General features: G+C 30.4%; 3 protein-coding genes, 1 long non-coding RNA gene and 1 other non-coding gene across 7 annotated transcripts in view; 2 read left to right on the top strand and 3 right to left on the bottom strand.

Moving 5' to 3' along the window:
- LOC120253568 (receptor-like protein 9a) overlaps positions 1–3,587 on the bottom strand; it is a 6,189-nt gene extending 2,602 nt beyond the window's left edge. Inside the window, exons 1-3 of the mRNA XM_039261890.1 lie at positions 3,032–3,587; positions 2,886–2,939; positions 2,645–2,803 (exon numbers count right to left, since the gene is read on the bottom strand). Coding sequence (XP_039117824.1) covers positions 2,645–2,803; positions 2,886–2,939; positions 3,032–3,545 — 727 coding nt within the window. The 5' untranslated portion in view covers positions 3,546–3,587. The remainder of the gene's footprint in view (positions 1–2,644; positions 2,804–2,885; positions 2,940–3,031) is intronic.
- Positions 3,588–14,298: 10,711 nt separating this feature from the next.
- Positions 14,299–16,615, top strand: LOC120253564. 3 transcript variants are annotated; one of them, XR_005534321.1, is made up of 4 exons: positions 14,299–14,578; positions 14,695–14,787; positions 14,926–14,995; positions 15,452–16,615. It is a non-coding gene; the product is annotated as an uncharacterized LOC120253564 (long non-coding RNA). The 3 variants fall into 3 exon arrangements; XR_005534322.1 differs by having other exon boundaries at positions 14,702–14,787; positions 14,926–16,615; XR_005534320.1 differs by having other exon boundaries at positions 14,926–16,615.
- A 22,054-nt stretch (positions 16,616–38,669) lies between these two features.
- Positions 38,670–39,824, bottom strand: LOC120253561. The gene has a single exon (XM_039261880.1). The coding sequence runs from the start codon at positions 39,822–39,824 to the stop codon at positions 38,670–38,672; it is 1,155 nt and encodes a 384-aa protein (XP_039117814.1).
- A 1,593-nt stretch (positions 39,825–41,417) lies between these two features.
- On the bottom strand, positions 41,418–46,690 carry LOC120253558 (probable glycosyltransferase At5g25310). The gene is made up of 4 exons (XM_039261877.1): positions 46,334–46,690; positions 46,031–46,209; positions 43,878–44,241; positions 41,418–42,183 (listed from the first exon to the last, which is right to left on the bottom strand). The coding sequence occupies exons 1-4, from the start codon at positions 46,568–46,570 to the stop codon at positions 41,512–41,514; spliced, it is 1,452 nt and encodes a 483-aa protein (XP_039117811.1). The 5' UTR covers positions 46,571–46,690; the 3' UTR covers positions 41,418–41,511.
- A 7,380-nt stretch (positions 46,691–54,070) lies between these two features.
- Positions 54,071–54,232, top strand: LOC120253570. Its single transcript, XR_005534323.1, has one exon. It is a non-coding gene; the product is annotated as a U1 spliceosomal RNA (small nuclear RNA).
- Positions 54,233–72,089: the final 17,857 nt, after the last annotated feature.

Below are 72,089 nucleotides of genomic sequence, written 5' to 3'. Positions count from 1 at the left end.
TTTTAACATATCAAAATCAAACCTTTTAAACTTAAATAATAATAATAATAATATATTTCATTAAATGCTTATGGTTGAAGGTGTATAACTAGTAAATATACTTTGATTCAAATTTTTATAACTTGTGAGCTTCCCTGTTTTGAAATAAACTAACAATGGAATAAGTGTTGGGTGCACATATTATTTGATTGGGCTACACCCATATGAAATTCGTTCAAGTAATTAATTTGAATAATTACCACCCTATCAAAATATAATATATGAAAACTCAACCCATGAGAAAGTGAGAGCTAAATTTTTAGGCAAATTAAATTTCAGTTCAAGGGCTAAAGTTGGAGTTAAAAGATTAAGATAAAAAGAATTCTTATAAGTGATTCTCTTCAAGAAGTGCTAGTGTTTGGAGATTTGAGATTTTCATTTCTGTATAAGGCTACTTATGTTTTATTTCATCATAAATTTCCATCTATCTTGCAATAATGAGTATAAAAATAATTAAAGCAACAAAAGAAAATGTTTTAATTAGAAAATTTGTTCTTCTAAATTAAAATGTTGTTGAATGGTTTTACATGCTACACCCCTCCAATTTTTTTTCCTCCAAAACTCTCATATCAGTTAGATTTTAGATCTGCATTAGTGGCCTTACTCAAGGGTAGGGCTATGATATTTCAAATGAACGTCAATGTACAAAAAATCTCAATATTATTGGTGTGACCCCATTTGAACTCTATAATCCCATTACATTTTTAATTTTTATCGATGTGAGACTATTATCTCACTCCATCATTCCAACAATATCTCTTCCAATTTTATTTTAATTGCTTCCTCTTGCCATACATTTTTTTTTAATGTTTATTTTTATACGGATGGATTGTCATTAGAAATGTTAATTATGTAATATAAATTTTATTTTCTAGTAGGGATATTATTTTATTCTTAGTGTAGACTTTATATTTATTTATTTAATTAAAGAATTAATTATTCTCTATAGTTAATTTTGTCTTATATAAACTTTTTATGGCTACATATTCCATCGTAAGACTTTAAATAACATAATAATATTAATTTGGATTGAATTTATTAATTCTTATTTATTATTTATCTATTACCACACTAGCAAATGACTCTTTTGATATGTTTTTTTAATCAGAACTATACTTTTTTTACTGAGATTAAAATTCCACTCTTGTTAATAAAGATTTTTTACTTCAAACCATTGGCTCTATATACAAGCCACTATTGTGAACGCGCCATAACCAACTATAGACTATTATGAAACAGTTAATTACTTTCATTTATTATTTAAAATAAAATATAATTTTATTTTATAATTAGTGCAAGCTTAAAATATAAAAGAAAATTATTAAAATATCAGTATAAGACTAAAAGAATTGTGTAGAATTTAAAATTTTAGAGATGAAACTAAGAATTATGACATTACATAATAAATTTATGGATATACTAAAATTTTTTGGATTTAATAAAGAAATATATGTGAAAACCTCAGACTCAAATTCTTTTAACTATTTTTAAAAATATAGGTTTTTCAATAGAAAACTGAATTATCATGCATATATAAAAAGTCCAACTAATATTGCGAATTAAGTTAATATTTTAATATATTTATAGAGTATTTCAAAAAAAGAATAAAAATAAAAATGTATGTAATTTGAGGACATTTAAATTCAAAGGCCTATATGAAAAACAAAACCTTGAGATAGAAGACATGTTTTTATAAGAAATGTGGGTGTTTAAGTAAACTTGAAAAATATCAACGGGGTATTCAGAAAATAAAAAAAAATTCATAATCACATTATTTTGATTTTAATTTCAAAAGTTTGAATCAGACTAGATTTAGTTGACAATTCAAACCAGTGTTTTTGGAAATTTAAATCTAAGTTGGTTTATTTTGAAATTAAAGCATCATTTATTACTTGATTTTTGTTATTAAAAAATAAACGATACAACTTATATAATATTTTCAAAGTAATATACAATATATAATATTACATATATTATAATTATATAAAACATTATACTATGTTTATAGATTTTGATCTAGGATGTAAGTTTGAGCTTGGAGACCAGGTTCACTGTCAACTAGAAATTTTCAAAATTTAAGCTAAGCTCAAATTTTGAAAATTTAGCCTACTCATGAATAACTTGATTAATTAAAAACATTGTTAAAAGACTCATTAGATTATCCAAGCAAAATTAAATTTAATGGGCAAATTTTCAATTTTTACAAATGGAATGGGATGCAATTACATTTAAAAATATTGTTATCACAACTTTTAATATAAAATTAATTTGTAATACACTTAATAAAAACATTGTTTACTCATATAAAAATTATATTACTTATTAGCCATGCCTAAATACCAGCCATGCCATTAGGTATTCTAATATTTTACTTGATGGTTATGGTTATAAATATGCCAATATTTTTCAACAAAATATTGTTAAAAAGAGAAGCTAATAAATAGGCATTTTTGAAAAATGAAGGGATGGTAGACAATTTTGTCAAATCTAAATACGTGGAAAATAAAAAACTCTTTTATAAAGATGGTTTTATATGAAAAAAATTATCCAGAAATAAAAATCTAAACTATATCTTTGGGAATAGATATAAAGATAGCATACATACCATTCAAATGATCAAGACCTTCATTCATGTTGTTATTGGTAAGATCCAATGTCTTGAGAGATGATATTCCACCCAAATATGGAATAATAGTTCCATTCAAATAGTTCCCAGACAAATCCAAGTATTTGAGCTTGCTCAATTTGGACAAAGCCACAACTACTAGAGAATCATGGAGAACAATAATTAAGATTAGCAAATCAAGCAAGCAAAGCAAGAAACAATACATTAATTAGATCCGTACCATTGATTAAGAGTTCACTTATCATCTGACTCTGTTTGTGAACATTGAGAGAACCTAATATTGCAGCCAAAGAAATCATTAGAGTTTTGACATCAATATAATTTACTTAGAGAGATGTAACAAACTACAATAATAAATACACATACCATTGGTAAAAAATTCATTTTCCATCCAAAAGTCACGTAGAGAGAGAGCCTTGAGAGAGCCTAATGCAGCTAAAGAAGATAGCGCTTTAAAATCAAAATAATTCCCAGAGAGATCTAAGTACTCGAGATTGTCTAATTTTGCCATTCTGCCAAAAGAATTACTGGGAATGCAGTTGTTGAAGTAGTTGTATGATAGAGTGAGACTTCGCAGTTCCCGAAAAGGAAGGAACAAGGAGATGTTTAGAGTGTAGCCATAAGAGTAAATTGAGTCATGAAGGTCTAGGCTCCTGACATGCTTTGTGGTGGGTGAGCAATGCACTCTATCCCAACTACAACATTCCATATTCTTATTCCATGACTCAAAGATAGAGTATGGATCAGCATTGATTTCTTGTCTAGTAAATGCTGATTTGATATCAAGTAGAGCAATCTTCTCTTGCTCTACACAAGCAAAACAACCATTTGGTTGTTGTAACACATGATGAACCAGCAACAACATCCAGAACAAGTACATAAGAGTACTGAACCATGATGAACACAAGAGAGACAATTGCAAGTGTTTCATCTTAATTAGTTAATTTGCTGTGTGTGAGCCACTTAGCTAATCCCTTAATTTATAATGATATGCCATGACTAACACTTAAGCATGCAATAATACAAGTAGCATTGATTGTTTGTGGAAGTCAAGAGTCAAGCTTGGCTATTTATATCTAATGGCTCCTTTGATAACTCATGCCGTGCTTAACAAACTATTCATTGATTTTTCTTGTTTAGCAAGATTATTAATGACTTATTGAAGTCAAGAGTCAAGCTTGCTTATTTTTCTAATGGTCCCATTGATAGCTCATTTTTTAGTAAAAAAAGGTAATTTTTTTTAAATAATCTTCCAACTATTTGGTTACTTCTATTTGAGTCACTGAATTATAAAAAAAAAAATTCAATTTGGCACTCTAAATTTAGATTTGTGTTCAATTGGGTCTCCATGGCTAGCTCCGTTAATGGCGTGATGACGTGGCATGCTACATTATGTCCCCTTGCCACATCAGCATGCCACGTGAATTAAAATCCTCTTTACCTTAAAGATAGTCAATTCATATAAATCGTCCTTCATATCAAATAAACAAAAGAAAATTTAATTTTTGAATTTTTGTTATTTTTAGTCAAATATATTGCACCGATGTCCCTTATTTAATTTGATTTTTTGTCAAATGGCATGTTATATGGCAAGAGGGCTGATGTGGCATGCCACGTTAGCACACACCATTAATGAAAATCAGCCCGGATAATCCAATTGAACGTGAATCTAAAGTTATAGTATCCGATTAAAATTTTTTATAATTTGGTGACACAAACAGGAGTGAGCAAATAGTTTGATAACTATTTAAATAATTTACCCAAAAAAATCAGGATAAACATTTTTCTCCAAAATCCTTCTCACAATTATACAGTTAATTAAGTTCATAATTACTTTTAAAAAATGGAAGAAATCAGGTTCACAATTAATCATCTTTAAAATTTGTTATTTTCTACATTACTTAAAATACAAAGTCCAAAATGGTGTGTGATGGCAACAATCATGGGCCCTGCCCATTTTCCAATTCGATTTAATATGACATCTATAGTTGTTGAATGGAAAATATATTTTCCCGCTTAATTTTTTTTTTTTTTTTATCATTTTCATGGATTTATTATAAGATAGAAATTAAGTGTAGACTCTAAACTCAAATCTTCATTTTTCAATGGAGCTGTTTATATTTACCGAATAATTTGAAGGGTTTTTGCAAAATATTTGTAGAGAGAATAGGGATTGATAAAAATAAAATTAAAAAAAAAACTATTTTACTCTTAATTTGAAAATAAATCAATACTTGTAAAAGATTATATATTTGAAATAAAAAAATTTTTTTAGATAAAAAGGACTAATTATGAGATATTTAGTTTTTTTAGATTAGTTTTTAATTTGAGCACTTGTTGGCTAACTTTATGTACAAAATATATATTTTTTATATATGTTATAAGCGACTCAATGTTGTGAACAACTAATTTTAAAAATAAACCAAAAGCAAATAATCAGTATGATGCTATATCACATATGTAATTACTAATAAATGTGTTCTAAAATCAAGCCCATCTCAAATTCCAAGGGAAAGAAAATGACTAAATTGGGTTTCTTTTTTTTTCCAAACTTTAAATTTTAATCTCCCAATATTTTGTACTTGTTTTTATTTAAAAATAACTTTTGGTGATGGTTCATGTAAGTTTTACATGCTTTAATTTTCTTTCCTGACGCAAAACCCAATTATAAAAGATCAAATACTACTCAACAACATTTAGCTCAATACATGGTGCGGCCTAGCTCCAAATTTGGAACACAGGATGAGTTCTGATATAATTAAAAAAATTATTTGTATTGACACAATGTGATTGGCTATTGCTCTATTCCCAAATAGGTATGAAAAATTCATATATGCGGTGGCGAAACTAGAAACAAAATTAAGGGGGTGCTGAATTCAAATTTTTTTTAAAAAATATAATTAAATTTTGAATAATTCTATTAATTCAAACTTGAGATTATAATAATCTATATAAAATATACATACATCTAAAAATTTTGGGTTAAATATAAAAAAACTATTATATCTACATAATTAACAATTAATTCAATGTAAAAGTAACAAATAATGCAATTAAAAATAACTTAATACAAATTCATAATCTAATTTAATTAGTAATCTAATGAACAATCAAAATTTTCACAACAATTAATAAAATAATATTTAACAAATTTTTATAATAATTTGCACAATAAATTCTTCAAAAATTTTTCATAACAAATAATAAAACAAATATTTAACAAATATATAAAAAATTCATAAAAAAAAAATAGAACGATCAATGAATCAAATTAAATTAGATAAAAAAATAAGATAAGTCTCACATAAAACATAAAATTGGATGAAATTGAGCTAATAGAAAAAACTCACCAATCGACTCAACCAACAAATGATCTAGAGTTAAATTTTACTGTTGTACCACGGTTTTGACTTATAAGAGAGAGAAATTGCATTTGAACTTGAGAGATAAGAATTGCATCTTTCTCAGAGATTTTTGAGATAGTGGTTGCATTTTTTTTAAATTTTATTTTATTTATTATAATATTATTATTTTTACATTAATATTCTTAAAAAAGTTGATAATTTTAATTTGATAAATTCAATAAAAAAATATTTAAAATATAAAATTTAAAATTGATATAGGTTTCACTACCCATATTATGTTATTATTTATTTTTATCACTGAACATCGATTTTTATCTAATATAATAATTTTATAATTCTTATTTTATTTATCTTAAATAGCATGTGTTAGAATTTAAAAATAAATAAATAAAAAGATAACTATACATATATGAATTATAATTACTAATATTTTTATATTATATATATATTATATATATAATATGTAAACATTTTCATGGGGGCGAGGGGTGCTCAAGCACACCCTTGCCCCCCTCTCCTTCCGCCTATGCATATATGTATATATATAATTGTAAAAAAAAAAAAAATTATGTAATTTTTGCGACAACATTGAAGGTTCTTCAACTAAAAGGAATCGAGTGATTTTCATTGCCATTGAGTGATTAAATTTAATTTTCAATGAAAATTAGAATGAGGCACATATATTTTAATGTTTGGGAAGGAAAACAAAGGATAAAAAGTTCGTGGCAAGTTTTATCTTTTACTAGTTGATTAAGCTGTGAGCATCACTTTTTGAACTAGAGAGATAACAAGTGCTTCATCTTGATTAATTAACAATGTGTGAGCCAATTAGCCCTTCACAAAATCTATTGGGTCTATTGACTATTTGTCAAGGCAAACTATAAATTAATCTTTTTTATGCCGTGCTTGACAAACTCTATGTTGATTTTTCTTATGCCGTGCTTAGGAGTGTAACATATTACTAGCAAGCTTATTAACTCAAATTCACATCTGTCTAAAAACAATATCTCCAATAGCACACCTTTGGTCCAAAAATATATTGAGATTTGTGTATCACTCAATGGAATTGTTGTGTGGCCCATTGATTGATGTGAATAATTTTATTAAAGTTAAAATATAAGTTCATAATTTGTCAATATAAAAGCAGTGGGCGAAAGATCACAAGGGAATCGACTACTAAATGCAAACTTATAATTTGTAGAAAAATTTTAAATTAAACTTTTAATATTTCTTGAAGAATGCTTTAATCTTCTATCTCGACTCTAATTTTGATTTTAAAAAATTAAATACTACTTAACAATGTTTAGGTTTCTACACAGACGTGGCATTTAAATAAAAAAAAAAATCATTTGTACGTATTTTCAATGGTTTTTGCTTAATGAACAAATTGGTACAAAAAGATTTTTTTTAAATGAATTATATATGTAGTCAAAATATAACTTTATCTAATTTTCTCAATGAACAGTCCATGGAAAGTTAAATCAACTATATTTTACATTCTCAATTTGGCTAAAACTATAGTTCTAGAATCTTTGAATTACATATCACTGCAAGTTTTAGGTTTTGAAAATTTGATTAAGTTCCATAGCACCAATTTTCTATGTTTCATATTTATGTATATAGTATTTTATTACTATATATATATATATATATATATATATATATATATATATATATTAAGATAGAATATTTGATAGAATTGGTATGCAAAATATTGATGTTTTATAATTTTATGATATCTTTCATATAATACCCGGTAAGAGGCATCCATACTCTGTCAGTTAAAAGAAAATGTATACATACATCTACCCAATAAAAAAAAAAAAAATCATGTTTTCTTATAAAAAATGTTGATGTTGTGTATGTTTATTAAAATATTTTTATATTTTTATAATTTAATATTTATATAATTAAAATTTTTAATATAAAAATATTTTATAATTAAAAATATTATAAACATATTTAATAAAGTACGTGTTTTTAAAATTTAACTATAAAATCTTTTTTAAGTAATAAAATTAAAGGAATATTAAATATTTTTTAATGTTACTAATAATTTATTAAATCAATTAATTATTTTTACTTAAATTAATTTTTCTGATCAATGTTAAATATTTAGTGCTAATAATAGATAATAGAGTAATATTACCACCTTACTTACACGATAAGCATATCCATCTTACCTTAAATCAAATAATAAAAAAAAATAAACACATCATTTCATTTACACCAAATCAAATAACAATGATATAATTTGAAATATAGCATTTTTTCCTGTATTGTAATTTGACTTACACTGTGATTTCACTTACTGATAATCAAACATTCACCTAAAAGTGAGTGAGATAAAAATTATTTTACATTCATTTAAATATAAGTAGAACTTTTACATCAAACTAAATAACTACTTACACATAAAACCACTTACATTATAGTTCTTTACAAGACAACCAAACATGCCCTTAATAGTAATAAAAAAAAAATTTAAGCTTAGGCTCATATTGTATTGGACTATATGCTTTGCTGGCCCAACCCAATATTAATTCAATATATATACATATGAATATATATATTTTTCAGCGATATAAATGAAAATAAATAAATAAATAAATAACATGAGATGCTAAAAATAGCTAAAACCAAACAAAACCCATTAATGGTTGTTTTTGTTCTCAACGCTCGCCTCTGGCAGCACCTCGCCGCACGCCTGTGCCTCTCCCAAGCCATCGCCATTTTTAAATAAATTAATAAATAAACAAAATAACATAAGTTGAATTTTTAGTTATTTTAAAATAAAAATAGGACAAAACCTCTTCCAATCCCATTCCAAATTAAAAGTGGTCTCAGCCATATATATATATATATTATTTTGACTAAATCGACAAGCGATCAAGCAAAGGATAAGCAAGTACAGAAGTGCCCAGTTGGAGAGGAGAAAGAGAAGTAATTCTCATACAAAACTCTCATGGGGAATCCTAAACATGAATAGTTATATACGGTCTTTTTTTTCTTTAATATTTTTATTTATCAAAAAAATATATTCAATTACATCAAATTTTAACCAACCTCAACGTTGCCTGGCAAACCTAGCTAAACAACTCGAACATTATATCTACTTGTCAGAAGATCAAAAAAAAAAAAAAGGACCATCTTCAATGAGAGAAATCAAGCTCTAATTAAAACTGCAAACTAAATGTATATAAACAACAATTCAGCCAACATAAATCCTAATGAATTTGAAGAAAAACAAACATTTATCACATCAGTAAACTAGACAAACATTCAACCTTAACACATGAGGCAGTTTAGCCTGAATGGTTAGAGAATGACTACCATAAAAGCCACAAAACATCGATTACCACGGATAAAACATGATTATGCTTAGCTAGCCCTCTAGCTCTACAAAGTTGAAGATAAATGTGATGAAGAAGCATGTACTTTCACTACAAAAAAAAAAAAATTTACAATTTTGCAACGGATATTTGCAACAAATGAATTCTATTGCAATTCTGCAAAAGAATTGGAATAGCTTTGCGACGACATTAAATATTTGCAATGGATTTTGTAACAAATCAAAAAATTTGCTGCAGAAATAGTGGGAGTGATTTCGAAACGAATTTGCAACTTACTTTGTGACAGGTTTGCAATGGATTGGCAATGGCATTAATTTTCATTACAAAAATATGAAAGGAAGTGCACGGGAGAAATTTTGCGACGACTCTGTAACGGACTGACAAATGTATACAAAGACATTACAATTTTGTAACAACAATTTGCAACGGAATGATTCCATTGCAAAGTTCCATTACAAATTTGCAACAAAAACTTACAATGGAATTATGACATTTCAAAGTTGCAACAAAATTTAACAAACTTACTATGGATTTTAATTTTATTTTATTTTTTAATTTATATAATTTCTAATTTTTTTGTTTATATTATATAATTTTTAGAGTTATTAAATGTACATTATATCAAGATTTGGATATAATGATGATGTCGTACAATACTATATCTTTTGATATATGTTAATATACCTACTAAGATACTCTAAATTTAATTAATGATAATAAGTTATTTCATTTTTTGTTTAATAAAAAATTGATAAATTTAAGATATATATATATCACTACAACAAATTTGTCAATTATTGACATATGTGATAATGTCATAAAATAATATATTTTTGTCACTAAAACTTTTTTGTGACGCTTTGTTGCCGTCACCACATTTTGTCGCCTTTGCTCCGTCGCTAAAGGGTTAATGTGACGATTACATGTTCGTCACATAATGATACCTTTTATGTGACAAAATTATCATATTTTACCTATTTTATAATCATTAATGACATGCATTTTTATCACTAAATGTTGTGTCAAACTGTCATAAAATGTTATGAATTGTCACTAAATATAAGGTAAAGTTTTATCATTTGTGACATTCCATTGATTTTCAAATAATAAATAATAAAAATATTTGTCACCATTTCAAATAGAATAGCGTCATAAAAAGTGGTTAATGTCACTAAATATTGTTAAAAAAATATAATATTTAGTGACAAAAGTATATTTACGTGATGATGAAAATGCGTCACTAATGAAAAATATGCCATAAATTAATTTTTTTGTAATGTCATAATTAATTAAATATTATATAGTTTGTAATATTTTTATAATGTCACAATCAATCATGTTTTTATGATGTATTTGTAATTTGTGATATATTTTAGTGAATATTTTTAATAAATTATATAAATTATCAAAAATTTAATTTTTGATAATATATCATAAATTAAATTAAATCAATATTATTATTGCAAAAAGAAAAATAACACAATTATCATAATTTATAGTTAACCTTATGGATTAACAAATTTCAATTTCGTAAAATTTCAATAATATTAAAAATTATAATCTTAAGTAAATCATATCAAAATAGATAACTATTCTTCATGCAACTATTGTGGCGTTCGTGTTTATGGTGTTTTGTTGATGTAGAGCTTGCCTCATTAAAACCTGAAATAAATATTTTTAAAATAATAAATATTAATTTATAAGAAGAGTAAATTAACAAAAGTAAAGTTCAAAATATAATTATATATACATATACATATATACTAATATGCATCCAAAAAATTAATAATAAGCACAATAGATAGTCATAACAAAAATTAATTGATTAATGACAAACTTTAACAATTTAAAGTGCTAATCAAACAACTATAGAAATTATAACAATAATTCCATTATAAAATAATGATAATTAAAAATAAATTAATCAAAAAACACAAGAATCAATATTGTTAGCAACCCTTTGGAAAGAAAACTTTAATCTAATGATTGTGGCTGATGTCAATCTCTTTCTCATTCAAATATTCCCTTCTCCAACGGAACCATCAGCACTACAAAACCCATAAAATTAGAAGTGAATCAAGCAATTATAAAAAATTTATGAACTAAGTGCATTGGAACACTAATGCAAATACTTAAAAGATTCATGAGATCTTTGATGAAGTAGGAACTTACACAAGCATTATTATCAAAAAAACTAAAAAAAGTGGAAGTGTGCCTTTAAGACGGAGGCATCAATAAAAATAAAAAAATAGATCAGTAGTATAGATATTGAGAAAGAGAAATATAATGTACCTTAGTAATGATGAGAGAGAAAGAAAGATTGAGAAAGAATAGAAATTGAGATAGAGATTTATATAGAATTTTGTTTTTAAATTTTTATAAACTTTAAACTAAATTTAGATAAATTAAAATTATTTAAAAATTTTTATAGGATATATCTTTTTATTGAATGAAAATCTTTTCAAATTCTATATAAAAACTAACATATTTTTATATGTTTTTAATTAAATTCGCAATAATTTTTTTTAAAAATTATTAACAAATTTAAACCAATGAAACTTGAATTTTAAATTATCGTTTAAATATATTTCGCAATAATTTTTTTAAAAAAGCTTATAACAAATTTAAACCAATGAAATTTGAATTTTAAATTAATCATCGTAGTTATAAAAAACTTCTTTAATATCTATATAAAAATTACTTCAATAATATAAAGGTCTTTTTATAATTTAGTCCTTATTAATAAAAATAAATTATAATATATATGAAGGTGTAAATATAAAAATATCTCTTATAAAAATCTTTTAAAAATAAAAATTCAAAAAAAGAGATAAAGAGAGTTATTTGAATAAAAAAATAAATAATTTAAAAATAAATCAATATGAAATTAAACTAATATGGGGATGCTACAACCCTATCTTCACAATTTTTGAAAATAAACAATGTATAAATTGATAAATATAGTTTAAAAAAATTATATTTTTAGGAAAAATATTTGCAAATTTTTATCCCCTTGCCCCTAGGTATTAAATTGGTTTATATAACATGAAAAAATTTATATTCTTTTGCAAAAAATATATTGTTTTGCTTTCTCAAGTTTTTTTACTTGCAAAAGCTATTTATATTGTATAAAAATATATGATTTTAGAAAAATATTTGGAAAAGTCTATTATTTGCTTTCATATTCGACAAATTAGTAAGCATGATATTGAAAATTATATTTTATAAAAATATTTATAAAAAAAAATTGTTGTTTGGTTTATTAACGTTTTGCGTGACCCACCTAAAAAATTATTGTTATGTCCTTACTCATATCTATATCAATTTATATAAATAATTTTGTTATATTTTTCTCCTAAATTAATTGTAAAGTATAAAAGAATGTTTATGTCATTTAGCATTTTATCTTTCAATGGTATTTAGCATTCGACTACGAAAAAAATTATTAGTGAGAGATGATTAGTGTCATTAAATTTAGTAACAAATAGTGGCATTATCCAATATCATCAAGTAATGCTATATTTATATGTAACAATATTTAAATTTAGTTTTAAAACAACAAATTTTAAAATTTGTCGTGAAAAAATATTATATTAATGACGTACTATATTTGTCACTTAATATTTAAACCGTCACTAAAAGTATGAGTGCATTTGGAGCTAATCCTTTTTTAACAATATCATGTGACAATTTAAAGTATTGTCACATAAAATTATCAAACAAGCAAAATGAGTGACTAAATAATGATTTCGTCACATTATGTATTTTTTTTGTGACAAAAAACCAATATGTCAAAATTAAAATTGTCACTAATCATCAATTTTGTTGTAGTGTATTAAAATAGTAATCACATGAAAATTTTCATAATTAAGTATTAAATCTGGTTATTAGTCCCATAACTATTTCCATATTTCCTTAATATTTTCATATTATATTTAAAAATGAAGTTATGCTTATTTAGCATCAGTTATACTTTCATTGGTCTCCGTTTCTTAGCAAGTGTTTTTTCTTTATTTTTGGCTTACGTGTTGATGCTGATATGTTCAATCGTTATTGAATCACTAAAAAGAGAAACAACATTTTGTCGTATTCTCGTACAATTCACTGTTAACTGTATATACATCAGCAAATGCTTTATGTTTTTGAAAATTATTAAAAAAACCAAATCAAATTCCATTTTACTCTTAAAAAAATTAAATTAGATTTTTTTAGCTTATTTCTCACCACAAACCTATATAAAACCTACACAAGTAATTTATGAGGGGTTATAAACAAAAATATAAATTTAACAAAAATATATGAAAATTAAAAAAAAACCATTTTTAATTTTGAAAAATTAAAATTTTAGTATTTATATATAAATTCTTTAAGCGTCATATATATATATATATATATATATATATATATATATATATATATATATATATATATATATCATTACCAATACTTGTTATGCTTTTTAAAAATCAAGTGCATCTGCACCAACAAGGCATGGCAGTTACTAATAAATTTGCATCAAACTAGGCATTATTAACCAATCATTAATTTTTGTGTTCCTTCATTCTATCTCAAACCTAATTAGAAGTTCTTAGGGAAAGGAAATAACAATTCCAAAGGGGTCAAGTGCAGGCCAACAATTCCAAAGGGGCCAATCAACAAGTACAAGACCCTAATTTGTTTATTAGGACCATCGGGTGACCCATCAAATTGTGCAAATTAAGTAAAATATTGAATGAACCAATCAACAGGAAAAAGGGCCTACATATTATTATCCAACCCCACATCAGAACCCCAAATCCCTAGATCAAATCCAGCCCCTTTGTCTCAAATCTCTTAACCAAACTTTAACTTTTGACTTTTCACTTTTACCAAAATTTAGGGTTGGGCAAAGTTTATCACCAGCCAATATTTGCCGACTCTCCAACACCTCCCTGGTCATCGCCACCATCACTAGCAACAGCACCACCATCACCTCTCTTGCTCGGTTCCTCTCATCCCCTACAGGCTCTCCTCCGCCGAACACTTGAAGAAGAAAAACTTGAAGAAGAAGAAAAAGAAGAAGAAGAAGAAAAAGAAGAAGGTCGTCTCTCCTCATATCAGTACGCATCTGCCTTCGCTGATGACAATGACTCCGTCTCCTCATCATCATCATCGTCGATTCTGCTCGCCTTCTGCTCATGGGCTTCTCTCTTTGTGTTAATGCTCTAATCTCTCTCTCTCTCTCTCTCTCCCTTTCATCCATTGAACTCTAATTTTTTTTGTTTGGATTATGATATTTGCACTGATTATCTTTATCTTGTACCCAACTAAGGGAGCAGAGGTGGAAGATGTCAAGAAGGTTGCTCTAGCTCACAGACCTCACAGGGCGCTTGTTGAGAAACACCACACGAGCACTGTTGATGATGTATGTTTGAACTCTATATTTACTTGCCTTCATGAATGTTTCTGAATTAATTCTATTTAGTGCAACTCTTCGTAAATTTGGTTCATATACATGTAAGATAATAAGGTAGATAACACATTTATATATGGTTCTATATAGGTTTCTAGATGTGTCTCCGAATGGCTACATGCTTCTCAAGAATGCGAGGATGATACCTTCGTACTCTCTAGTAAGCCAAATAACAATTGAACTGTAGTTGTGGTGAAATTTAAGATATCATGAATTCATTTGTTAACCAATAGAAGTCTGTTATAAAAATAAGAAAATTAAAATTTGAGAGTTAAAGAAAATCCTAGGCACTAGATAGCTCTGGTGCTTCCCCCATCATTATAAGCAGTTAATGTTGATTTGAATTTATCTTATTTTATTTCATTTCATTTATTAAGTATTGTCATATTACGGTAAAGTTATTGTTATACATCCATTTGTTGTCATATTTTATTATGATTGCAAATTAATTATAGTTTCACATTATGACATCAGTGGAAACATAACGATTTTTGATAATCTGTCTCATATTACCGAGAGTAAACAAATAACCTCTAAAAATCTAACTCGGGTCATCAAATTTAAACAAATAACCTCTGATAAAGTAGATGCTAATGATTCTTTTCTACTTTTGCAGGATAAGCAGCTTTGATCCTCCTCTTAATTGAGTTTGTGCATGGTGACTTAAATTGCTAAAATTACTGAAATTATCCTTTTGTATAAAGAGCAGGAATTGATAACAAGAAGAAAGGAAGAAATCCTATAATTTTAGGTATTTTTTTTGTAATGTGCCATCCATAGATTTGATAGGTTTTCATTGTGCTACTTTGAATTTGTTAGGATTTCATTTTGCAAAGTAATCTAACATAATACAAATAGAGATTTAAGAAATATGTCAAACATAAGTTTGAGTGTGGAATTTTATTAACAATTTTGGTATGATTTGATGTGTTTTTAGTGATGGTTATACTTGTGAAATTTGATGGTTGTGCATATAAATCTTATCATAATACAAGTTAGAGATGGAATTACATTGAGTGCTAAGTGGAACATTTGTTTGGAGAAATGGAATTTGATGGTTGATGTTTTTAGTGTTTATTAACTTTGTTTAGATTGAAAGGAAGTCCTTTGTCATGTATGATGAGTGCATTTTATATAGGAGTTTTCAACACAAGAAGAGCACAGTTTCAGTGCCCGTAGCACGGTCGTGCTGGGGAAGCACGGGCTGAAGCACGCCCGTGCTTATACCTATGAGGTTTACTGGAAAATCTCTCCCAGGCGGAGGACAGTACTGTAGCATGATTACTATAGCACCGATACTATAACATGGTTATTGTAGCATAAAGTTCAAAGTTTCGATGCTTTTAGCACGGTCATACTGGGGGAGCACGGGTAGGAGCACGCCCGTGCTTATGCATATGCGTTTTACAGGTTTTTGACTATTTTGTGCCGAAGATTGATCCCAAAACTCTCGAAAGAGTATCGTTAAGATCACGACCAAGGGCACGATTGTGCTTGCCTCGAGATTGCCTTTTTAAGCCCCAAAGTTAGGTTGTCAAGGGGACTTTTGCTGGGGTTTCTTCTAGATCTTCTTGGAGGTGGCGGCTAGACTTCATCTTCCATGAATTGGAGGCGGATCTGAGGTTCTAGGACACCGAGTAGAGCGGAGCAACGTCTGCTAGACTTCATCGGAGTACCGTCGGAGTGGTTTGGAAGCAAAAAGAGAGTTTTTCATGGATTATTTCTTTTTTGTTTTCTTTAGTCCTTCATGCATTTGTAAAACTATGAGGGGCTAACTGTGTTTTGGTGCCTCGCATTATGAATCTTTACTTTTGATGTTGATTTTAGTGCATGTGATTGTTGAATTTCCTTGTGGTTTCCCTTGTGTTTATTTTGATTATTCATCTTTGTGTTGATTGCCAATGATGTTTGTATATTGCAAAGTCAACGTGGGGATTGCCGCTATCTGCATGAGCATTGATGTGGCTGCATGTCCCCCATAGTTGCAATTACAGTTATGAGTGCATGTTAGCCCTAGATTGATTTCTCGCTGTCTAGAGAATAAGCTTTATTCGTCTAGCTAGGGCACACATTAGGGAAGGGGTTGAGTCCGCTCCAAGCCTTGAGTGAGGACGTATGTTATCAAACCCTCCATAGGTGGTCACCACGGTCCAAGGAAATGTACATATAATCATGGCCTAGTCAATGCATCTATTAAGGGGATTAGTAAGCTGCACTACTCTATCTCTGTGATCCTCACCCAATTCACTTCCAGTCCTACTTTTACTTGAGTTGTTAGTCCATTTTATTATTTTACCCTTTTAAATCAGGCTAGCTATTAGAAAAACAATGACTGCTAAAAGATTCCCAGTCCCTGTGGATTCGACTACCCGACCCATTCGGGTACACTTTATTACTTGTACGACCCGTGCACTTGCGGTTACGCAAAGGGAGTATCAATGTACATATCAAATTGGGATGAGACCTTATTCCAATATATCATTTATATATTTAAGCAAATATGATAAGCTAAGGTTTAGAATATACGAAGGGAATCATGTTTTAGTTTTAATAATCATTAGATGATAATATATAGTTAATTTGAGTGAAGGGTGTATATATATAATTCCAAATGTTTAGGTGGACATATATATATAATCATAATTTAATAGAAAATTGTTTCAGTCACAACACTAGTGTTTTAGAGAATTTTTGAGTCATTTCTAAATGATGATTTAAATGAGTTCACCATTCAAAAATGAAACTTCTCAAAATTTCTTCACAATATAATACATGCAAGTCCAAAACTTCAAAATTGATAAATATTTGTAATTATTTATTTTACAAAGGGTATAGATACAATAATTAAAAAAAGTACAGACAAAATAGTAATCCATCTCTCTCTCTCTCTCTCTCTCTCTCTCTCTCTCTCTCTCTCTCTCTCTCTCAATGTTTCTTTTTTCTATCTCTAAATAGTCACATGTTTTTGTTCTCTGTGGAGTCTAGTGAAGCCATTATCCACGATGAGGATGCTTGGGTGCTTTTTTATTTTTACCAATAATTATTGTTTAATTTATAGTTTAACCAAATGAACTATCAAAACTTGCTTGTAGCCACCAACCATTTGAAAGATAAACTTTGGGGTTTGGTTGGCCATCTTAAGGAATTATTCTTGATGCTCAATTATATATGTCCATGAGTTCTCCCACTAAAAGTTCACCAACCTAACATGAATTAAAAAAATGGAAAAGTCAAATTTTCTTTTAAATATATAAATAAATAGTATCCTCATCCAACGAAATTGAAGACATAGGATCACTCTATATTATTTAATTGAAGATATAGTCTGGTTTTATGTTATTATGGATTGGAGTTACATCTTTGCAGGCATGTCTGTGTCCTAGATCAATGCTTTGCCTTCCAACATCTTCTCTTATGCTTCTTTAATGTATCTCTTGTGTTTACTATATTGCTTTAGTAATACAAAGAATAATGAGTATATTTACATATATGTTGTTAAGGATAATGAGACAGAACCAGAACATGATGAGACAGATGCATCATGAGTGGAAGCGTATGCGAGTGATGATGACCTATAGTTATAGCATGAGTATTTTCATTTGGTTTTGTGGATGTTACTAGTACTACATATTTTTTACTTGTCTTTGTGCACATTACTGCTACTATATTATTTCTTTTGTTTTATGCATGTTACTATGACTACATTTTATTACTATGTTATATTTTGTTAAATACATTAGAATTTCTGTGTTCAATATTTTATTAAGATAATAATGTTAGAATTCATTAATGTACATGATAATAGTGTATTATTGAATTTGTGTTGGATTTGTGGTTGATCCAAAATGTTGTTGCAAATCTATTACAAATTTGCAACAGATTTGCAAGGGACTTGTTCTGGATCCATTGCAAATCTATTTCAAATTTGTAACAGATTTGCAAGGGACATGTTTATAGATCCATTACAAATCTGTTACAAATTTTGCAACCTATTTGCAAGGGACTTGTTATGGATCCATTGCAAAGTTGTTGCAAATTTGTAACCTCTTTGCAATGGAATTGGCACATATTTGGGAAATCCATTACAAATCTATTTCAAATTTGTAACACATTCAAAATGGATTTGTCTGGGATCAAAAGATTTGTTGCAAAGCCCTTGCAAATTTGTAACCCAATTGTAATAGACTTTGCAATGGAATGGTTGCAAGTCAGTCAATTTCATTATTAATTTATAATATATTTGTAACCTATTTAATGCTAATCCATTGCAAAGATGTTGCCAATCCGTTGTAAACGTTTTACAACGGATTAGTTCTCATTGCACAAATTTGCTACGAGCAAAATAGCAATGGCATTCATCCATTGCAAAGCTGTTACAAATTGTATAGTTGCAACAGAATTGCAATGGATTCGACCATTGCAAAACTGTAAATTTTTTGTAGTGTTTTTGTTTTTTGTTTTTTGGTAATAATGCGGACAAATAACCGCATACACCATATTTGAACCATGTCATATAATGCATAGCCTTGCCTTGTGGCATGCTCACCATTGTGCCTAGGGTTAATGAAATGTTAGTGAATAGTGGTTATGTAGTTTCTAGAGGTTTTGTATTCGCCTCATATGTGCTTCTACTATATTGCTTAGCCAAATGAAAAGATGCATTTGGCCATGTCGATACGAGTTTGATATACTAATTTGAGTAACCCAGAGTATTGATGGTGTGATGATATGACTGTAAAAAAGTGTGATGATGGATGGTATGGACGATGTGGCGATGTGTTCAATGCTTGATAATTATGTTTTGGTATCTGAGAAGAATACAGTGTGTATAATTGGAATTGTAGTATCATTCTGTCTATCAAGTGGGATATCTTAATATTGATTTTGTGTTTTGGATTTTCCTGGAGAAATAGTCTGATTTTATGGTTTTTTTTTTCGTTTGCTTTGACAAATTATCTTCTTGTTAATACATGTTTTATTGACTCATCTTTTGCGAATTATGTTGAATATAAATCTATATTTATTTATATATGTGTTTGTTTGTTTATTTTGTTTTTATCTATTTTCTTTGCTTAGTACTTATGGAAACTGTGAGCTAATTATTTTGGTCTTATTTTTTCAAATTACAAGAGGGAGCTAATAGCCTGTAGAGTAGAAGAATGCTACTGATGTAGTCCTTGTGTATCTCCACGAATGTTTTTTTAAGTATTGTAGTGTTGTGGTTAATCAGTGGTGTTGTATTGAAACTATTAATGTATTTGCATAAGGAATATTGTAGTACCCTTGACATGGACCTATTATGTATTTATTGTCCAGACCTTTGTAGAACTACTATAATGTATTAGTAAATTGTATTGTCTACTTGGCTAGTTGAGTTGGATAACTTAGATCTTTTGAGACCTTGCATACAAGGTGGGTCCCTTTCCCATCTATATGCAACCCGTTTGTTGATATACCCTACTTGGTTAGGGGCATGACATAACATGCATGTGTTGCTATTGTTCAGAGTAGCACAAACACAAACACACACACACATGTGGGGGTTATACACATCAAGAACACACACATCCTGGGGAATTTCTTTCACTCAACTTACAAAAAAACTAATTACAAAGATAGATAAAGACTTCTTCTCAAGGAAAGTAACGGCTTGATTTGCTTTTGTTGCCACGCTTCCACGAAGCACACCACTAACCACTAGTACCATGTAGTCATGGACTTAATCCTAAAAACATGTGACACATCAACAGTGCCATGCAAACACACACAAACAACATTAACGTGGAAATGAAACAGAAAATTGCAATAAGATTAATTATATCATTCACTCCCTTAATCTTGTTGTTTGTTCTTCACATCTCGCAACCCAATCTTCTGGCGCATCTCCAAAAATTTCATGCACCCAAGCGACTTAGTTAGTATGTCGGTGAGCTGGTCATTTGAATTTACGTACTTTACTGCTATCTTGCCGCTCTCAACGTACTCCAGATGAAATGGTACCACGTGTCAATGTGCTTGCTCCTATCATGATGGACAGAATCTTGTAAAGCGAGATTGCAGATTTGTTGTCCACCTTAAGAACCACTACTCTCAACTTTTGCGTCACCAAATTAGCTAACAAACAGTAGAGCCATATACCTTGACACGCAGCTGTTGTTACAACAATGTGCTCGGCCTTGAAATATGATAGTGCCACTACTTTCTGCTTCTGTGACACCCAGGTGATCAAATTTTGACCCAGAAAGTAATGACTCCTATAACACTCTTGCAATCATCAACATCATCTGCCAAGTCACTATCATTATACCTAACTAGCTGCGGTTTCTCATTCCTTTTCTTTGCATAGTGATATCCAAAACTCAGAGTACTACTCACATACCAGAGTATATGCTACATGGCAACCATGTTGTACCCTGTCCTGATTTAGACCTCGGGCCTATTTAGATTTTTATGCTTGCATTAGGGGTAAAATGGTCATTTAGTAGTAGTGGCATTTTTGCATGTTTGCATAGTAGTTTTTATGTGAATAATCGGGGGCAATTCCGTCATTTGGATCCATTTCTTTGATTTTTCTATTAAGAGGGCAATTAGGTCATTTCCTATTTATATATAAAAATGAAGATGAATGAGAAAAAGCCTGGAGAGTTCTTTTCCTTCTTCACTTCTTGCTTCCTTGCTTCTTGTTCTTCTTGTTCGACCGAGCATAGACTTAGAAACAAAAATCTTTCCGGCGAGAATTTCCGGCGACCTTCAATACCAAACTTATTCCTCTCTCACTCCCGAGTCCGGTAAGCCTAAGATTCAAAGTTTTTGTTTTGTATTTCTTCCGTATTTCCTAGTTTTTTTAGAATTGTATAAAAAAACTTCAATTTCTTCATGGATGCGATGATTTATAGACTTAAATTGAAGCCAATGATTTATAATGCATGTATGAGAATGTTGTAAAAGAAAAATTTTTGATTTAGAGTTGTAAATTGGGAGAAAAACCATAGTATAAGGTTCGGGTTTCATCTGTAGCAGCTTCGAAAATTACTGTAGCACTCGAAAATTTTTGAGCCTTATCCGGTATTTCTTTGGTCCACATTGAAGCTCTTCTTACCCTCGAACTCATTGGAACTAGTTTTACTCCATTCTCGAGATCGTTTGGATCCAAAAATGACGATGTTTTTGCCCTAAAAACCCTAATGTTTTTGTATTAGACATGTATAATCGTATTTTTATACATTTTCTTGTGATTATCATTCTTATGTTCATTAGAATTTGAATTCCTCGCTTTTTATCTAGGTGGCGAAGCGTCCTCCAAGGGGAAGGAGCTCGCCCGATCGATGAGTGCGTCTCGGGGACGAGACGACCGTGGGTTACGTGAGTGGTTAAATTTATAATTGCATAGATTTAATAAGAGTACTAAAGTATTTCTTCATGTATTTTATCACATAAACTTGATGATAAATTGACTTCTTTTGATATATATATTTTGAGTACGAATCTACTTGAAATGGTTAAACTAGAATGCTTATACCTATTTATTTGAAACAAACATGTTTACTTGCATTTCCGTGTTTATATGCAAACGAGATATGGTTTAAGGTACATTTTTGTATTTATATGCAAATGAGATATGGTTTGATGTATATTTCCACATTTATATGCAAATGGAACATGGTTTGATATACATTTCCTGTTTTAAATATTGTATGATGAATTCTTTGAATTGGAAATTGGAATGAACTATATTGTGGCATTTAGTTTTGATGGTGACAGCGGACTTTAGTCCGACACTGCAGTGTGGGGTTCCACGGTCCGGCCTGATGGGAGGCGGCGTGGTTAACCCTGGTTTACCCTGGTCAAGAGGTGCGCGGAGCCATTGACAGGGGGTTCTGTTATGTGAGAAACCCGGGGTCACCACACGGGGATCTCAGTGGCCAACACCAAGGAAAGGCACCCTTTTAAATTTTAAAAAGTTTTAAAAACTCCTTGGTGGTCCCACAGCTAGTCGCGGCCACGATTAGTGTGGGAACTGTTTTAGGCCAGCCTGTATTTTTGGAGCTATGTTCATTATGTTTAAAAATGTTATTTGATTTTACTATTGATGAATCTTGTGTTATTTGTTAATATGTTGAATACTTGGAACTGATTTTATATGCTATTATTATTTCTTTGAATTACCATTTGAAATACTTTATCACTCTGTTATATCTATGCTGACACCACTCACTGGGTAACCTCTGTTACTCACCACTCCCCTTTTTATCTTTTCAGACTGCGACGTTGGACAGAGTTGTGCTGTGCAGCAGTAGAGGTTTATCTGTACTTCTTGTTTAGGTTTGTTGTAGTATGCATGGCCCTATATGGATCCACTAGACTTGACCTTATATGTGGTTCTTGTATTTATATTTTCGGGTTGTATCCTAAAACCCTGGTTTGTGCTGTAATTGTTGCTACTTGTGTTTTAGGTTCCCTAGTACTGGGGAACCCTATTGTGATATTTTATTATGTTGTCTTCTAGTTATATAATTCTGATAACAGGTTTATATTGAGCCTTACGGCGACCTGAATGTGGGGTCGCTGTGGGACCCACTTCTTGTCGTCGTGGCGATTGCCACGTGCCCGGTTAGGTTCGGGGTGTGACAAACCATATGTTGTGTGATAGGAGCTTCCATGAATCAGCTTACAATTCCACCCACAGACGCTATGTCTGCCCTTGTATTAACAAGGTACCTTAAACTCTTAACATTGCTCCTGTATAGAGTAGCATCAATTGTGATATTTGTATTGAATTTGCTCAGTTTCAACCTAGGTTCCATGGGAGTTTGGCTCAGGTTACACCCACTCATACCACATTTTTCTAGTATCTTGGCTGCATGGGCTGATTGACATAATGTTATTCCTTGAGACATTTGCTGGACTTCAATCGCCAAGTAGTAACTCAATAAGCCAAGGTCACTCATATTAAATAATTGCTTCATCTATGTCTTGAACTTGGTGATATCGGTGGTGCTTGATCTTGTAATGATCAAGTCATCGACATACACTCCAACCAACAAACTTGACTCGCCCAGGCTTCTTTTGTACACGGCATGCTCAAGTGGACATCTTTCAAACCTAAGTGAAAATAGACTTTTGTCAAGCTTGGAATTCCATACCCTGGGCACCTGTCGAAGTCCATATAAGGCCTTCCTCAATTTCAGCACCTTATGCACATCGTTACTTTCAACAAAACCAGGTGGATGTGACACATATACCTCCTCTCTAAGCTCCTCATTGAGGAATGCTGATTTAGCATCCATGTGATGCACTTCCTAACCATCTTGAGAAGCCATGGTAATGAGCAATCTCACTATCTCGAGCCTCACAACTCATGCAAAGACTTCATCAAAGTCCACTACCTATTTTTGCACATATCCCTTAGTCACAAGGCGAGCTTTGTGTTTCACTACTGCGTCTTGCAAGTCTTTCTTCACTCTGTACACCAATTTCAATCCAATGGTTTTGTGCCCACCGGCAAGTTTAGTAGCACCCACGTGTCATTATCTTGGATGGCATTCAACTCCTCTTGCATTGCACACCTCCAACTTTTCTCTTTCTCGGCTTATTCAAAGCTTACCAGCTTTTCTATGCCTAGTAAGCATAGTTGATATATTCTCCGCAAGTGCACGAGTCACACACAAGTAGTAAAGTGGTACCCCGTGAGGGGTAGGGTTGTCGAATCTTAGGGATTGGACTTAAAGTACTAATCTATCTATTGATGTTCAGTTAAACAAAGATTGCAGAAAGATTGAATTAAGAACTAATAATGAAAGAGTGAATGATGGTAGTGATCAGGGGAGTAGGATTGTGTTTTCAACAACAAAAGCGCAATGCCCCAGGATGATTCCTATAAGTTATATTATGTTGACTTGATTCTAATGTTTACCAGGTACATTCTATGACTCAAGTATGTGCCCTTAAGCAATGTTGCAACTATTGTTCTCAAATACACCAAGTTATGCCAAGATAACTACATTACCAAAGCAGCTGTGCAATTCAAACCATCAAGATATGCAAACATATAATTAAACACAAGAAACCAAAAGAACTCCGTAATCATTAACAATCAAGTAGTCAAAGCATACAAAACATTATAGTTCAACATCCCGGGCATCGTGGACGATTATCCCCTCATAGATGGGTACAACGAGGAAAAACAGAGATGAAACACTAAAGAAAGAAAACATGACTCCCTTCTCCTCAAGATGATCTTACTCGCCGAGCTCCGTATGCTTAACCCCACTTCTCTTGTGCCTCCAACTTTTCCTTGATCCCCTCAGGATGTGTGGTAAAGCCTGATCTTCACCCTCTTCAAAGTCCTCCTGGTGGAGAGTTGAATCCCCGAACAAAGATGAGGACAAACACTAGAAACTAGAGTTAAAAAGGGTTGTCTTCGAGCTCGACACGGTCTAAGCACGATCGTGCTTAAACCGTGTTTCCATGGAATGACTTTGAGTGAATCGGTTAAGTGTTCACCTGAAATTTTCATTGGAAGGAAGCGCGGTCGTGCTTGGTGCTTGTTTCCTTGAACATGATCATGCTAGGAGCCTCAAGCACGTGCTTCCCCTGCTGAGTAGAAAAACAACTCTAGCCTGAGAGATTCAGGGGAGGGACAAGAGCGTGCTTCGACCGTGTTCGCCCTGATGCCACTCCCCTCACTTGATCCACACAAGGCTGGGAGATTCAGGGGAAGCACGTACTATGCTCTGCCCATACTGAGCTTGAACACTTAGCATTTCTCCCATTTTCTCTCTTTCAGTGACCAGATTCACTCCTAATTGAATTAAGCTCCTCAATTCCCACATTATTAACAAACATACCCAAAATAGTACCAAATGTATACAAAGATATGCCAAAAGACAAGCAAAAGCATGAATTGAGGATAAGAAAACATGATATGAATTGCACTTATCAATAGTCCGACATATTCCAGCTCCACCTCGAACGTGGCATCATATACCTACTAAAGAACCTGATAGCGATGTGGCCTCTCCACAGAAAATGATGAAGAACTTGACAAGGTTGTCACAGCTGACGTGGGTGACATTGCATGCGTCACTGCTGGTGGTGTGTTCGGACTGCCCAGCACAAGTTCCAGTGATCCTTCATGTCATGTACCTCCACTGACCATAGCCTAAGTGTCTGGTCCACTATTCTCATCTTGTCCTACAACATTGTCTGTTTCAAGTATCACTGTAAATGTGTCAACTCGTCAAGGTAAAGTGGTGTCCTGTCCAGGACATGACTCCCCATCCCATTGCTTCTCCTCATTGAAAATCACATCCCACCTGACATGTAACTTTCTTGTCTTGGGATCATAAACTCGATAGGCCTTTGGCTCGAGTTCGTAGCCAAAAAGTACCATGGCAGTGCTCTGATCTGCTAACTTCTTGAGGTGTGTGTTCATTGTTCTAATGTCTCGGACACAACCCAAGGTAAGAAGATGTTGCACCTTTGGTTTCTTATGATGCTAAGCTTCATACGGTGTCTTTCCAACTACACTCCACGTTGGAGCACGATTAAGAAGGTACGCAGCCGTCACCACCACTTCTCCCCAGAATGTTCCTATCACATTCTTACTCTTAAGCAAACTAGTTGCTATTGCCACAATGGTTTGGTTTCTTCGCTCGATGATGCCCTTTTATTAAGGAGAGTACGGTGCGGTGAGAACCGTTTTATCCCCAAGCCTTCACAATATATATTGGTTGAACTAATTAGACGTGAATTCTCCTCTTTTATTAGTCTGTAAGGCCTTCATCTTGAGATCTACCTCCATCTCAACACTCGCTTTGATTTTATTAAAAGCACTAAAAGCTTCATCTTTAGTCTTGCGCATCACTATCCACATGTATTTGATGAAATCATCAACTACCAGTAAAAAAAATTGTTACCTCCAAGGGTTGATGTTGTAATCGGCCCACATAAATCACCATGAATGAGTTGTAGTGGCTTCTCTAAGCACTATAAATTGAGTCATGAGGGAATAGTGCACGTCATTGTTTGCCACCATACAACCATTGCAGAGCTAGTCGATGTACTCCAAAAATGTCAGACCCTCCACCATCTTCTTGTGTGCCAAACTTCTCAATGCTTGGAAATTTAGGTGCCCATATAGTGCATGCCACACCCATGCATCTTCTTTGTAGCTTGCCAATATACACACCAGCTGGGTTAGGTTGAGTTTGAGCACGTACAACCTATTTCTTGACCTCCTAACCTTAGCTAGTAACTTCCTTTGTATGTCAAAGATATACAGGTATCCATCTTCCATGATCATTTTGCAGTCATGCTCATCTAGTTGTCCCAAGCTCACAATATTACTCTTAAGCCTTGGGATGTAGTACACATTGGTCAAGATGCTGTACTCACCATTTTACCACTTAAACAAAACCATTCTGTGACCACATATGTCAACGATCAATCCATCTCCAAACTTCACTGTGTCTTTCACAGCTCCATCCAGCTCGATGAATTTATCTCTACACCCGGTCATGTGGTTACTCACCCCCGTGTCCAAGTACCATACATCACTCTTATACTTCTCATCACTCCCCAATAATGTTGGTTTCACCTTTTGTTCATTGAGCATTACCTCTTCAGTTGTCTCTTCAATAGATTGCAAAAGCTCACACGCCTCGACCATACGCAATGTCAATTTGTCGTCTTCTTGCTTATTTGCAAGAAAAGCCCTCCCATCCTTCTTCTTAGAACGGCATTCATAGGCAAAATGTCCAAAATGATTACAATTGTAACACTTCACCTTTGATTTATCGAAGTTCTTTTCTTAATGATTGCTCTCACTTCCACAGCCCCCATCAATTCGCCCAAGTACATGGCCACGGCAGTGCCAATTACCTCCTCCTCATCCTCTCGACAATTTCGCCGCACCATCACCTTTTTCCCTCTCTTTCCATCCAGCCTTTGTCAACAGGACATGCTAATCGTCCTTGTCATCATAACCCCACAGTCATTTTTCATGGGCTTTAAGCTACCACATGACCTCTTCCACAGTCATTGTCTCTAGCTAGGTTACCGAACTGCTCAATTATCGACATGATCTAAAGAAACATAGAAGGAACAGAGAGAAGGAGCTTCTTGATGACTTAGGCCTCATCTACCTTGTCACCCAATTTACAGATCTTGTTGATTGTGGTGGTCAACTTCATAGCAAAGTCATCGGATGTGTCCGTTTTATGCATAAGAAGACCTTTAAACTCGCTCCTTAGAGTCTGGATCTCTACCTCCTTGATGTGCTCGGCAACCATGTGCATTATCTTCGGCATCTCCCATGCCTCCTTGGTCGTCTCTTTCTAAGCCAACATGAGAAGCATCTTCTCGCTGATGGCTTGGTAGATGGTAGAAAGGGCCATGTGATCCTTCCACGTCTCTACCTCCTCGTTCCGATAGCGGGTTTAATGGCGTGTCACACCCCTTGCGCATGCATGTACACCTTCATCTTGGGCACCCACACCGAGTAATTGCTCCTCGTGAGCAACAGTCACTAGAGGGACACCGTCCAATCTCTTATCGGAGCCTTCAGCGTCGCCGTGTCGACGGTTTTTTCACTACTTGATGATGCACCGGCCGGTATGATCTTTGGCATGTACTCCTAACCTTGCTTTGAGACCAAATGTTGGTATTGTTCAGGGTAGCACAAACACACACACACACACGAGAGGGAAAAAATATACACAGTAAGAACACACACACCCTGGGGAATTTCTTTCGCTCAACTTAAGAAAAAAACTGATTACAAAGACAGATAAAGATTTCTTCTCACATAAAGTAACGGCTTGATCCGCTTTTGTCGCCATGCTTCCACAAAGCACACCACTAACCACTAATACCATGCAGTTATATGAACTTACTCCTAAAAACATGTGACACATCAACAATGTCATGCAAACACACCCAAACAACATTAACATGGAAATAAAACAGAAAATTATAATAAGATTAATTCTATCAACATGACCATCATTATTTATTTATTTATTTTAGGCTTTTCTTCTTTAGTTCTTCACTTCAAAAAGCCCTTTTTTTTTTCTTTTTCATTGGATCCATTAAAATTTTTTATTGTCAAGATGCATCTACATTGCCATAATTTGCAAAATGAGCCCATACTGGATTACCACATTGGGCTAACAAAATTGATCTATAAAAATATGAGCATTTGATTAATCATGTAGATGTAAATAAATAATAATAATAAATAAATAAATAAATTGAATTCACATTAATATTTTTTTTTAGAAATTTATTACTATGGTTGGTAAAGGGGTGGGAGCGGGGCGAGAGCGGGGGCGGGGGCGGGGACCCCTTCCCGCCCCCATCCCCAATTCCTTAATGAGGGGAAATTGCTTATCCATCTCCGTTCCCAAGGGCCGAGATTCCCCATTTGCAACAATGTTATTGCATTTTAGTACTTTAATTATAAATTATAAATTTTTTAATTTTAAAAAAAATAAATTTAATACCTATACATCTATGAAAAAAAATAAAAACTACTCAACATGGATACATACATGAAAAACATGAAAACTACTTAACATATATAGAGTTCAACAAACATGTCAAACCAACATATAAAAACTTATATATATATATATATATATATATATATATATATATATATATATATATATATATATATAACTCCAAATGCTTTTCAATATAGAGCAAAACATAAAATTTGAAATTCATATGAGTAGGCAATACAATCTAAAATTAAAGTTATTTGTGTCATTATTTAGAGCTTTGGATTTTTTTAATGTCGGGAAAAAAATATATATATATATATATATATATATATATACATATATAATTTCCATCAAATCGGGGATCCCCGCAGGGCGGGGAGGGTATTCCCCGCCATGTCCCCACCCCCACGAGAGAGGGAATCGAGGAATCCCCGTCTCTGTCGGGTCAGGTCTTCGAGGGGATTAGGGATTCCCTGCCCCATGACCATCCCTATTTATTACCTTTGTTTTGACAACTTTGACAATACTCTTTGCAGTATATAGTGTTTTATTTGCTTAAATAAATAAATAAATGGAGTATTGTTGAACAAACCCCAAATTTTAATGTTTGTTTTGGCAATTTTTTCGTAATTTTTTTCATATTTATATAGACTATTATAAAAGAATTTAAATCCAATTGGATGTGAGAAGGATTTGAAATTTAACCATCAGATACTCGAGAAACAATGTAACACTACAACAAAAAAACGCAATTTGCGACACATTTTTGTGACACAAAAAATCCAAAATGTGTCGCAGATCACAATTTGCAACATAATCTGCGACACAATAAAATATGTCACGTTTCAGATGTTGCAAATTTTTCTGTCACTTTTAAAAAATGTGTCACAAACTTTGCGACACAAAACTAAAACGTTGCAAATTTCATCGCAATTCATGAGTCTTCTGTGACAATATTTGCCATTCAATTTGCAATGATATGCAACAATTTTTTACGGCACACTTTTTGTGTCGCAACTTGCGTTACAAATGTTTGAGACTCTTTGCAACATTCTTTGAGACACATTTTAATTGTCGCAAAACTTTATGTGTCGCAAATTATGTTGCAGATATGTGAGACTTTTGCAACAAATCTTGCAACCCATTTTGATTGTCGCAAAACTTTTTATGTGTTGCAAATTTTGTTGCAAATGTGTGGGACTTTTTGCAACAAAATTTGCGACACATTTCAATTATTGCAAATTGTGTTGCAACTTTGTGAGATATTTTGCGACACATTTTTATTGTCACAAATTATGTCGCAAATAAATTATTCATAACAGTGATTATTTGCAATGATTTTTAATACATTTTTTACAAACTTGTTTTAAAACCTAATTTACAATCCTCAACAATAACTTTTATAATATTTTACAAAATAAACATTTCAATCTATAAGTATCCATAATGACAATGCCATACAAAATTTAATACTCCAAACATCTAATACAACAAACAAATGCAAAATGTAATAGTTCAAACATCTAATAGGACAATCAAATACAAAATATAATAGCCTAAACATCTAATATAACAAGCGAAAGTTATACAAGTATCTGATGTAATAATCCAAAACATCACATTCACTTTGTTGCAATTTCATCGACAGGCTGAGGTTGTTCAACATCCTCTGAAGTGTGAGGGACATAAGGAGCAGACTCCCCTTGCCCCTCACAAGCTTATAGTGAGGGGCATGGGATGCAGACTCCCCATCATCCGAATTGCAACACTTTGTCGCAATTTATTCACAAGCTTATAGTGAATCAAAATTTATTGTGTTATCCCAGAGGCTCTATAGATAGAGAATAATATTAAATAAGATTAATTGATTTATTATCAATTAATAAATTAATAAATTTGGAAGGTTTTGCACATTCTAACCTTGAAAAGGAATGCATTTAGGTCTACAGGTAAAATTGATGTTGTTGTTAAAGTTGTCTGGTCAGATGATTTGCTACAAAAGAGAGATGCCATTAGAAAAAAAAAGTTGATAAAAGTAACTTCAACAAAAAAGTATCCATTAAATATTCCAATTGAAATGAAATTGGAGATTGAAAGATAAACAAAAAAGACCAACTGCTTTCACCATCACACAGAAGGCCATTTCCCCTATTTCACCACCACTAAAGAGCTTCACAAGTTAGGGAAAACTACCAATAAAGTAAGATCGAGATGCATAAATCCTCTATTTGAATCGCAAATGCAAAGAAAAATAGAAAACACTCAAGATCTTCATAAAAAAAATACTCAAATTTAAACTTAATTTGAGTTAAACTTCCTAATTGTAGATCCAATACTACTTCGCAAAAACACTATCGGGGAATGGCGTTAGAGATGATACTTGCCATGGATGGATGGATGGATGGATGGATGGAAGTGGAGGTCTAAGAGTAGCATTGGATGTGGTTGCGAAGCGAGGTCGAAGATCAGAGACGGGAGACGACGAAGAGAAGGAGAATGAAGAAAAGGGAGCAGTGCGCCAAAGAAGGGCTTCATTTGGAGGAGAGGCCTTAATGTTTAAGAGTTATTTGTTAATCCATGAGAATTTTTTTAAAATTATATTTATTTTACTTATGCATTAGATTGTTTTATTCCATGATTAAAATTTTATTAATTTAGTAATAAAAGGAGTTGTCATAAAATAAATATTTCTAAGATAAAATTTTTCACAAAAACATAATATTTTAATCGTTAAATAAAATACATCATTTATTAACATCTCTATAACCACAATCCCTAATTTTAAATCAAGCATATTTTAATTCTAAAACAATATGATCAAATAATTAAAAATTAATTTAATTGCTAAAATAAATATAATGAAATATTAAAAAAATTAATTAACAAAATTCTATTTATAACCGAGCTAAAATTTTGAACAAGGCACTAATAATTTTTATAATAAAATAAAAAATATTTATGGCATAACCAAAATATAAACCCAAATTACAATTAACTTAATTTGGTTGCTTAACATAGCCTACTTGATTCAATGGAATTATATATATATATATATATATATATATATATATATATATATATATATATATATATATATATAAGGGCATAATATTCAAATAATACTAATAAGGGCATAATATTCATCACATCAGACTTAAGGCTTTACCACAGACATTGACATAATATTCAGAGGGTGGAATCATACAAAGTTAATAAGCATTGGACTGCAAAGCGAGAGCAAATGGACAGACCTGAAACACTGGATTCAGAATCCACAAGACCGCACAAGTCATGCACTAATTTAAGTATAGGTAGTAAGCAGAGGTCTTGACCCACAGAGATAATGAGAAGGAATTTCCAAATTGAAAGTAACAACATTTGTGCTCTCAAAAGATTGCTAACCAGTGCTTCAAAAACAATTATAAATCACAATTAACTTGAAAAGTGGTACATTTGAATGTGATCAGAAGATTTCAATTGTTATTTTTAAACTTGGTACGTTGTAAATAACATTAGATTCCTCCAAATTGGTTGGTTTACCCTGTAAGTTGATAACCAAAACTATGAACATTGGTTGAAAATATGCCAACAAAAAACATAGAACACAACGTCATGAATCTTCTCAAGGTCATACATGGGCCTCCTTTCTAGCATAATCTGCAAGAAGACATGTTTTGTTCATTTGCATATACCACAAAATTGCATATATGAGCAAAAAGCCGAACTTAGTATATGCTTGGGAAAAAAGAATAACTACATCTCTAGTTCCAGGCGGTAACAATGCATATGAGTCTGATTAAGTGGAAATGATTTTATTACCATTAATAAAATAAAACAAATGTTATATATCCAACTTAGATAAAAAGGAAAATGCCGATCAAGGGACATGTTACATGTAACAAGTTAACCCATCCTAGAAAAGGTTTGAACTTGAACTAGTGACGAAAATGTGAGGCCACAGAATTTTTCCAATGGTCTCTAATTCCTATAGCAAGGACAAAACGAAGCATAATGGGAACATTGCTCTACTTATCATGAGACTATTGTAGGAGCCAATTAGGAGATTGGTGGCTAATAATAAAATAGAATTATTGCATAATGAACAAAACATAAGATTATTACAAGCCTAAGAGTATGTTTAGTATAAAATAGAAAATTATAAGACAGAAAAAGCAATTTCATGTAACATCTTTTAAAAACAGCATTAAAAATAACAGCCCCATGGAAAATATTTTTACTTTCATTTGCTTTCATGGAAAAATGACAACAAAAGTTTAAGAGGAGAACAAAATATGGGGGAAAATAAGCCAAATTCAAAAGTTACTTTCATACTTGGCAAAGAATGAATTAATGATCCTCTTAACAAATTGGAAAGCGTGTTATTAAAATTTAAGTAGTCAAAACACATATTAGAAAAATCCATTAAGCCAAAGATCGTGTAAAAGCCAGAAGCTATATATGCATATTAGAAAGTTGTAAACTAACATTACTTTGCAGGTTAGCAATGGAATAGGACATAAGATGCCCTAGAAGGAAAAAAAATGATATCGATAACCAATGGATGAAAACAAGGCATAAGAATTTTAGGAGATTAAAGATATTCAATTTGTGGGCAGAAGCAGGGGAAATAACAGCTAGTGCAAATATTGATAGATTATAAAATTTTGAATGGGGAAAATAGGTTGATTTGATAAGAACTAGGTAGCATTTATAGGAGATAAACCACATTCACTTTAGGAAGAATGAAGAGCTTAGCAACAACAGATTTGACATAATTATAAGATGGGAGACAATGTTGGTTCGATAATAATCGGATATATCTTTTCTGTAACATTTTTCAAATAAAAAAAAGGTATGGGAGAAACGTCAATTTGGTGAGAATCAAGTTGCACTTGCTTTTCCCAGTTACACAAATCGTGGATAGCCAACCATTATTAATAAAGTTGCTAAAGCTTTCAGCCAAAGTTTGGCATGGAAGACACAGTCCAAGCTAAAATATTGTATATAAAACTGGGTGCAATATGATGAATGATACCTTGTAGACTAGGATCTCCAAAGCATCAGTCTTGGATGTTAGAAATGTATAAAATATAACTTGAAAAATAACAAATCTCATATTTTATCAAAAGACCATTATGCAAGCTATATTGAAAATTTCAAAATTTAGTCCAGAGAAATACCTTTAAATTAGATACATCTTCAAAAACTCTATTTCCTGCAAACAAGAAAATCACATTACCATTAGATAACCACTAGGAAAGGAGGAAGTACTTGATGTCCTAGAGCTTTACATTCTATAAATAAATCTCTTGAATAATGAACATTGCAAGAAGTTACTGAGACAATTAGTACTTTCCAAGAACTAACTTGATTGTTAGTGATTTTTTTTTTGTTTAATAAATAGAATAGCACCGAAACTAAGCACGCACCACTAATAGAGACTCAGTAGATGCAAACCAAACACCAATAATTAGCCTTTGTATTAATGGAGCAAGATCAGCTCTAAAATGATATTCTTTTCTCACTGTATTAGTTGTTTGTTCAACTTTCATGCATTGAAGTCTAGCTCGATTGACATGGCTTAGGTGATAAGAATCACAGGAGTATTGCACTTTCATCGACATTTACATGTTAATAAATGTTGGCATCCCTCAAACCAAATGAGATGCTTGCTAGCTGCAAAGTTAAGGGATCTATTGCCCCTCCCATTGCCCCACCAGTACACCCATTGATTAAGGTCATACCATGGAGCATGCCTCGATGCATTGTCATAGAGTTCTTGTAGTCATCATTGCCATGTACAAGAAATCATAGAGATTTTGCTGTCATCATCTACCCTTGTAAGAAAAGAGAAAACAAGAAATCATATCAAATGCAAGTTAGGCAAAAAATACACATTGGCAAACTACAAATCAGTACACCAAAATAAGTTACAAAATATATATAATGCATTTGCTAATACAAGACAAAGCTATAAACTAAATTCATAAATAATGTAACTTACATTATGTCTAAAATAATAATTCATCTTCATCTTCATCTTCATCGTCATTTTCCTCATCCTCCACATCTTATTCTTCTTTGTCTTCCTTCTCATCTGTTTCATATTTTTCTTCTTCCATCACAGTTGTAAGAATTGGCAGATGACCTTGAGATGTAAGGTCTACCACATCAGAAAGGTCAACAAAGAGATCAATACCATTCAAATTATCATGTAATGATGGAAAGACATCAAATGTAGTAGGATTATGTCTAACTTCAACTTCATCCATTTGGTAGGGTGGGATGTCCCTCTCTGACCATTGTGCCTCAATTGTTCTTCTTGCTTTTGTTTTACATACAGCCATCCAATCAACTTTATCTCACTTCAAACTCGAATATTTTGAATAATAAATTGAATCGCCTGTTGTACTAAGATAAAGGGGTCATAATTTATGTAAAACTGCTTTCTATTGATGTCGACCATACCATACTTGCGATGAACCTTCTTTCCATTTATTGGATCAAACCATCGACACTTGAAGAGAAAAACAAATTTTGGTGTACTATTTGGAAACTCCAACTAAATTATTTCTTCCAATAAACCATAAAAATCACCACTAGAGCTTTGGATGCATACACCACTATTCATGGTTGACTTATTTTCACCATGTCCAAGGGTGTGGAAGTTATAACCATTTATAAAGTAACCTGACCAAGTTTTGACTTGACCAGCTGGGCCCCAAGCAAGAGTCAGCAACAATTGATTAGTAACTTCATTATCTAGGTTTTGAACCTAAAGTGATACTACCAAGATTACTTAAAGTTAAGAATATCAATATATTAAGCAATTGAAGAAAGAAGTATGCAATAGGAAAAGATATATAAGAAAACTCACATAACCAATAAACCATTCAGTAAAATGTAGATCGACCATTTTTTTCAATGAGTGTGCCATCTAAGTGTTGAAGGTGTGTGACAAACATCCTATAAAATAAAGAAAAAAAATAGTGTTAGTTAAGATACTTAATTAACATGCATATTCATTTGAACTCACAAATCACATATGATACTAAACATACTGGTAAATTGGTTGAGCTTCTTCACAATTTTGTAATATATATATGTGATGCATGTAACTCTTCTTGAGATAGCCATCTTTCTACCATCCGGCCTTAACCTCGACCTGGATAGTTGAAGATAAAGAAAGGTGGAATGTTCTTATCAATGCCCTCCTCATTTCTTCCAACTCTCATTCTTATGCAAGGTGGAACATCTTTTTCAAAGAAATGGTTTGCAAAAAATGACATCTCTTCAAAAATGTAGGCTTCACATATTGAACCTTTTACATGAGCTTTATTCTTCACTTTTTCTCTAGTTCATGAAAGAGCCTAATATATATATATATATATATATATATATATATATATATATATATATATAATTCGAATTAATCTATTAGCTTCAATAATTAAATTGATTACATAAACACATACTCACATAAGTCTAAAAGAGATGAGAAAAATATTTCCAAGTTGCACAACAATATAGCCACATTTTTCTCCAATTCATGAAGCTTTTGCAAATCAAGCAATGTAGTGCATATAATCTGAAAGAGTAAACTCACTTCAGTTAATGTAGACCATATCAAATCTAGTAATATTTCTCTGTAAGCAATCAGAATGAGCCTCTACATGAACATGTGACAATCATGACTCTTCATATTTTTCAACTGACATTCATTGATGTCAACACATCTACCAAGATTTGAGGTATAACTATCGGGAAACCTTAAACACCTTACCCAACTGCAAATCTTATTTTTTTTCATTTTTTGTCAATGTGTACTTTGCCTTTGGCTTACGAGGCACTGTATTGTCAAGATGAATATCAAACCCAGGGCGATCACAGAGAATACGAAGATCTTTTCTTGCATTTAGATTATCCTTAGTTTTTCTATGTACATCAAATATTGTGTCAATGATATTATCAAACACATTTATTGCAATGTGCATGACATCAAGATTGTGTCGAATCATGTTAGTCCTCCAATATGGTAATTCCCAAAAAATACTTTTTTTAGTCCATTTGTGATTATTGCCATAGTGAGCAGTCTTACCTCGAGGATCCTCAATGACAGTTTTATATTGTAACACACGATACCAAATTTCATCTCCTGTCAATCTTGGAGGTGGATGACTCATCTCTGCTCTACCTCGAATGAAAGCTGCCGTATCCCTTCTATGTAAATGATTTGTGGCCCCGTTTGGATGACGGATTAAGATAGAGGGAAATGGAAAAGAGAGGGGAAAGGACAAAAGGAATGGAAATGGAGGGATGGAAATAGTAGTGATTACTTTGTTTGGATGTAGGTAATAAAGAGGGTAGTTTATTGGGAATGAGAAAAGTAAAAAAGAGAAAACTAATAAAATTACTTTTATGCCCTTAACACAACAAAAATATATTTATTTATTATTTATAAGACATGTTAAATGTTATTGTTAGATTTATTTATTAACACTAATTATTTAAATAAATTAAATCATTACAATTAAATATTTGATTTAATAAATATATTTATTTATGTCATATTTAAAAAAAATCATTACTCATTTCATTTAATTGTAAGTAAAATTTAAATATTTCAATTTAACTGGTTTTAATTAATTATTTAAATCAAAATAATATTTATTTTATGTAATATTGTAATTATTATTATTACAATATTGCATAAAAACAATGGAGAAACCAATGTGGGAAACTTGAAAAAAGAATGGAGGGCAGTATGGTCTTTTCATGAGGGTGGAATGGCTATTACCCCCAATATTGGGGGTAATGCCTATTACCTTGGTGGCAGGAATTCAATTACTTTACATGGGGTAATCATTCAACCCTTATGGTTACCCAAACATGGGTATTTATCAGGGCCAGTAATTATCCCCCCTTGTAAAGGAATGATTACGGTCATCCAAACGGGGCCTGTAGGTAAAAATTGCCTGTGACAATCAAAGTAGCTAACTTTTTTACCATGATGTAGATAGAAAGCTTTAGAATTCTCCATGCATATCAGGCACGTAAGCAACCCAGAGGTACTCCATCCAGAAAGCATTCCATAAGCAGGAAAATCATTAATGGTCAACAAAAGTTTAACTCTCATGTTAAACTTTTTACCTACGTTGATATCATAAGTTTCAACTCCTTAATCAAGGGTTGTAAGAAGACATCTACATTCTTCTTCGGATTTTTAGGCCTCGGATAGATTAAAGATAAAAGCATATGAGGACTCTTCAGGCACAACCCTGGAGGAAGATTGTAAGGTGTAGCAATAACTGCCCAACATGAATAAGCTTACCTATATTTATTGTAAGGGGAAAACCCATCAGCACAAAGGCCTAATTTAATGTTGCGAGATTCTGAAGCAAAACTGGGATGAGTTCCATCAAAATGGTTCCACGCTTTTGCATAAGAAGGATGACACATGACCCCTTGATTTGTTTCATGAGTAGCCCATGTCATATATGGCACAGTCACCTTTGAAGCGTAAAATATCTGCAACCTTGGAGTTAATGGCAAGTACCTCAATATAGCATACGCAACCCTTTTATGCAAAGGGTTATTAAGTGTCCTTTCCCTTTGTTTATACCTTCGCAACTTACAAAACTTACAGAATTCCTCATGCTCATCACCTTTCCAAAACAACATGCATCCGTCTCTACAAGTATCAATTTTCACCACAGGAAGATCTAAGTCACATATTAACCTTTTATAACCATAAAAATTCTCAGGAAATGTGTTTTCACGAGACAGTGAGTTCTTAAACACTCTCGCATTCTCATTAAAGTGATTCAAAAATTGGTTGTATTCAAGCTTCATAATTAGCATTTTAGCAACCAGAGATAACTGCATATAAGTTTTGCATCCATCATATAGAGGTTTATCGACACCTCTAAGCGAACCAATGAAGCTGTCACATAAAGCTGTTGTATCATCACATTGAGGACTATGAACTACCTCATCAACAGATGGTTTTCCCTCTTCATGTGGTTGTTGGAGACTTGAGCCGGCTTCATCATGCACTATAGATGGATTTTCATGACCATAATTACCATCATCATCATCAAAATCAAAATGTGGAGCAAAGCTACAACCTGTATCTTCAAAATTTCTAAATCCTTGATCCCACCAATTAGTTTGTCGTGGCAATTGATTAACCACAAATTGTTCTTCTTCATGCCACATTGCCTCTCCATGACATGTCCAGTTGAAGGAATTGGCTGTGAATCCTTTGTGACAAAGGTAAAGCATCACTTCATTCGGGCTAAAAAATTTCAAATTATCACACTTCTTACATGGGCACCTTATTAATGATCCATCCATTTGCTCAGGTTGTGAACTTGCATAATTAATGAATTCAATCACATCGGCAATAAATTCATCAGTTAATGCACCATAACCGGGCAAATTCTTGTTATACATCTGGTTCCTTAATTTTCTTAAAGACATTGTTCCTGAAATCAAAAATATTTTCAAAATATTTGTGACACATTATGTCGAATTCTGCGACACAAAAATAGTTGTGTTACAAAATACAGAAAAAAAAACGTCGCAAAATTCAGACAATTTTTCCAACTCATGTAGAATCAACAAACGATGCAAAGTAATACAGTATTACTATAATAATCACTAATTTCGAGCAATAATATATAATATAAGTCAATTATTTCAACACATATAACTCAAATCACCACAAAATTGCTCATTACACTTAATCAAACCCTGAAAGCAAATTCAAGAGAGAAGGGAGGAGAAAAAGAGACATACCAACTTAATTCACTAAGAATAAATATTTGGAGGCACTAATACCAAATAGTCATGCTTGATTTGTCAAGAAATCATCAAAACTTGTGAAGAAAGTGAAGATAGGTGAAGGTAGAGGGTTGAAAATAAGGTGTTTATGCAGGAGTAGTCTTGCAATTACCCATAAACCAAAACCCACATTTTTAGCTAAGGAAATATAAGTTTTTTATTGTTAAACTTTGCGACACAATTTGCGACGTCAATAAATTGTTGTAAATAATGTGTCGCAAACCAATTACAAGCTGAGACCCAAATTGTACGACACATTTTGCAACGTAAATAAATCATTGCAGATAATGTGTCACAATCTGTGTCGCAATCAGTGTCGCAAACTAATTTCATGCTTGTACCCAAATTTTGTGACATATTTTGCGTTGTTGTTGAATGGTCATTTTTTGCAAAACAATTTGATTCTTTTTACAATGTTTTTGATTTTTGGTCCATGATTGTTGCAATTTGTGTCGCAAATTTGCAACACTTTTACGTGTCACAAATTTATGTGTCACAAATAGCATTTAGCATTTTTTTTCTTGTGGTGTAACTAACACCTTATAACTATGAAAAAAAAGTAAGGCGTCCACCTCCTCATTCTCATAAATAAGTGGCAAAGAAACAACTATTTTTAATTCATTTTCTAAATTTTCATATTTTCACTTTAATTACCCCACTATTTACTCGTATATTTTTCAAAATGTTAATACATAAGTAAGTGTGTTAAGTTAAATTTTATTTAGATTAAGTTCGTCATTAGATTAATTTAGATTTAAATTTAATTAAATTAATTTAAATTAAAATCCTGTATTACCTTAAACAACACTGGGGTCCTGAATCCATGAATTGTTGCCACAGTCTAAATAATGAGATTAAATTTCGTCTGATGAAAAGTGCCACAAGCACAAGTACCATACATGCCCTGTCTATACTCCCTCATCCAATCGGTAAAATAATTGGGTGTCAAGCCCACTCTCACAGTGGAAGACTTTTAAATATCATTGGGTCCGGTGAATTTTGAACTCGAGCATTAAGTTTCTCGCAAACCAAACCCTTCGTCAGCGAGTTATTTTCATTGATTTTGTATTCAACGTAAATGGTCACAGTAATCTGCTCATACTAATAAATTCTTTCCTGCCACATCAACATTCATTTTCAAAACTAGAACATGAGACAGAGAAGAAACATAAAACACAAAATATCAACCACGTCACTCTGAAGAATGAAAAGAAAAAAAAAAAACTGTAGTATAAAAATCATATTCACATCATTTTACAAGGATATATAGAAACAAACATTTACCAATACCAAAAAAACAAATATACATTTCATGAATGAACAATCAATCAAGCTTAACATTTAGCCTTCTAAGCCAAACAGAATGCAAGATCATATGAAAGACATCAAAACTCTTAGCCGGTTGGTTAAACACAAAGTGTTTCCTCACAGCTCTAAGCCCCCGGCGCAGCCTATCCATCTCCTCCTCCGTCTTCCGGCCGAGCAACTCTTTCAACTCCGGCAACTCCTCCACCCTCACTGTCAAAGAGAACTCCTCCCACTTCAACACATCACTAAACGGCAACACATAACCTTCAGAAATGATCACCGGAATGCACTCAGTGTAAATGGCCTCTACCACCCTTGGACTGGCCACCTCCCACCCACTAGGACAAAGACAAAACTTGGATTTGAGCATGAAGGAGAAGTAGTCATTGGTTGAGTTCTTGGGGAGGTATTCATAGACTTGGATAGAGGGGTCTCGGTTTTGCCATTGGTGGAGGAGAGGAGGACGGATGGGGCCATGGAGGCCGCCGGCGAAGAAGGCGAGGAAGGGACGGGGAGTGTGGGGAGGAGGAGGGGAACGGAGTTGGACGGGGATGTCGCCGGTGAGGAGGTGGACTTCAGGGATGCTCACGTCCTTGGTTGGGTTGAAGCCTTCGGAAGTGTTAGCGTTGCAAAGAGCTCTTATGGAGTTGGTGTAGAGATCTTTGTTGGCGTCGGAGACGTAGGGTCCCTGTTGCATTGCATGATAATTATTAGAAATTTCAAGGGGTTTTTTGCATATGTGTTTTTACAGTAAATAATGTAAAAATTTGCATTAAAAAAAAAAAAAATCCAATCTCTCAACCACTTGTTTTCTAGGAGCTACAGACTCTAAACCAGTGTGAGTAATATATTGAAAACTCTATTAGGAAATAAATATTCTTTAACGGCCATTTTCTTGCATATATATATATTTATATATATTAAAAGATTTAAATTAGAAATAATTTGCGACTTAGCCTATGGCACTTGAACAATATTATTAAATAATAATAATAATAATATCACTATTACCATGTATGTATTTTGTAGTGGTTAGTTATATAAGCTAATTATGTGGCATTAAGATATTTGCCAAAAAGAGAACCAATGAAGCCAAGAAGGAAATAATAATAATAATAATAATAATAATAATAGAACATCAATTCTATAAGCAGGAAAATGTTTATTAGAATATAAAAAGCTTGGAATATAGGCAACATATAAAGGGAATCATGAAAGACTTGGCCTTTTAATTATTCTAACTTTGGGCTCTTATCTCTTGTGATTCTATTCCAAGATTTGGCAACCAAGTTAACTCCTTTTGATTCGTTATATAGTTTAATTTACATCAATAAAATATTCACTTCTATTTATTTATTTTGCCTGAAAATTGATGACTCTTAATTTGATGGTTGAGTAACATTGCATGGGTATATATAACTTACTATTGATTAAGATTAATTAACTAATTAAATGTGAGGATGACCACTAATAAATGGGTTTAGAAATCAATAACACCTTGTTAAATTTTTGCAAATATAACCCTGTGATATTTACTAATATCATCATCTTAGTAAGAGACATTGAAAGGACCATGTAAGATTTGTGTTGAATACCAAGGAAAAAAAACTTTGAGACTTTATTTTGGTCATATAAATTGCATTCAAAAGGTAGAACATTTTATGCAGAGATATTAATGTCATTAATACTCAATAACTTTACCTAACTGACTTGGCATGCAGAACTCTTTCCAAGAAATATTTCCCCAAGAACTATCTATCCGTAAAACACAAATTTCCACATATATTTTATTTCAGTATATATCTTACAAATACTAATATATGCTTCTCCACTCTAAAATCTTTCATTAGAAACAATCTAATAAAATAAATAATCATAATGAAATTTTAAACTAAATTCATTTTTTTATATATTCATAAAGAAATTTTTAAACATTTTTGTTATTATTATTTATTATAAACACCTTGCATTGTATCACCCATATGTATATCACCATCCTTAACCTAACAATGTAATGTACTATATAGTTAAAAAAATATTAATAACAAAAATAAACCACATATATTTATAATCATTTTGACTATATTTATTGCAATTTACCACCTATGTTATCACTATGTCTATTAACCTTGCTTTTTTTTTCCCCTGCTACAAATAACCGTTTTAATGCCTCAAGTGTATTTTTAATGAACAAAGACAGTTTGAACACATTGAATAATTATAAATTCATGAATCAATATATACACTCTAACATATATATCAAACCAAATTAAACCATTTTTTTTTATATTAGACAAAATGGATAAATCACAATATATTAAAAAAAAAAAACACCATAATATAACATGAAGCAAAGAAAAAAAGAGAAGGATAGACACAAACCCAATCATGACAAGAGAGCATGAAATGATCGGCACCGGCAGTGCGATTCCAAAATGGATGAGCAGATCCCACAACACCGACATAATCGGAGACGAAACGCCGGATGGGGCCTTGGTCTTGGCTATTCGGGATGTAGAGATACTTGACCATCATGGCCACACTGAAGGGCAAGAAGAAGGCATGAGCACGGTTTGGATCATTAGTCCTCAAAGAGGATTTGGATATACCGGTCATCATTTCAAGCTCTTGAATGAACCTGCCTTCGGTTGTGTATATGTTCTTGCATGGCCCGTCATGCACTAATGGTGCATCCCCTTCTTGGTACACGTAAACACGAAACCTCTTCTTCATCTCCTTGTAACTCCTTTTATTGATAATAATAACAAACTATTAGTCTCAACCATTTGGAGTTGACTACATAAATTTTTTTTTTTATATTAATATATATATATCAGTGAAAGTAAATTTGGAACTTTTGATCTATGTAATCGGGATTAATTAATATGTCTAGAATTTTTTTTGTTTGTATTTAAGTGGATATCCTTGTTTATTTTGCTCTGCTATATTTATAAAAAATTGAAAAAAAAAATGTTTTTTTCAAGATGTATAAGAAAAATAACATTTTAGAAAAACAAAAGAAAATAACGAGAAATAGTAAAAATTTTATTTTAGTGAGAAAATTTAAAAAAAAGTATATGAAAAAAATTGTGTACATACATGGGAAAATAATTATTTAATTTACTCTTCTATTTTCTCCAAAAAATGAAAAGAAATTTTGTTTTGAAATATATACACACATATATATATACATATATATATATATATATATGTATATATGTCAGAGATAGTATTCAGGAAAAGCAAAGGATAATAGTGAAAAATAATGAAAATTATTTTAATCAGAAAATTAAAAGTAATAAATTAACAAAAATCAATATGAATGAAGCTGAAAGACCAAAATTAATATGAAGAATAGTAAAAACAAAATGTAATTTCATAAAAAATAAATAAATAAATAATGAGCTATTATAGTGTGTTGCAAGGGAAGGATAAAAGTGGAATTTCCCTCTATTCACTTTCAATTTTTTAATCCATTTTTTCATTTATTAAAAAAACTTATAAATGAAAATTTTCATACAACTTAAAAAGCGTGGCAAATATGTCCACATCCCTCACACAAGGGATATTGACACCTCTTTTAATTTTCAAAGGATGTGTTTTGTGTGACACCCCTTTTAATTTTCAAAGGATGTGTTAATCTCTAATTTTTTTTTCATACTTTAATTAGATCAAAAATATCAGATCTAAATCAATTTTTCCCATATATCTTGAAATCTTAGTATATATACATCTAATAAATGACTATATCCACCAAAAAAAATTCCATAAAATTCCTATACATATATACATACACAAACATTAGTTATCTATGCTTTTTTTTTTTTTGCCGACAAATACCATAACTGCAGTTATATGCACACGAGATGAAAATTGATCGTTCGGCCCATGTGCTCTATCTTGTTGATAATTAAAGAGGTTAATAAGTTATAAACCTACACCCACAATGGTTGATCTATTCGTAGACTATCAACCCTTTGACTCTATAATTTTTTTTTCTCAATTATTTTCCACCATCTTGATAATAATATATATATACACGCACATCTTGAGGGGGTGAATCATGAGATGAGCACTCAATAAAACGTGAGAAACAAGAGAGCCCAGCGCGTGCAATGACAAACACTTTCTTGTCTTCAACTTTCTAAGTCTCTTCTCCAGAAAAATTTTCTAGACTCACACGTGTATCTCTTAATTCCCAAGAGTCACACGTGTGAAAACTTGGGAATTTGAAGAGACGTTTAAAAGTTCTATCTTTTTTTTTTTCTTTAGTCCTTTGGGGTTTTTTTGTCCAACAAAAAAAACAAAGTTTGGATTGAATTTTCATTAAAAATTTCAAAATCAACCAAAGTTTTTTTTTAACTAATAAAAAGTTCTGATTGAATCTTCTCATAAACATGCAAGTCTTTAAATCAAAACATACCCAAAAAGATTAAAACAAAATCATATCTCTTTGTTTTTAAAGGAAAAAAAAGGACTGAAAAATTAATTTTCGAAAAAAAAAAGGAAAAAGAGAGGGACAGAGATCATCTCACCGGAAAAAGGCGGCCGGATTGTGATAAACACGCAAAAGATCATCGCCGGTGGCCGGAGAAGAAAGCACCGACGAGTTTCCCATCTGTGAAACGTTTCCCTTTTGGGAAACCGAAACGGCTCTTTGTATGGCTGTACGAGCTCTAGCAAGATCTCTCTCAACAAAACTCCTCGTCTTCCTCTGCATGAAAATTCAAACAAATTAAAATTAAAAAAGAAAAAGAAAAAGAAAAGAAACTCTTATTTTAATCCATCTAAAAAAAAGTAAATTAAAAACAAAAAGGAAAAAAGAAAGAACTACAAACTTTGATCAACGGAGCGGGAGGAGAAGAAACGGTAAGCGCACGCGAGGCCTCTGCATCACCGGCGGTGCCGGGAACCAACCCGTTTAGCCTAAACTTGCCATCGAGATGGTTGGATGAACTGGTTAATGTCACCGGACGGTGAACGGAGGAGGTGAACAAGAGCAAGAGAAGAGTAGGAAAGAGAAGGAAAAGAAAAAGAAAGAGTGGTGTAGTTATCCATTGGCTTGCCATCATCATTGGAGCTTTCTTGAGAGAAAGAGAAAGTTAGGGTTAGGGTTTTTCAAGGCAAGGGTGGTATTGAAATGGAGATTCTATTCTTTTCCCTACTTGTTCTCATTATCCAAGCTCTATGCTATTCCTTGCTTGCATGAAAACCAAGAAGAGGAGAAGAAGAAGAAGGCATTATTTATAGAGGAAATAAAGAAAGATTAATTAATTAATTAATTAATTTGGGAAGTATTCAAAGGGTTTTATTTGTTGTCATTAAGAGAGAGATTTGATACATTGAATTTTTTTAGACTAGCGTGATGTAACTGTTGTTTTTATTAATTTTTTTTTACTATTTTTCAATGTAGTATCTTCACTTTTGTTACAAATAACTATAAAACCTACCCAAGGGTGAGATGATAGGGATATTTTGAGTCATTTTATATATTTTAAAATTTTAATTTTTAATTATTATTTATAATGGTAATATATTTGTGTAATTAAAAATAGACCACTAAAAAAATTTACCCTTTATAGAACTTTCAGTACCTCGCTCTACTAGATAGATCAACAACAAAAAAATGATAATTTAGACATAAATTTATATTTTATTTTATATTTTAAGTTTATATTAAAATAAGTTTCAATATTTGCAATAATTATAATTCATAAATTAATGAAAATAAAAATAAAAATTATACAAAATATTTTTCAAATATTATTTTGATGGTTACAATTACAAAAGATTTATACAGGGTTGTTTACAAAGGAAGCAGACAATGTAGTTTTTCTATAATTAAATATTAATAAAATAGACATGTAAACAGAAAGGAAAAAAGTCAAATTAGTTGTATATAAAAATCTAAGGGCTGTGTTTGATTTCTTGGATAATATATTACATATGTCTTTATCTTACTTAAGTGATTGAAGGCAACTAGAATTCTTGGTTTCTGTTTTTGAGCTAACAACCATTCTTACTGTTGTCTTCGAAGAACAATTGTTGTGTTTGCTATGGTTTAAAGTATGTTTTTTTTATATTATATATTTTTATAAATTTTAAATATTATATTAATTGTTTGGATAGATAGACCTACGGAGAAGGCAAAGGCCGCAAAGCATATATATTTTAAAATGTATATTATATTATATATATGTATATATAATATAATATACATTTTTTAAAGACAAAATTGTCCTTTCTTTAATAAGAAAGATTTTCTTGGATCCACTTAATTTCTATATTAAAAAAATCTCAACCTTATAAATATATATACATACACACATAATTAGGTTTGGAATGGGTGAAAATATAGGTAAGAAGAAAAGGAAATGTATTGAGTTGGAATGAAGTTGGTAAAAATTTAAGTGATCCTAACTATTTGAATGTTCTAAATTAGTTGAGGATTTAAATTGAATTTAATAAAAAAGATTTAGTTAATCTAAGAAATTAGATTTTTCAAGCATACTTAATTAATTTGTTTTTTATTCTGAAATTAAATGTGATTGATTAGTGGGTGAGCAATTTAATCTTGATTTAGGCTTGAACCCATTCAAAGAGAATGGGTCAAGTCAAAGATTTGATTTAGACCTAGCTTGTATAATGTGACTTGGTAAAAATTAAGTGACTAATGAACCAGGATTAATTGGAGCATATATGAACATATGGACTAATAAACACATGGATTTTTGTTGAATTTTTATTTTTAAAAATATTTAGCTTGGGCCAATAATCTTTTGCTCCTAGTCACACCGGGTCTTTTGTAAAAATTAAAAAGCAGAGTAAAAACTTAGCTTATATAGGGTGATGGCATAAGTGTATTGAAGGATTAACTCCACTTTTGTGCACATGTTGACCACTTGTTCATATTTCATAAAAAAAAAAAAATTCATATTGGGTTGAGATTAAAATAGGTGGGAATGTAGTTGCTTTTATATTTTAAAAAATCATAATATTTTAGATTTTTTTTAGGATTTTGGATATTTTAAAAAAAAATTAATTAAAAAATTAAATAATATAAATCCACAACATATAATTGAAAAACAAGAAATTAAAAAAATAGCATATCTGCAAGACTATCAATCAGTTAGTAGCTTGTTCATATTTTTACAAAAAAATATTTTATAATAATGATATTTATATTTTTATGGAAATATATATATATATATATATATATATATATATGGTTTGAGATTAAAATAGGTGGGAAAGAAGTCGCTTTTATATTTTAAAAATTCATAATATGTTAGATTTTTTTAACATTTTGGAATTTAAAAATAAATAAATAAATAATAATAATAATAATAATATAAATCTACAACATATAATTGGAAAACAAGAAATTAAAAAATATATCATATCTGCAAGACTATCAATCGGTTAGTCGCTTGTTCATATCTTAAAAATATATATTTAATAATAGTGATATTTAATATTTTTATGGGAATTACATATATATATATATATACACACACACATATGAGGTGTTTGAATTTTTGACTTAGAATTTCAAATTTATTCCAATCTTAATAGTAAAGTTTTCTTTATATTTATCATGAACGTCACATTTAGCCAATTTCTCTTTTCAAAGTAACTAAACTTTATATATATATATATATATATATATATATATATATATATATATATATAAAACCAACATCTATCTATTAGAAAGGAGAAATGCTTTTCTTTGTATTAAAACTTTTAAACATTTTTAAAAGAAGAAGTTAGATAAAAATAAGAAAATAAAACAATTTAAAATATGGGAAAAAAAATATTTACAAATATTTAGCCATCCTCTTATACATTTATTTGGAAAATAACAAAAAGCAAATATATGACTATTTAGATTAATATCATTTTAAAATAATTTTTAAAAATTAATTAAAGGTATGTTTTTCTTGTTATTATTTCTATCCTCTTTGTTTATTATTTTTGAAATAATATTTTTGAATTAAAGTTTCATTTTGCATTCCCATAAGGCAACAAGAGCCAAGGTTATATTATTCACTTTTTAAAATATTTTAATAAAAAAATTATATCGTTTTTACATAATTTAATGACAAAAAATAAAATAACAAAAACACTTATTACTCTCTTTTATTTTTATTTACCTTTTTTAAAAAATAATATAATATGATCATTGAAAAAATAATATATTATGATATTTACCTTTTCAAAAAAAAAAAAATTCAGTGGTGAAACTTAAACTTAAAATTCAAGATATCATTTTTAAAATTAAAAATAATATATTATGATCATTGAAAATAAATCATGTGGAAAAAGAAGGGAAGATGAAAAAGTAAAAATTAGAAAATGAAGGGAAAGTAAAATTATTGCAAACATACAAGTGAGTCATGATTCACATATGCCTCAATCATTTAATAAAGAGATCAAACTCGAGTTCAAAATTAATTTTAAGTCGAGCTCATAAAAATTGATTCATTGGAATTAAATTTAAAATAACTGAATTTAATATTATATTTGTGTGTCCATTTTAGTTTTTTATATTTTAAAAATATTTAATATAATTTTATACCTCAATATTTTCGCCATTTTGATTAGTCTATGCGCCATGGTTCTAAAACAATGCGGGGTTGTCTTTTTTTTCTTCTTAAAATTAATATATAGAACTAGATAATTGTGTGACATCAATAAATAATTTTTTAATTAAAAAAATCAACAATTTCTAGTATTCAACTAATGCTATGAGGAGAAAATAAAAAGAAAATAATTTCCTTAATAAAGAGCTCAATTGCAGTAACAAAACTTTTATATGCCAAAAATATGATTGGATGATTCCATTAGATTCTTGTGCAATTTTTAGTATGTCAATTTATTAGATTAATTAATAGTCTTACATTAATTAATTTTAAAAAATTATGAATTTAAATATATATATATCCCTAGCTATAGGTTTTTATCTTATAATCTAAGTAACTATATTGTGTTTACACTCCTCTTGTTGACATAATCAGTTAATCACAATACCTAGGCCTTGTTATATATATATATATATATATTGAGAAGAGCAACAAGAGCTAACATTCAGGAAGCGTGCACACACTAGACCATATAAGTCCATTCTTACTCTCTCGCCTGTCGGTATAGAGTTTGCATTGCAAGCCCAAACCCACAACTAGAGACCCTTAATTAGTACATATTTACGTCTAGCTTGTTTCTATCCCATGCAATTAGTGCTCATTGAACAATACTTTTCACCGTGGGCCAGTGCCGCTAGACCAAAAAACCCTTTGGCTAGAAGATAAAAATTCTTTTCTTTAACCAAACATCTTATAACTCTATCATATAAAAAATTAATTATAAGTTTTTATTAGTAGTAATTAGATGAAATTTTGGTCAGCCCCAATAAAATCTTTTCTCTAAACTAATATTAAAAAAAAAAAAATCCCTTTTAACAGCACATTTTATCTCCCAACCAAACATCCGCATAGTGTATATCCATGATAATTATATCATTACAAATTTGAATAAATTTTTCGAATTTCAAAATACATCTAAAACAAATGCCTTTAATTCATTAGAATTGTGAGCTAAATAATAAATACCTCAAACATGTGCATTATTCTAAAGAATAAATAATAAACAATACTTCAACTTCACATGACTTCATTAAAAGGCCATACACTTAATTCAATGGAACACTAAATGAAGCGAAAGAAGTTAATTAGATGACACTATCTTGAGAAAAAAAATATAAAAAAAAACAAATAAATAAAGGTGGTCCTTGGAAAATTCATGATCTAGTTTTGGTCCATCATTCAGGCTAGTCAAGTCAATATCTAAAACCCTAATTTGTGACTTTGTATTAGGGGACCTTCATTTGTCAATTGTTTACACCCATATATGTGCCTCATTTTAATTGCTAGGCACCTATCTACATCTCTGCCTGTCAATGTAAATGATACATTGGCTAAGGAAAGGGAGACTCATGCATTAAATTTATTATTAATTTGTAGGAAAGTGATGGCATGAAGAAAGATGCCCTTATTTCCTGTTTTACAAAACACCATTCAAGTACAAGTTTTCCATAAAACATGGAATTGCTAGTTGAGTCTGAAAGCCATGAGATACTATGAATGTAAAGCTTGCCTGCTATTTTATTTTATTGAAAACAACTATCAAAGTAAATGGTGGCTCTTAAAGTTAGTTAATTGTCAATTTTTGGCATTGCTTTAAAATGGAGAGACAACTGACGTTGCAGACATGTGTTATATTAATGTGAGTTCACGTCTAGTTCAAAGTCAAAATGAATACATTTTTGTTTAGATAACTAAATTCAACACTTATTTATCAGTAATTTTAAACACTAAAAAATAAAAATAATAAATAATAAGTGAGAATTTGCATGCGTTTATTTTGTTTAGTGAAATTATAATAAAGCATATCAATGAATGGGAGAAATGCTAGAAATAATGAGATATGGCATAAGCATGAAAACATATCATATTATAAATTTCAAGCAACTAACGTATCGTACAGACAATATATGAAAATTTTTGATGCAAGTATATATATAATCCTTTTCATAGAATAATTAATTATAATTTTAAATTTTAAAATAAATTATTATTCAAAATAATAATAATTAGAATTAATATAAAATTTAAATAAAAATATTTAGAATATTATGGTTATTTAAAATTGTTTAATTTTAAATTATCACGTAGATATTTAAACTAACAAAAAAGGGATAATATATAATTAATAATAAGTAGGACGAGTACATTGACTCATAATTGAGAACAAATCATAGAATTAAAAGTATGTATGATTTGTAACATGCACATTAATGATTTGTATGGTTAAAGTATTTTCTTATCATTCTTATAATCATCATCTCCAAATTACCATGTTATTAGTTTCAATAAATAAGCTTTTCCTGTGAGTAACTATGTTGGTAAAGTGTGTGTATTTAACTACCCTTTTTATGAAAAAAACAGTGCTTTAAAAACCATGTAAACAAGTAAAAAATGCATATTATCAGTCCAGACATTTAGATTAAACTGGGTTAAATTTTTTTAATTTATTTTTAAAATAAAATTGGTAATTTTATATTTATGTTTTGCAAATTTGAAATTAATGAGCCAAATTAGTGTAAACTGTACCTTTAAATAATTTATTTTGATATTATATTGAATTTACATTTATTTTGTTATATCATGTGCTATAATTTTTTCTTATCATATTATAAAATTTGAATCATGGCCTTTTTATTTTTAATTTTCTATGGAATTATAGATTTAAAAGTGCACTAAATTTAACATTTTATAGGAAAGAATTAAAAAATATATAATAATTAAATTTATATGTGTGTGTGTCTGTATGTATGTATGTATGTATATATATATATATATTAATTTTATATTAAGAACACAAAACCCTACTATCAATAAATCCAAATGGTTATAAAAACATGAAAAGAACCCCTATTAAATTTGACAAACACCTTTAACCCCCATCCAAATAAATAATTCTAACAAAAAAATAAGTTAATCAATGGAATGAAATACCTACTGTTGTTAAGGGTCTATATTAAATCATGAAAATAAACTTTATTAAATTTGACAAACACCTTTAACCCCATGCAAATAAATATTGCTAATAATAAATAGGTTAATTAATAGACTCAAATAACTACTTGTGTTAAGGCATTTACTATGAATCTATGGTTTGCAGAAGCTCTTCCTAATGGGCTTATTGGCCCTGAAGGTCTTGTGAGAGGCAGGCCTTGTGAGAGCCCGGTCACAATTATTTAAACTCAGATTTTGAATCCTAAATTTTTTTTTCTAAAGTATGTAACATTTGGACAAAATACATTACGTAATATCCCAACAACCTCTTTTTCTAGTGGCACTAGATAAGAGGGTTCAAATCTCATAGGTGGATTAAGAAATTAACTCTTCTAGTTTGTGCATGTTCCTTTATGTGACTACTTGTCCATATATGTTAAAAAAAAGTATACAACTTAATACAGTGATATTTGGATGTTAATGATATTTTTCAAATTATGAAATTATTTAATATATTTGGATAGTAATAATATTTTTTAAATTATGAAAGCATTATTAAAGATAAAAATTTGATTATGTTAAATTATACCCTTCATTGTCTCCAACTAAACTCTATTTCCATTCAAATAATTTGGTAGTGATTTTTTAAAACTCTGATTATTTTTAAATTAATTAGATAAAGATACAAATCACTATAAAAAACTAGCTATCACTAGATTTGAACGAACATTAAATCAAAATAACCAATTATTTTGAAACATAAAAAAAAAAAATTTCTCATACTGAAACTCCTTATCATAATGTTTCATTAAGGTTGAAATTATTTCTAGTGAATATTAAAATAATAAAACTCACATTGGCTTGAAAATTAAGAGGCAAGTAACCCATACCATCATCCATATATGTATATATATAGAAATAATAGTGCCACATCGGCTCCATGAAGAGGTTTCACAAGGTTTGAGGCTATAAAAGAAAGGGCAGGGGCAACATGATACCATACTTACCTGGACGGGGTCAACGGTTGATCAAGAAAGACTGTGGCCTAGACTAGTGGTTCTCATTGCACTTTGAGAATGCGCTAGCTTACCATCTACCCAAGTGGTAGAGTGGACGTCATAATTTGTGGTAGAAGGGGGTACGCGCATGCGCGGCCCCTGCCAAGTTAAAGTTTCAAATTTTTGTTTTTATTAAATGAAGCACTTCTTGAAAATATGTTATTGTGAAATTGTTGTTTATTTTCTTAAATTTCTATAATTAAAGAAATTTAATTATGTGGGGTACGCGCATGTGCGGCCCCTGCCAAGAAGTTTCAAATTTTTGTTTTTATCAAATGAAACACTTCCTGAAAATATGTTATTGTGAAATTGTTGTTTACTTTCTTAAATTTCTATAATTAAAGAAATTTAATTATGTGGGGTACGCGCATGCGCGGCCCCTGCCAAGTTAAAGTTTCAAATTTTTGTTTTTATCAAATGAAACACTTCCTGAAAATATGTTATTGTGAAATTGTTGTTTACTTTCTTAAATTTCTATAATTAAAGAAATTTAATTATGTGCAGAAAAAGAATTAAACAAATATATGTTTCATTGAATTTTTCTATTATTTTGTTGGTGACAAAAGGGGAGGTTAGTTGTGTACACATCTGGAAGTGATTGTGCAAATTTGTTCACATTAATTTTTTGCAATTGTATTTACCATGTGGGATTGGGTTTGGTTTGTACGCATTCATCAGACGGATTGAGCTGTAAATCCGTACTCATTTTTTAAAAAAATTATTAAAAATTTATTAGTATTATTATATCTAGTGTGTTTTGAATTTTAAACAATAAAAGCAGTAATAAAATATTTTTTCAAATGATATTTTGTGATATTGATATAATTTAGGTATAATACCCTAATTGGTTCATCCACTTTTCTCTCTTCCCTTTTGGTCCCTCTACTTATAAATACTCCCTACTAGTCCCTCTACTTTTGAAAATGTGCACACTTAGTTAGAAATGCTCCAAACTAATCCCTCTATTTTTAAAAATGACCAAACAAGAGGAACTAAGTGAGCGTATTTTTAAAAGTAGAGGGAATAGTTGGGAGCATTTCTAACTAAGTGGGCATATTTTCAAAAATAGAGGGACTAGTTGGGAGCATTTTTTAGTAGAGGGACTAGAAGGGAAGAGAGAAAAGTATATGGACTATTTTGGTGATTAAACCTATAATTTAAAACTAAAGTTAGTGGAATTTTGAGTGGATTTAAAATTTAAGAAAATATTATTTAAAAATATACTGGATTCAAACCTAAAGCTTAATTTTAAAAAAATTATTTTAGTTAAAAAAAGAAGGAATTTAAAACTAGATCTTTCGAAACACGAGGAGGATCTAAATTTTTTTCTTTTTTTATAATTTTCTTGGCCCTGATAATGCAGGGTCAAACGCAGATTAACTTAAAGCAATGCTTTGAAACACGACCCGGGGGTATGACCTAAAAAGGTTTTTGGCTCATGGGTCAATAGTCGAACGAGGTTAACCTGGTAATAAATATAATATATATTTTTATAAATTTAATTATATATAAATATAAAAAATAATATATTATAAGTTACCAAAAATTTTAAAAAACAATAGTAGAAAGTTCAACAAATAAATACTTTTTATTATAATTTATAAATATTAATTTAATACCCTAAATATGAATTCAAACAAAATACAACATAATAATAAATAAAAAGTAATACAATACAAGTTTTTAAGTTTCACAATACAATCTGATAAAAAATAAAACTTAGGAATTAGACATTGAGTTTTGATTTTGAAGCAAATTATATATATATAACCCCCTATATTTACATATTTATTATTTAAAGTTTTAATTTTAAACATATAATAATATAATTGGGTTGATCCGGTTCGACCTGGCTGGGTCGACAGGTTCACCGAGTACTCGGCCGGGTCAACCGGGTCAGCACTGTACTCTGATCCGACTTGGTTTCTTGGCCGGTCCGGTTCAACTGGGTTTTAAAACATGAACTTAAAGTAGCCTAAAAAAATATTAAAAAAATTAGTTTTACAAAATTGATTTTTAAATATATTATTATTGAGTAATTAAAGTTGAAAAGCTATGTTAGAAATGTTCACTATTATGCAATTAATGTCTTATATGCGCTCACCTCAAACCTACCTTCTCCATAAAGACACCAGTATTTATACAAAAGACTTGGTACTAATAGATCGAGAGATTATTGGCATATATTATTTTTACCATAGAAAGCATACATGTAAAATTTTATTTTGAAAACCTACTTACATTCCAATTTGTATAAAATCTATTTTTTAAAAAAAAATGCAAATAAGGGTGAACGGGTGTAATTTATTATATTGCTGTTGCAATCATAATTTGAAGGTTGAAATACAAATATTGTGCTTATCAATTTTTTTATTGATTTTAACCATGTTCATTGCACTTCGCATAGTTGACAACACTGTTCATAAATCATTGTTCACTAGTTATATATATATATATATATATATGGTAATAAATCATTTGCAGAGGTCCTTTGATAAAAGGAGGGGCATACAAATAAGGGTGAATGGGTGTGATTTATTATATTGTTGTTGCAATCATGATGGAATGATTGAAATGACAACACCACCCATGTTTCTAACACTGTTCATCCCACTTCACATTGTTGACAACATTTTTCACAAAATCACAATTCATTGGAATAGATGATCTAAAGCCTTTGGAGTCAAATCTAACAGTTGGTAAACAAACATTTGTAGATGACATGTCCCACATATTTTTCAATCATTTATGCACTGCAGACTGTTGGATTTCAATCCAACGGTTCTGTACTGTTACATGAATAGTAATACTGTTCTTATGAATATTGCACAGTGAAAAGTATAATGCACAGTATTTTTATTTCAACCATTCAATCAATATAAGCACAGTAACTGAAACAATCTCAACCGTCGAAATCCATTTCTACTAAGCCTACAATGGAGAACACCAAAACTTAAATTTAAAAAACAGAACACCACATCAACCCATTTGGAACAAGTATCATCCATGATTGGTCATTGTTCATTGCAATGTTCATCTACCAGATTATTCCTATCTCTCTCCTCTCAATCTTCTCTCTTACTTTAAATAATATGGGGGCGTTTGAAGAATGTTCCCAGATTACACTCTCACTGTCTCTCTCTATATATAAATATTATAATGGTAAACAAATATCTTATTATTTTTTAATATTACTTTTTTCCAATTTTTTTCATTAAACATTCATTTTGCATTGATACATGCTACAAGAGCCAAGGTTATATTGTTCACTTTCAAATATTATAATAAAAAATTTTATATTTGTTTACATACTTTAATTGAAAAAATTCTTTTAATTTCCTTCTTAAAATAATTTAAAAAAATCAGTGTTGAAACTGAAACTTAAAGTTCAAGTTAAAATTATTAAAAATTAAAAATAATCTTTTGTGATAATTGAAAATAATTCTTGTGAAAGAATGGGATGATTAAAATGTAAAACTTAGAAAAGAAAAAAATGGCACGTAAAATTATTGCCAACTTACTAGTGAGTCATGATCCACCCATGCCTCAATCATTTAATAAAGAGATCAAGCTCGAGAAAATTAATTTTGAGTCAAACTCGACTATAAATCGATTCATTGCAATTAAGTGCCTCATTAGAATCTTTTATAAATGATAAGACTTCGAATCATTGGTGAAGACATATTTTTCGAGAGTGTGAATAGTGATTACGTGCGGATGGTTCCAGTATCTATGTGTACATGGACTCTCCTCTACTTGTTTTACAGAGATTTATGTTAATAACCTACCACTCATCTTGACAAAAAAAAATATAAATAAATAAATAAATATTAAATAACTTGATCTGATATTATATTTGTATTCATATAGTAATTATGATGCGAGCTAAGCACAAGTTCGGTCATAAATATTTTATACATAATTGAAAATTCATGATTAATCCTGAAAATATAAGAAAATGTTGGGTTTAATCATTGAACCCAAAAGACTTATGTGTATTACTGGTTGATGGACTGTGCTATATTGTCCATTTTAGACTTTATATTTTAAAATACTTGATATAAATTTTTTTTTCTTTAATTTTTTTGTCATCTTGATCTGAATGGCTCTTAAACAATAAAAAGTTGTATTTTTTTATTTTATTAATTATTATATTGAAATGTATCAATAAAATTTTATTATTTAAAAAATTTTGATTCTAAAATATTAAATTTTTTTAATATTAATTACATTAAACATTAGTCAGCTCAAATGAAAATTTCCTGTTAAACTAATATTTAGAAGAAAAAAAAACCTTTTCACCGCAATGTTTTATTCCCCAACCAAACATCAACAGCATTGTGTATGCCCATGATAAATTTGTCAATATAGTTTGTATGTATATATATATATTTATAATATAGATTGATATGACAAGTTTATCACTCACAATCTCAAATTACAACCACTAATCAAACATAAATTTTAAATCATTCAAATCTCAAAATACATTTAAAACAAATACCCATAAATCATTAGAATTTTGAGCTTACACATTCTAAAAAATAAATACCTCAAATATATAACTTGGTCTAAACACTAAATAGTAAATCATGAGTAGTCTCCCACATGTCAACATTAAATGGTAATATAATTAATTCAAAATACAATTCTATGTACAGTCCCTGTACTTTTTAAAACGTAACATTTTGATAATGATACTTTTTCTGCTCTTTTCAGGTCCCTATACTATTTCAAACGTGCCCAATTGGTCCGAGACGAGACAACCGTCATGTTTGCTGTCTAATTATGCTGACGTGGCCAACAAGGGCCTTCCTTTACATCGTTTAAAAACTTAATCTTTACAGTTGAATTTTTTTAAAAGGTGAATATAAAAAAATAATTAAAAAGTGAAAATAAATATGAAAATAATCAAATAATTCGGGTACAATTATATCATATCCGAATTTGATTTTGTAACCCTAAGTACTCTCTTTTTACTCTCTCTCCCCAATTAAATCAGATCGGAAAGCTCGTCGGAGAAGAGGACGGGAGATGATCGGGATGGAGATTGTGGTAGAAAGGGAGAGAAAGTAAAGAGAGAATGATTAGGGCTATAAAATCAGGTTCTGAATTAAATCCGAATTGTTTGATTATTTTAATATTTGTTTTTCACTTTTTATTATTTTTCTATATTCATCTATTAAAAAAATCTAGCTGTGAGGATTAAGTTTTTAACCGATGTAAAGAAAGCCACGTGTTGGCCATGTCAGCATAATTAGACGGCAAACATAACGGTCGTCTAGTCACGGACCAATTGGTTAGATTTGAAATAGTATAGAGACTTAAAAGGGACAGAAAAAATATGAGGATAAAAAAATTATGTTTTGAAAAATACAGGGACTAGAATTGCTCCTTAATTCAAGCACTAAAATAAATGAAGTGAAAGAGGAAGTTAATTTGATTAACAAATAAAGGTGGTCCTTGGAATGATCATGGCCTAGTTTTGGTCCGTCATTCAGGCTAGTCAAGTTAATATCTGAAACCCTAATTTGTGTCTTTGTATTAGGGGGCCTCCATTTGTCAATTGTTTAGACCTATATATGTGCCTCATTTTAATTGATAGCCACCTATCTACATCTCTGCATGCCAATGTAAATTTGTTATTAATTATTTATTAATTTGTAGTAAAGTGATGTCACGAAGGAAGATGCCCTTATTTCTTGTTTTATTAAATACTATTCATGCGTAGCCTTCCATAAACAGTGAATTGCTAGTTGAGTTTGAAAACCATTAGATACTATATGAATCTAAATTTTGCAACCCTTGCTTTATATATCCACTGCCACATATCACGACAGCATTTATTTTTATTTTATTTTATTTGTTTGAAAATTTTGTTGAAATCAATTGTGGCTCTTAAATGTGGATTGATGGTGAATGTTTGATGTGTTTAAATTGAAGTGACAACGGATGCTTTAGACATGTGTTATATCTATACTCGAGAGGAGAAATTCTATGAAACTGAGAAACCACATAAGCTGGTATCCCATCCAATTAAAGTTTGTTATTTTTTTTAATTTTTAACATTTTAAAAAATTTACCTAAATCAGTTTTATTTTATTTTTTTATCGGAGAGAGGCAGTAGAGGGGCATTATTGGTGTGAAGAACAACTGATAGTTTTTATTTTATTTTTTACCGGAGAAAGGCATTAGAGAGATGGAGTGATGGATGACGGCCCGGTGTGAAGAACAAACTGACAGTTTTTGAGAAAGGCATTAGAGAGATGAAATGACAGCCGATGTGAAGAACAAACCGATAGTTTTTATTTTATTTTTACCGGAGAGGGGCATTAGAGAGATCAATGGTATCGGAGAGACGGAGGATGGCTGATGTGAAGAATAAACTGACAGTTTTTATTTTATTTTTTTACTAGAGAGGGGCGTTAAAGGGGCATTAGAGAGATGAATGGTACCGGAGAGACGGATGGTGGCCGGTGTGAAGAATAAACTGACAGTTTTTATTTTTTTTTTTACCTGAAAGGGCATTAGAGAGATGAATGGTTTCGGATAGACAAACGGCGGTCGGTGTGAAGAACTAATAGAAAAACAAACTTTAGGTTTGGAGTTCTAAGAGGCCAAAGAATAAACTGTTGGTCGGCGAGGGGCTTCGGAGATGTGGACGACACAATGATTTGAGGCATAGGTTAGGAGTGATTTGAGGATTTAGGGTTTCTCTTGCCTCTAGATCATGAGGATGAGGTTTTTTTTAAAAAATAAAATAAAATAAAATAAAATAAAAACTGGTTTGGATAAATTTTTAAAAATTTTAAAAGTTAAAAAACGATGTAGTAAAATTTAATTGGATGGGGAGACCAGTTGATGTGGTATTCCCGTTTCATAGAATCTCTCCTCCTATACTCTATATTAATTTCATCCCCTAATGTTCTTATTAATTGACACGTGGTGCATTCTTAATAGAAGGTGTGGCGTAGGCAAGGTAGTCAGACCCGCCCCGAACATTGACCTGACCAAGTCCAGGGGTTAGGGGTCAATGGGTTCGACCGTGTTGAACCAACGTTAAATCGGGGCCAATAATAAAATATTAAATATATATATATAATAATTAATAATGATAAAAAAATAATATAACTTATATTTTAATAATTAAAAAACACAATTAATTAAATATGATATTTAAATTTGTTATTTCATACATTTTCTTTGATTTTAAAAATATTTAAAATACAATTAAAAAAATTTAATACTTAAAAGTTTTAGTTTTATATACAATATTTTTTAAAAAAATAAAATATTAAAAAAAATTAATTCTCTCTCACCCCCTCCTCTACCGGGACTCACCAAAAAAGAAAAAAAGCACATCCCTCCTCTCGGGACTCACCAAAGAAGGAAAAAGAAAATCTCTCTCTCTCTCTCTCTCTCTCTCTCTCTCTCTCTCTCATTTCTTATGGGCTGGTGTTCTTCTCGTCTCAATCAGCCGCTTATTGTCCCTCATTTTTTCTCGCGCTCACCGCCGTTTGTCGTCCTTTGAAGCCACTCGTTTAATATTTTTTAACTCAGTAGATGCAGTCAGGCCACAGATTTCCAGGTTAATCGTCAGGTCACTGACTTTTGGCCGGGTTATATCAACACCGAGTCTAAGGGATTAGCCGGACCGGCCTCATGGCCGGTTCCTGGTTTTTTCGTTCAAACCAGCCAGGCCGGTCGGATTTGACAACATTAGGTGTAGGATCATTCTAAGTGCTTTGTCTCTACTACTCTGTCTCCAATCTTCAAATCCTCATCTTCATATATATATGTATATATATATATATATATATATCAATAAATCCATGGTGAAGACTATGCCGATCTCCAATCCTACCCCTGAATGATGTCGGCACCATCACAATCGCAGCGTTGGCACCATAACACTAGCAACAACAAACCATAACCTTAGCCCTCCCGATCCATCTTCATCGTCAAAAGATGACTACTGGAGCGAGAGGGCAACCTCAGCTCTCATCAACATATGGTGAGGCCATTCCCTCGATCTTTCTAGCGGCAACCTTAAGCATAATCATTGGTAAGACGTCACTGATGCCATGAGCTCCCGCAATAACTATACCAAGACCCTGAGAACTAACCTCCAATGCAAGAACCTAATCGATACCGGAAAAAGTACAAATTTGATAAATCCAAGATCTCAACCTCACTAGCATACTGATCTCCATGCATGACCCCAACTATCACCACCACTCCGCAGGCTCTACCACCTCCCAACAACTCGAGATCTCTATAATCTCCCCCGCTCTCCATCTTCGATCCAACAATTTCTGAAGATATCCGAGAAGGGAGATTGACGAGGAATGTAGAGCCGGGGATCTAATCATCGCCTGCCGGGGCTTGCCCTACGATTGCCAATCTCCTCCTTTATGCTCGCCACCATTGCCTTTGTCTATGTATTTGTTTTTTTTGGTTGATTTGGTTTTTTTATTTAGGAGTTGTAAGAATTGATTGATTTGGTGGTGTAGATATGGTACTTGACTTTGAAGACGATTTTGGAGAAGGCGGCGTGAATGGGTTGGATGTGGTGGTGATAACCTTGGGACTGTGATGGAGCTGATACTCATTCCACCAGGAATCAATGCTAGCATGGCTATGTTCCGTCGACTTCTTGAAGTTTAAAAGTTTGATATCTTTATTTATTTATTTTTCTTCTTGTGAATTTGGGTGTCATTGTGATGATATGGTAATTCTTTTGAGCTTATGGGCTTTAAATCTCTTTTGTTCTTCAAAGTTTGTTCTGTTTATTTATTTATTATTATTTTTTTGAATTGAAGTGTGATGGTAATGAGATGATAATTATTATTATTATTTTTAAACTTCTTGTAAACCTCTTTGTTCTTAATTGTTTTTCTTCTAAATTTAAGTGTGATGGTGATGGGATGCTATATTTCCTTTTTTGAAGGTTATGCACTGTCTCTAGGGGTGAGCAAAACTGGGTACCCGATCTAGTTTTTAAAACCGGATCGGGTGCTCATTTTTTTGGATCGGTAAAAACTCGACCTGTAGCTGACCCGGTTTAAACCGGGTACCGAGAATCGGGGACAATCGGATACCCAGTTTAAACCAGATCAGATATCGAATATCTGGATCGGAATTTAAGTTTTATCTACTCTATAGATTTGCTTTTTATAACAACATTACATGAAAAACAAATATAAAAAACTTATAACTTATAAAGAGCATTAATCTGTTATATTATTCTCTACACAACAAAAGCCATAACAAAAATAATAAAGAGTTTTATCAATCTTAGTCATTAAAAAAAATCTCCGAAAGCATCAAGTGTCTCATCAATAATGATCATTGGTTGCTAGAGAGAGAAGAGATTTAGATGGAGATCAAAGAGAAGAGGCAGGATGATGGCCATTAGAAACTAGGAGGTAGGCATTTGGGATTTTTTTTTCTTTTACTTTTAATCTATGTAGAATATATAATCTGTTATATTATTCTCTACACAACAAAAGCCATAACAAAAATAATAAAGAGTTTTATCAATCTTAGTCATTAAAAAAAATCTCCGAAAGCATCAAGTGTCTCATCAATAATGATCATTGGTTGCTAGAGAGAGAAGAGATTTAGATGGTGATCAAAGAGAAGAGGCAGGATGATGGCCATTAGAAACTAGGAGGTAGGCATTTGGGATTTTTTTTCTTTTACTTTTAATCTATGTAGAATATATATATATATATATATATAACTATATAAGTATATAACTCTTTAAGTTATTAGATTAGGGATTTGGATATATATATATATATATATTTTTACTTTTAGCCCCTTTAAGTTATTAGATTAGGGATTTGGATATATATATATTTTTTTACTTTTAGCCCTTGTAAAATTTAAATTTATTAATATACATATATATATATATATATATATATATATATATATATATATATATATATATATATATATATATATATATATAACTCTTAAAAAGGTTTAGATGTGAGGGATTTGGATTTTTGTCTTTTTTTACTTTTTTTAGACCATATAAAAATTTAAAAATTATCATGTATTTATATATAAGAATATACTAAAAATTAAAAACCGGATCGGATTCAGTTACCCAATTTTTAATTTCTTCCGACCAAGATCCTACCCAGTTTTCATCTAAAAATTCGGATCGGGTATTCGACCCTTTTTTTTGGATCGGGTATCCAAAAAATTCGTATACCGGATTGGATCATCAGATCTGGATTTAGACTTTAAGAGTTATATATATATATACACACCATCTGTTGGTATTTTTTTCTCCACTCTGAATTTAAGTGTGATGGTGATGAGATGATAATATTTTTTTAGGTCTATCTGTTGTGCTTTAAATCTTATCAAAGAGCTCGATTGGAGAACCTAGAAGGTATTTGGACTCTTCATTATATTCATTTTGATTTGGTTTGTTGGAAAATATGGGATTCCAGATCTGAAATATATTGGAATTGCTTTTTATAGAACTGATTTTGAAGTTCAATTCAGGGCTATTATTTCATTTTATGGTGTTAAATTCGTTGTTTCAATGCACAACGATCTGGGAAAAAAATAGCGACCTTATTGTATAATTTATGATTTAGGTTTTTAAGGGCGATGTATCTCGAGTGGTTCATCCAAATATAATTGATTTGGTTAAATCACATTTTTTTTTAATAGGTGTAAGATTATGGAAAAAATACTATAAAGAAGGGTATTATTTTCCTTCTTTATGTTCTTTTGAATTTTGAGTCAAAGTTCAAAAAATATCCACTTCAAAACAAATTTGGTATATATATATATATACACGTATATAATTTCTTTAACAAATCTTTTACCCGGAATTGACATCTAGCACCACCATTGGCCCTTGAAATTTAAAATATTATATTATTATATAAAACAATTCATATAATTAGATTAAATTGATAATGTAAATTATAATAATTAGAAAAATTAATTTGAATTTTGAAATGCTAAGAATGCCCTATGATAAGAAAAGGAAACTAAATAAATGAATATATATATATATATATATAAACCGAGATATATTAATAGTTTCTTAGTCGTTTATTAATTTTATTTTTCATACAATATATTAACCCAGATATATTAACCCAGAATAATAAATATCTTTACTATTAAGCTTCCAAAATACATGATAATAAAAAACTGTATATTGTGAAGCTTTCTTTCACATCCTTTTAAAATGCAACTAAAGTATTGTAATAATAAAGTTAAAAATAAAAAAAATATTGTAATTAGATTAAATTGATAACATAAATTATAATAATTAGTTAAATTAATTTGAATGTTGAAATGCTAAGAATGTCCAATGGAAAGAAAATGAAACTAACTAAATTATATATATATATATATATATATATATATATATATATATATATATATATAATATAAAATATAATATATAAATGAAACATATAGAGCATGTTAATTATGATATAAATAATTATTTCCATATTAATAATTTAGTTTTTTTAATCATTACGTAATTCATGGTTATGAATCTTATTATATTATTATTTGATTTTCTATTAATAAAGATAGACGCTTAAGCTTATACATTTGTCTCCAGACGACATGATATGAAATGTCTCCATGAACCCAACGTGGCCTTTGAATAGACTCGCTTTAATTTTTTTTTAGGTTGGTTCTAGAGAATGGTATTTTTTTTTTTATTAAAAAATAGTGAAGTGCAATGAACGTGGCACACAATATATTTTTTTTTTCTAAATTAGATTTAATTCACGTTAATTGTAATTTTTTTGTCTTCACAGGCTTAGATTGTTTTTTTTCTCCTTTATTTAGTAATCTTTTCCATGTGCACCATGCTTTTTACTCGATCCAAGTAAGGATTTGCATTCAAATCAATGGCTTTAGACTAGCTTTCATGCATGCGCAGTGTCACAATCACTGATTCTCATGCAAACACATTAAACAAAATATTGCCAAGAATTTCAATGCCAATGCATTTTACACTGATAAAGTTTAATAAATGTGTTAGGATGTCTTTAATATAGGTTTAAAAAGTCAAAATCTATTTGAATAATTTAATATAAACTTAAACCTGTGATAAAACAGGTTTATATTTTTATTTTAAAAAATCTACACAGTGGTTGAAATCTTTCTATATATATATATATATATATATAGAATGAAAGAATCCACATGCAACGAACTTTAACATTAATAGAAAGGCATGTATGTATAGATTCTTAGTTAGTTTTAAATGTTGTATTTATAATATCTGATGTTATTTTTTATTTTATTTTTTTAGGAATAATTTGTTAATTTTTTTTAAAATAAGTAGTTTAAAAGTAAACATATTATCTTTTTGTTAATATGTAAAAAACCTAAAAACAAAATCTTCTACTTTATTATTCTTAGTTTTTTTTTCATTTCTATTTGTTTATAATATTATGACAATTGAATTTATTTGCAGGAAAATTTTTAACAAATAGAAAGTCAAAAACATGTCGTTGCTATCGTGCAATTTAAAGTAATGTTGAAGGAAATACTTGAAAAATTAAAGTTACCACCAGTAAATTATGAATGTGAGAAAAGTAGCCAAGATCATGGACCAAGTTATGTAGCAAAGGTTAAATTTGAAGACATACTTAAAAAACATGAGCAATCTAGATTTAAGGCGTATTTAAAGAAAGAAGCGGAAAATGAAGCAGCTTTGCGAGCTTTAAGGCATCTTCAGAATATTTATAACATTGTCATTAACATGTAAGTGAAAGAGAATTATTTGGACTTAAATATGAAATTGATGATTTGAAAGATGCTAATGAGAACTTGACTGGCAAACTTTCTAAACTTAATGATTAGCTGGAGGAGCTGAAGATTAAGATAAAAAAAGATGTTTCAGAACAATTGGGAAGCAATGAAGATTTATTTATGGATCATCCTAAAAAAAGAGCACTTGCAATTCATGACTTCCCTCTTGGTTTTGCCTAAAGAATTGTCTTGATGTGTTAAATAAAAATAAAAAACTTTTTCTCCTCTATTTCAATAAATGTTCTCCATTATATATATACACACATACTGATTTAAAATAATGATGATATTAATTATTACTATTAAAATAAAGAACCTTATTGATAATAATATATGTAATTAGTTATAATAATAAAAAATAACTAATAAACAACATTTTATGCGTAACCTAAATAAGTTATTTTTGTAACATATAAATATTAATAGTATAAAATCTTATTCATAAATATTATACAGTAATATGTATATAGTATATGGATATCATAAATTTATTATATTACTATAAAATATACTATTTATATATTTTTATTAATATTCATACTATAATTAGATTTTATATACTCTTGATAGTGTACAGCTATATAACATATTAAAATAATATTATAGTACAATCACAAATTTAAAAATATTAATATTTATTGATAATGTTATATAGTAATGACTCACAATATAATTAAATATTATATTACTGTATATATTTTTAAAATAAAGCAAACATTTATAATATTATATATATGTATATATATATATATATAATTAAGAGTGCATATTTGTATGACTTTAACATATTAATAAACATCATTATAAGCTTTTATTCTCTTTTTTTTTTATATATATTAAAATGGACAATTAGTGACTGCATGGTGGATAACATCAATCTAAACAAGGGAAAGTTTCGGATGACACCCAATTGCAATTATTAAAGCAAACAATATATACTTCTAACACGTGACGACATTAATGTGACCATCAATAACCAAGTCATGCCCACTAATGTACTCTAATGCATCCGAGGGCAAGAAGAGAGCAATCTGCACAACATGGCCACCTCCCAATACCACGGCCTTCAGACAAGCTGTCAGTACATAGGAAGAGATGCAGTTAATGCGAATATCATGGGCTCGAGATCTGACACGGCGGACAACATCAGTCCGATCACAGCTTCCTACGTTGCATGCAGTTCAATTCTTAAGAGCTTAATTTAGATTTTTTTAATTAGATTTGTTTTTAATTTATTTAATATATTAGTATAATTTATCCACTTTATTTAATGAAAAATTGTTATGAATGAGAAATGCAACATCAAATGTGAGATTAAAATATTCATCAAATCCAATCAAACATGCTTTAGTTGTTACATGAGATGATATTGAAAGACAGACATACAAATAATTCCATATAACCTAATTTTTTAAAAAAGAAAGGAAAAATAATCTTGGTTTATTAATCAATTGTGAATAGTATTAGATATTGGAATTTGATGGGAAGCATTTTGGTAGCTTTTGTCACATCTCATTGCCCATGTCTCATCAGTTAATTATGGCTCAACAAATATTATATATATATATATATATATATATATATATATATATATATGAGGATTAGTAATATAAGGGACGTCTTTGTATTTCAAATCTATGAATGTCCACAGTAGTTGTTGTATGCCAGCCCCACGGCCACAATCATCATAAAAGAATGCCAAAATGTGTTCTACCACGACCATTTCTTTGGAGATATTGTCATTACGTGTTTTCTTTATTATTTTGAATGTTTTTAATATTTTTTTATAAAATGGAAATAAAATGATTGATGTAATTTACTTCTTAAGCAAATTACAACAACTTCTCTTTCTCTAATTAATTTACAATGACGTCCTTCATCTCACCTGCCCAAATAAAAAAAGTGCTACTCCCCTCCCTACCCTTTCCACTTAGCCTACCTATTTAATTATACTACTCGCACACCGTTTTCTTCACTTTAATAACAACTGCATCACTCTACCAAATCCTAATTCAATTCTTTCTCCAAACTATATATATATATATATATATATATATATATATATATGATTCCATGTAACCATATATAGAGATAGTTTTACATGTGTGTGTATTTTATTATATTATATTATTGACAAATTTTATAATATTTAATCACTACTATTGATTTAAAAACTTTGTTTGTATGTTTATTTTAAAATAAAATTCATGTTAGATTTTATTATTATTAGATCCTTTCTATTTTTAATTCATTTAACATATGAAAAAATAATTATTTATATATTTAGAAAATCAATTATTTATATATTTACATATATGCGGAGTGTAAGCGCGGGCGACTTGGCTAGTTATTATGATTTCCACACCTCAGTTAAAGAATCAAAATGAATATATCTTCATTTTAAAGATAAAAACTATAATTCACACCCCATGATTTTATACACTAAAATATGAAAAAGAAAAAAAAATAAAATGATAAATAATAATTGAGAATTTTGCATTTGTTTGTTCTTCAGAGAAATTATAGTAGGCGCACATTTTTTTTTTATCGGGAGAAAGTGATGATATATATGCCTTGAATCATGCATATATATCCTATTACAAAAATAATGATATATATATATATACTAATAGATGAGGATCAACCATCTACATATGTTCATAGATTTAAATCTATGAATGTTGATGGAGACCGTTGGATTTCAATCCAACGGTTGTACACTGTTCAATAAACAGTATCGTTGTGTTTACGACTAGTAGCACAGTAAAAAGTAAGATGCACAATATTTCCTGTTCAATCAATTTCAACACACTAACTAAATCAATCTCAACTGTCCAAACACATTTCTACTATGTCCCCGACCTTTATTCATACTAATATATATATATATATATATATGAGGCAAGTTTGCTAAGAACATTCATAGATATTTTAAACTACAAACTTTCACTATTCACTGTTGGATTGAAATCCAATGGTGTTTACTATTTTCATGCATAGTATTATTGTGTTTATGAATAGTAGCACAGTGTAAAGTGAATGTACAGTATTTTTATCTGAACTGTTCAACCAAATGTGCACAGTAACTCAATCAATTACACCCATCCAATTTAATTTTCTATTAAATCTACAGTTAAACTAAAACAAAACCAAAGAACACCATACCAACCTGTTGAGTAAAGGTACACTACTTGATTACTATTACTAACACTATTCATCAACCCATCTCTCCCTATCTCTCTCTTCCTCAATATCTCTCTAGCTTTTTAAACTCTGGGGATGTTCGTATGAACGCCCCTAGAGGTTGTTTGCTCTCTCTCTCTCTCTCTCTCTCTCTCTCTCTATATATATATATATATATATATATGATATATAATTATTTATATTGGGAGATAGGGATGATTTTTTTTTTTAATTTTTACAAAATGTAGGCCAGTTAAAGGTGATAATGAGATGGAGAATCTCCGATCTCTGTGTGACTCGACCAAACCTGGGAGGGGATTCCCCGATTCTTGTCTCGCACAAGAAGAAGAAGGAGGGGAAGGGTTTATGCATGGACGGGAGCCAACTTGTCCCTGTTTGATGAAATGAGGCTGGGGTAGGAAGAGTATTCTGCAGGCCAATAAAATTACATATAAGTAGTTTAAAATTTTACATAATTTCAACTAGGTATTTTGTCTAACTTAAATAAACTCAAATTTAAATATTTTGATTTACATTGATAGGCATATGATAAAGTATTTTAAATTTCTATATGGTAGTTTGTGTTTAACTTTACAAGTATTAATATATGAGTATATTACCAATTATATTTATCTTAGTATTAAACAATTAAAAAAAAACTAAATTTATGAGTGTATTACGATATTGGGGCACTATCAGAAGACTATTCCTTCCCATCGAGGAGTTGGTGATGGGGATTTCCCATCCTCATCCTTAGTATGGGCAAGGACGAGGATAGATCTTCCTGTCTTCTTCTTGTCTTGCTACTACTTTTTATGACAAGCCATATTAGGTGCATGTACAGATGTGGAATTTCTACCTTAACACACTTGCTGTCTTCATGCTTGAGTTGAGACTTGAATTCGTTTTCTCGACAAGAACAATGACACTCTCTATAAAAGATCCAGTGTTAATAGACTAAAAGGTGGTTAACGCGATAATAAATAATGATATATATATATATATATATATAGTGGGCAAATTTTGCCTTTGTTTGTTTCTTCTTTCCAACTTCATTATATCTTGTATTTTCATAGTTTATCATATTATAAAATTTGAATCATGATTTTTTATTTATAATTATCTATGGAATTATATATTTAAAATTGCATTAGGTTTAACATTTTAAATTTAGAAAAAAAAAATTAAAATTTTATAATAGTTAAAGTTATAGTTATAAAAATTATTTTTTATTTTTATAATTTTAAATATTTTTTTATTTTTTATTACATCAACAAAAACCCATTAACCGAGTTAGTTAAAATTGTTAGTTGAATCGATTAAACTTGTTATAAACCTTTCTTGCACTTGGAAAAAAAATCTATTAAAATTTCACAAACACGGTTTGACAAATACAGATAACTCCTACAAACAAACAACTCTAACCGCAAAGAGACCAATCAATTGATCTATATGTCAACGTCTCAATTATAAATATGAAGAAAAAAAAACCAATTAAAATTTGACAAACACTATTTTCCCTTTCTACAAACAAGTCTAACCACAAATATGTCAATCAATAAATCCAAACACCACTTCAACGAAGGTTTATATTAAAACATTACCAAAAAAAGCCCTATTAAGATTTCAAAAGCAGCCACAACTTTTACGTAAATAAATAAATTTAATAATAAATAGACTACGCAATAGATAGGGATGACAATGGGGCTGAGCGGGGCATCACAGGCCTCTACCACCACCGCCCGCTTAAAACATCCCTGAGCCCCGTCTTGCCCAGCCTCACTCAAATAGTGGTATTTTAAATACCACAATCACCACCACGGTTTTTCTTCATGCCCCGCCACACTCCGCCCCACCACTATTATTATTATTATTATTATTATTATTATTATTATTATTATTATTATTATTATTATTATTATTATTTACATTGAGAAGAAATGAGGAATTTTTTTCAA

Source organism: Dioscorea cayenensis, unplaced genomic scaffold (assembly GCF_009730915.1).
Source record: "Dioscorea cayenensis subsp. rotundata cultivar TDr96_F1 unplaced genomic scaffold, TDr96_F1_v2_PseudoChromosome.rev07_lg8_w22 25.fasta BLBR01000115.1, whole genome shotgun sequence".
Classification (NCBI taxonomy): Eukaryota; Viridiplantae; Streptophyta; class Magnoliopsida; order Dioscoreales; family Dioscoreaceae; genus Dioscorea; species Dioscorea cayenensis.
This window is presented reverse-complemented; position numbering and strand designations above follow the sequence as displayed.

Bases quoted from the DNA above. Each gene is read 5' to 3' on its own strand.
- LOC120253558 (XM_039261877.1), bottom strand. From the start codon at position 46,570: ATGATGATGGCAAGCCAATGGATAACTACACCACTCTTTCTTTTTCTT. The intron at 46,210-46,333 runs GTTTGTAGTTCT...ATTTTCATGCAG, and splicing joins CTCCCGCTCCGTTGATCAAA to AGGAAGACGAGGAGTTTTGT. The intron at 44,242-46,030 runs GTGAGATGATCT...TATCAATAAAAG, and splicing joins AATCCGGCCGCCTTTTTCCG to GAGTTACAAGGAGATGAAGA.
- LOC120253561 (XM_039261880.1), bottom strand. From the start codon at position 39,824: ATGTCTTTAAGAAAATTAAGGAACCAGATGTATAACAAGAATTTGCCC.